At 40.8% G+C, this 72,089-nt stretch overlaps 1 protein-coding gene across 1 annotated transcript; it reads right to left on the bottom strand.

The window, feature by feature from the left end:
- Window positions 1–37,646: 37,646 nt before the first annotated feature.
- LOC124776190 (molybdenum cofactor biosynthesis protein 1-like) lies at window positions 37,647–66,846 on the bottom strand. Its single transcript, XM_047251019.1, has 4 exons — window positions 66,721–66,846; window positions 57,342–57,514; window positions 48,951–49,036; window positions 37,647–37,702 (listed from the first exon to the last, which is right to left on the bottom strand). Exons 1-4 carry the CDS (start codon window positions 66,844–66,846, stop codon window positions 37,647–37,649), a joined length of 441 nt encoding a protein of 146 aa, XP_047106975.1.
- Between the last annotated feature and the right edge of the window lie 5,243 nt (window positions 66,847–72,089).

The raw sequence follows: 72,089 nt of genomic DNA, 5'->3' as shown, positions 1-72,089 counted from the left end.
GGAAAAGGGAAGAAAGAAAAGGATTGTCAAGGTTTAGGAAATGGGGAGAGTTGCAGAAAAGCTGCAGAGAAACCCAGGCCAGGACAGACTTACTGAATGGGATGAGAAATATGTAACTAAACCAGTCCATCTCTCATACCACCAGCAGATGTGAAGTATTCTTGTGATTGGTAGTAAGTCATAAACATTAAATTATTTTCAATGTATGTTCATATGTAATACTGCACGTACCTTTGAGGTATCATTGGGCCCATTGGGAAGAGGATCAAAATCAGGCCACTGCTTTCTAATTATTTGGAGCATTTCACTAAATGAGACCATCTTCCCATCATTCCATTTGTTGCCGCTGAAAGGCATGTACTCGATAAATCTTACGTCAACATTCCTCTCTTTTGTTAACTACACAAAACTGCACACTTCATCTTCATTAAAACCTCGCATTACAACACAATTTATCTGTGGAAGAAAGACACCATTAAAAACTTGGTATCAGATAAAGCTTGGTTTAAACAGAGTTTGAAAGACTTTTCGATAGGCAACTCATCCTACTCTATAGATGAATATCTTAACAGTGGCTGTTAGGCCAGCTTAAATAAGAATGTCTGTTAGATTTCAGTTCTGAGAGCACTTTGTCATAACAGTCAAGATTATGTACTTTTTGTTTGATAAATTTATTAATAGTGCATAACAATGTTTCAGTCTGACAGCGTATCAATTCTGAAAATATTAGCTGTTCCAGTTTGTATTGTATTCACCTAGTTTGACAATCTCCTGACAAATGATCAGGGTATTCAAATGTTTTATATTTTTTGTGTTATACTTTCTGGCATGTTACTCACCCATGAGAATCATCTCATGTTTTGGGTCTTGGAACAAAAGCTGAATCTAATCTAATCTAACCTACAAAATAATGGTTCTACAAGTCTGTAGTTATATTTGTATACCTCACTGATTCTGTTAAATTACTCTTTTTCTCTCTTTTTAGAGAATGTGGGAATTTATCTTAGCATGCCAAGCTGTTAACCTTCTTAACAATTTACGAAAATTAAACTACATACATCTCCAATCTTTTTCCCCACTCCAACGCACACATCTTTTGCTGAAGGTATTATTTTAACTATTACATTAAATTATGAAGCTTTCCTGAAACTGTGCTGCCATTTGTGAAACAAAGTTAAAAGTGTTCTCAAGATAAAAGGTCTTCACAAAAGGAGCATTTAGTATCTGTGCAGGTGGTAACACTGACAGCCTTCATATAAACAAGCCCAAATGGTAGAACATCCTGCTTTACACATACACGCAATGGCAGAAAATAGGAAAAGAGCACACCTTTCATTCAAGCATTGAATATATAAACTGATGAGACAAAACACTATGACCTCCTGTTTGATAATGTGTTTGTCCACTGTTGGAACACAATACAGCAGTGATTTTGTGTGGGACAAGTTCAACAAATTTCAAGTATGTTCCCAGCATTATGTGAGGTATGTTCCCAGCATTATGCAGCACCGCATCTACATCTACATCTACATTGATACTCTGCAAGCCACCCAACGGTGTGTGGCGGAGGGCACTTTACGTGCCACTGTCATTACCTCCCTTTCCTGTTCCAGTCGCGTATGGTTCGCGGGAAGAACGACTGTCTGAAAGCCTCCGTGCGCGCTCTAATCTCTCTAATTTTACATTCGTGATCTCCTCGGGAAGTATAAGTAGGGGGAAGCAATATATTCGATACCTCATCCAGAAACGCACCCTCTCGAAACCTGGCGAGCAAGCTACACCGCGATGCAGAGCGCCTCTCTTGCAGAGTCTGCCACTTGAGTTTATTAAACATCTCCGTAACGCTATCACGGTTACCAAATAACCCAGTGACGAAACGCGCCGCTCTTCTTTGGATCTTCTCTATCTCCTCCGTCAACCCGACCTGGTACGAATCCCACACTGATGAGCAATACTCAAGTATAGGTCGAACGAGTGTTTTGTAAGCCACCTCCTTTGTTGATGGACTACATTTTCTAAGCACTCTCCCAATGAATCTCAACCTGGTACCCGCCTTACCAACAATTAGTTTTATATGATCATTCCACTTCAAATCGTTCCGTACGCATACTCCCAGATATTTTACAGAAGTAACTGCTACCAGTGTTTGTTCCGCTATCATATAATCATACAATAAAGGATCCTTCTTTCTATGTATTCGCAATACATTACATTTGTCTATGTTAAGGGTCAGTTGCCACTCCCTGCACCAAGTGCCTATCCGCTGCAGATCTTCCTGTATTTCGCTACAATTTTCTAATGCAGCAACTTCTCTGTATACTACAGCATCATCCGCGAAAAGCCGCATGGAACTTCCGACACTATCTACTAAGTCATTTATATATATTGTGAAAAGCAATGGTCCCATAACACTCCCCTGTGGCACGCCAGAGGTTACTTTAACGTCTGTAGACGTCTCTCCATTGATAACAACATGCTGTGTTCTGTTTGCTAAAAACTCTTCAATCCAGCCACACAGCTGGTCTGATATTCCGTAGGCTCTTACTTTGTTTATCAGGCGACAGTGCGGAACTGTATCGAACGCCTTCCGGAAGTCAAGAAAAATAGCATCTACCTGGGAGCCTGTATCTAATATTTTCTGGGTCTCATGAACAAATAAGGCGAGTTGGGTCTCACACGATCGCTGTTTCCGGAATCCATGTTGATTCCTACATAGTAGATTCTGGGTTTCCAGAAATGACATGATACGCGAGCAAAAAACATGTTCTAAAATTCTACAAGAGATCGACGTAAGAGATATAGGTCTATAGTTTTGCGCATCTGCTCGACGACCCTTCTTGAAGACTGGGACTATCTGTGCTCTTTTCCAATCATTTGGAACCCTCCGTTCCTCTAGAGACTTGCGGTACACGGCTGTTAGAAGGGGGGCTAGTTCTTTCGCGTACTCTGTGTAGAATCGAATTGGTATCCCGTCAGGTCCAGTGGACTTTCCTCTATTGAGTGATTCCAGTTGCTTTTCTATTCCTTGGACACTTATTTCGATGTCAGCCATTTTTTCTTTTGTGCGAGGATTTAGAGAAGGAACTGCAGTGCGGTCTTCCTCTGTGAAACAGCTTTGGAAAAAGGTGTTTAGTATTTCAGCTTTACGCGAGTCATCCTCTGTTTCAATGCCATCATCATCCCGTAGTGTCTGGATATGCTGTTTCGAGCCACTTACTGATTTAACGTAAGACCAGAACTTCCTAGGATTTTCTGTCAAGTCGGTACATAGAATTTTACTTTACATGTCTAAGCACAGGTCATGTAATTCCCATAAATTGGAGATCAGTGGTTTCTGGGTGCAGAACTGGTATCTGATAGCATCGCAGATGTATTCCATCAGATTCAGAAGGGGTGAATTTGATTCTGGCCTCTTGACACTGAAAGTCATATTGTTGAAACATGTCACCTTCATTAGGGACAGGGTGCGGACAGTGCACAATAATGTTCACACAGAACAAAGCTGTTATGGAGCCTTCAGTTACTACCACAGGACCCACAGAAGACCAGGTGAATGTCCTCCATAGCATAATATTGCTCCCACTGGCCTACGTCTGTAGCAAAGTGCACCTTTCAAGCACCAATTCACTCTGTTGACAGTGTATGTGCACAAAACCGTCAAGCAGGTGTAATGCGAAACACGAATGATTCAACCAGATGACACATTTCTATTGATTCACTGCCCAATCTCAATGCTCCTGAGCCACAGAAATTGTAATTCAACAGTGTTGTCAACATGGGAACATACAGGGGTTGTCTACAGCAGAGCCCTATGTTTAACAGTGTGCAATGAATGGTGTGCTCTGAAATACTCGTGCTTGCACCAACACTGTGTCATCAGACCTGCCACAGAAATTAGCTTCCTCAGCTGAATGTCATCTTTTTCAAAGGAACCATCCCAGCATTTGTCTTAAATCATTTAGGGAAATCAAGGAAAACCCAAATTTTGGTGGCCCGATGGGACTCGGGTCCGTTGTCCTCTCGAAGGCAAGTCCACTGTCTGACCACTGTGGTGGCATGACCTAGTCTTAATTAAGCCAGAAAATCCTGGGAAATGCTGACATACTTATTGATTTAAGATATAACAATTTAAAACAATCCTTTCATGAATTTCACTACAATTTTCTGCTCTTTTGAAAAAAAATTCTTTTGACTGTTTTGATGTTGTTTAATATGTTTAAATAATGATGGCAGTCTCTATAAAAGGGCAGTTTGACTTTTAAGTTTAGTTATACTGTTTTGAACTACATCCTTCATCTATTTGTCCACCCAGAAGTGCTATAGGATATAACTTGAAGACTATGGTGAGGTGGTGGGGGACAGTCATGTGTTGAGAAGGAGGTGCTGCCAGAAATGAAGTGTGACACTGCATACAGGGAGAATAAAAATACTCTATTCCATATTCATTTACAATCTAATTCTGGCCCCCATATGGTTTTACTTTTCTCCAATAAGAAAAAAGAAATTGTCAGTAACTGTCTTTATAAGGTCTTAAAAGGAAACAAACAATAGAAAATCTAGGCTGGAATAATGACCATATTATAAAAAAGATACATTGCTATTTACTGTATACAGGAGATGTTAGGTGACAGACAAGCACAACAAAAAGACTACTAAACACGTAAGCTTTCGATCAGAAAGTCTTCTTCCACAGTGGACAAAACACACACACACACACACACACACACACACACACACACATGACCGTTGTTTCTCCCATGATGCGCAGTTGCTCCCAGTCTGGCCCTAGCAGCCAGAGACAGTGGTCATGTATGTGTGATCTGCATTTGCGCGCGCGTGTGTGTGTGTGTGTGTGTGTGTGTGTGTGTGTGTGTGTGTGTGTGTGTGTGTGTGGGAAAGGGGGGGGGGGTTTGCACCAAAAACTTACGTGTTTAATAGGTGGTTTTTTTTTTTTTTCCCTTGCCTGCAACACAACATCTACACTATACAGTGAGTGCCAATCTATCATTTGATAATACTGTCGTTACCACCTTGCCAAGAGGCATATTGTGGAGTAATCCGAAGGGCTCTACTAATTTGTACAAGAGGAAGGAGAGCACAATCTCAATGTAAGTTTTTAGAAAACTGGTACGTGCATTACTTCTGCAAACCTTTCAGAAAGGACACGGTATGCACTTCATTCAGCAAGATGCGTAATAAACAATATTAGCAATACTGCATCAAACTTGTTCACTTTCGTCTTTGGATTAAACATTCGATTTCAGAGAGTACAGAATTTGGCAGAATCAAATTTTGGGGATATGTGGAACTGGGACAATGGAATATTTTTTACCCATTCAACAAACTAAGCACTGCTGATTGCTACTTTTATTGTGTCTGCTGCTGCAATGCATATATGAAACTGTAAGTGCAGCATCTATGATGGAATAAAATGTTATACAAATGAAACAAGCAGGCACAGTGAAATAGAGTAGTATGGCTCATCATTTCGGTCTCACAGATTAGCAGGTGTTGACTTGAAAGATAATACTTAAGAAGTTGAATCCAAAGGAGAGGATGTGCCGTATTTACTCAAATCTAAGCTGCTCTTTTTTTCCGGTTTTTGTAACCCAAAAAACTGCCTCCGGCTTAGAATCAAGTGCAAAAGCAAGTGGAAGTTCTGAAAAATGTCGGTAGGTGCTGCCACAACAAACTTCTGCCGTCGAATATATGTAGCGCTACAGCCGTGTACCGCAAGTCTCTAGAGGAATGGAGGATTCCAAATGATTGGAAAAGAGCACAGATAGTCCCAGTCTTCAAGAAGGGTCGTCGAGCAGATGCGCAAAACTATAGACCTATATCTCTTACGTCGATCTCTTGTAGAATTTTAGAACATGTTTTTTGCTCACGTATCATGTCATTTCTGGAAACCCAGAATCTACTATGTAGGAATCAACATGGATTCCGGAAACAGCGATCGTGTGAGACCCAACTCGCCTTATTTGTTCATGAGACCCAGAAAATATTAGATACAGGCTCCCAGGTAGATGCTATTTTTCTTGACTTCCGGAAGGCGTTCGATACAGTTCAGCACTGTCGCCTGATAAACAAAATAAGAGCCTACGGAATATCAGACCAGCTGTGTGGCTGGATTGAAGAGTTTTTAGCAAACAGAACACAGCATGTTGTTATCAATGGAGAAACATCTACAGACGTTAAAGTAACCTCTGGCGTGCCACAGGGGAGTGTTATGGGACCATTGCTTTTCACAATATATATAAATGACTTAGTAGATAGTGTCGGAAGTTCCATGCGGCTTTTCGCGGATGATGCTGTAGTATACAGAGAAGTTGCAGCATTAGAAAATTGTAGCGAAATGCAGGAAGATCTGCAGCGGATAGGCACTTGGTGCAGGGAGTGGCAACTGACCCTTAACATAGACAAATGTAATGTATTGCGAATACATAGAAAGAAGGATCCTTTATTGTATGATTATATGATAGCGGAACAAACACTGGTAGCAATTACTTCTGTAAAATATCTGGGAGTATGCGTGCGGAACGATTTGAAGTGGAATGATCATATAAAATTAATTGTTGGTAAGGCGGGTACCAGGTTGAGATTCATTGGGAGAGTGCTTAGAAAATGTAGTCCATCAACAAAGGAGGTGGCTTACAAAACACTCATTCGACCTATACTAGAGTATTGCTCATCAGTGTGGGATCCGTACCAGATCGGTCTGACGGAGGAGATAGAGAAGATCCAAAGAAGAGCGGCGCGTTTCGTCACAGGGTTATTTGGTAACCGTGCTAGCGTTACAGAGATGTTTAATAAACTCAAGTGGCAGACTCTGCAAGAGAGGCGCTCTGCATCGCGGTGTAGCTTGCTCGCCAGGTTTCGAGAGGGTGCGTTTCTGGATGAGGTATCGAATATATTGCTTCCCCCTACTTATACCTCCCGAGGAGATCACGAATGTAAAATTAGAGAGATTAGAGAGTGCACGGAGGCTTTCAGACAGTCGTTCTTCCCGCGAACCATACGCGACTGGAACAGGAAAGGGAGGTAATGACAGTGGCACGTAAAGTGCCCTCCGCCACACACCGTTGGGTGGCTTGCGGAGTATCAATGTAGATGTAGATGTAGATGTACACAGGCATGCTTCGTAGGCACAAAGATAAATACTGGCGCCAAAACCTCTGCGTCAGTAAATAAATTAAAAAAAAAGGTGGAAGACAATTTTCATACATTATCCAACGAAGTAAATACAAATTCCGTATTGTTCATCTTCGAATGTAGCAGAACTTCAATGTATTACGAAAATCCGACTGGCAAGACTGTTTGGGATGTTTGTCAATATGGCCAACTCTACGTTCTGAATTTTTTCCTACCTGTGAGAAGAGATGGTTGCTAATAGGAACCTGATGAAATGTGAATCACATGCAGTATTCTCTTCATCATAAGAGTAATACGAATATAAACATTTTGCCACGTATTCTTTCGTGTTTGCTGCTATCTTATTTAAATCCTGTCTGCCTAATAAACTACGAAACTAGAGTGAGACAACAGCAAACGCGGAAGAATATACATATCGTGTCATGTTTATATTCGTATTATTCTTATGCCTAATAGTGATACAGTCATAAATGAAGCACGGCAACTGACTAGATTTTTAAATCTAAGATGACTCTAATTTCTGTGCAGAATTTGATGTACTAAAGAAGCGGCCGCAAAGATTTTCAAATGGAGAAAAATTTTCGCCTAACTCTCGTTCAGAACATGTTCTATCATACACAGTCTATTATTTGGTTCTTGTTGATCATTATCAAAGAAAGCAGCAGTGTAAGTAACAAGAAATAGTAGTCTCTTGCCATTGTTCTGCTAATGAGATGATTTTCTCTCTCTCTCTCTCTCTCTCTCTCTCTCTCTCTCTTCTTTTTTTTTTTTTTTTTTTTTTTTTTTTTTTTTTTTTTTTTTTTTTTTTTTTTTTTTTTTTTTAAAAAAAAGCGGCGGTAGCAGGCACAAAACCAAGCCATGCCGCGAGCGACGACAGGCCGCAAACACGCACTATCAGAATGCGACTAACAATGCATGACACAGTACAGTAATGCATTTTCAGCTTAGAGTGACATAAACGCCTATAACAAGGAAAACGGCACTTATCAGATCAAAGCAAAATAAGCAATCGATTCAAACCAGACGAAGCACGTGAAAAAGGAAGGGTACCAGTATAAATATGGAGGAGCGCCTGACGCATAGCAAAGGCTACCTGGTAAAGCTTAACTGCTAAGCTTACGACTCGAACCAAACTACTGTAGCTGTATCGTCAATCATTCGACCTAAGTTGTGTCTCATATTACAATGGACCGACTTTGTTTCGATTTGGAGGTGCGGCCTAAAATTTTTCTCTCCCCTTGAACTTCGAGCCTCAAATTTCAGGTGCAGCTTAGATTCAGGAATTTTTTTTTTTTTCCTTCCTTTATTTCGAGTCTCATTTTTCAGGTTTGAGTGCGGCTTAGATTTGAGTAAATACGGTAGGTGGTATTTCAACTAATTCTAACTATGAAATAGAACAAAGTACAGCAGGGAGCTCTGACGAATCAAAGAGCAGCGATGAAGATTCTGATGAATAGGAAAGTATGAGTTAAGAAATAAGATGCTACTGAGATCGTAAATTTTTGTTGTGTTGATGAATCTGTTAACAAACATATTCAAAAATGCACTGAAACATTGGCACATGTAGTGTTGGGAGGTGATAAACTGTCATTACTGTTAGAGGAGCTCCGTATTTCTTGCTGTTCTACTCCTACATGACACTGTATCTGAAGGTATAGAATGAATCTTCACTGGCTAGAGAAATGGGTAACACAATTTTACAAGTCTCTGCTGTCATGTAACCTCTTCAGGGAAATCATGACTGTACTAAGATTCAGTTTGTGGTTGACAAGGTCAGAGTCATTAAGAAATGCAAGGCAGCTACCATGTCAGTCCTAGAAGAGAGAGACGTAGCAAACTGTCAAAGCATGTTCATTCCCGGTCCATATGTTTGTGGTGATGTACTAACCAAGTAATACTGAAGTGTGATCCAAGTCACACAAATATGGCTTTAATAATAACCTCCAAACAATATGCCTCTAAGGACTCAACAAGACACAGAACACTGATGTGCACATTACAAACTAGAATCACACAGAGAGTCAGTCAGCACTGTTCCATACTTATATATGTGCGAGTTGCCAGCAGATGGCACGGCAGGGACCGCACTGCACGCTTGGCTCCCAGAGACGGCCTCCAGCAGCCAGCCTGCAATGATCAGTCGGTGACCAATTTAAAGACGCATGTACGGCAACACCACTCTCGGTGCACTCACACTGACACATACTAGTAGCACGATACAGCAGTGATGAGTAGTAGTACCCCTCCTGTCTTGCGCGCCTTTTATCTGGCTCTACAATTTACTTTCCTGGACCCACACAAATGCCTGATCCTCCTAATTCAATTTGCTCTGCAGACTATTTAAAATTCATAAAGAAAAAGGAGCCACAATTGCACTTTGTGTGCCAGTTACTTTCCAATACATTGGCACCAGCTGATCTTATTTAAGAACACTCAACTTTCGTAGCCATACTTACAGCACATCCTTTGCTTCCTGGCCTAAATCCAAGTTAACTCCCAGCCCCCCTCCCCCCCCTCCCCCCCTCCCCACACACACACGCCCCTCCCCCCCTCTCCCCCCCCTCCGAATCAGCTAGTTGTGTGCTGTTATCTCACGTCACACCCTAGTCTATGAGTGCCCAGCTGTCTGTCGCCTGACTCCTCTACCTGCACCCCTAGCTAGCCCACAGATGGCTCCCCACTCTCCCACGAGCCACTAAATGCTTCCCTCCAAACCCCTCCCATCTCTCTCCATCCCTCACATTGCCTCAACCCACCCCATCCTACCCCACTCTAAAGCCCCACCTCGCTCCAGAACACTCACCGTGGGCCAGTAAAGAGCTGGCAGTTGAGCGACCACAACATAAGGAGACATGCGCATGTGAGTGTGTGTGTGTGTGTGTGTGTGTGTGTGTGTGTGTGTGTGTGCGCGTGCATGTTTTCCCTACAGCTAGAAAAAGAAAGTGCATTCTGGAAGCTCGCCAAGCACCGTACCTTTTAGTTTGGAAGGTAGAAGATGAGGTACTGGTGGAAGTAAAGCTGTGAGGACGGGTCGTGAGTCGTGCATGGATAGCTCAGATGGTAGAGCACTTGCCCACGAAAGGCAAAGGTCCCAAGTTTGACTCTTGGTCCGGCACACAGTTTTAATCTGCCACGAAGTTTCATATCAGTGCACACTCCACTGCACAGTGAAAATCTCATTCTACATACCTTTTGTTCATGTGCCTATCGATGAGACAGTGCTTCTGCCTTTTGGTGAGCCATCTCCTTTATTCCTAAATAATTCGTAATTTTCAACAGAAACTTTCCGTACGTTATTATTGCATCCTACATTACAATATGCAATTTCCACAATATGTGGTCATCTGTGAATATAATGGGGGTAACAACTGTAGGAGACCAAAAACTGACTGCAGTAGGCAAGTTCAAGTTATTGTATGCTGCAGTAGTTATGCAGAGGTGAAGAGGGTCACACAGGATAGGCTAGCATGGGAAACTCCATGAAACCAATCTTCAGATGGAAGATCACAACAATAAAAACATTTGATTCAGCATACACCAGACTCCAAACAGCGTACACAACCTGTATGCTCAGAAACACAGAAAATCATATTGGTTCCATCAGCAGGAAACTTCAGCCCATAATTGTTATGGAACACTGCGGTGATTTTGTTCATTAATAAAACCCAAAACTGGGGAGTAATAAGAGAGTATTGTTGTAACATCTTATCAACCTGGTTATCTAAATACATATTAAGAAGACTGGTAAAGTGTTATTTTAAAGCGCCACGAAAGTATTTGAGCAATGTATAAATTTAGAGAATCAGTGCATAATATTGAAAGCCTATCTACATTATCTATATCTGCATGACTAGTCTGTAATTCACAATTAAATGCTGGCAGAGGGTTCAGAGAACCACCCTCAACCTATTTATCTACCATTACACTCCCCTACAGCATTTGAGGAAAAACAAACACTTCAATATTTCCGTACAAGCTCTGATTTCTCTTATTTTATTACAATGATCATTTCTCCCTATGTAAGAGGGCTCTAACAAAATATTTTCACATTCAGAGGAGAATGTTGATGATTGAAATTTTAAGAACCTGCTCCAGCAAAATGCTTTTGCTTTAATGACTGCCACCCCCATTCACATGCGATATCTGTGGCATGCACTTTCCTGTTTCCCAATAATACAAAATGAGCTGCCCTTCTTTGAACTTTTAAATGATGTCCTCTGTCAGTCCTACCTGGTAAGGATCCCACACCATGCAGAATACTCCAAAAGAGGACAAACAAGTATAGTTGTAGATAGTCTCTTTAGTAATCCTAATCTTCTAAATGTTTTACTATTAAATCACAGTCTTTTGTTTGCTTTCCCACCGCATTATCTATGTGAGCATTCCAATTTAACTTATTTGTAAATGTAATTCCTAAGTATTCAGTAGACTTCACAGCCTTTAGATCTGCGTGAATTATCATGTAACCAAAATTTAGTAGATGCCTTTTACTACTCATGCGGATGACATAACAATTTTTATTATTTAAGGTCAGTTACCACTTTTTGCATCATATGGATAGGTAGCCTAAATCATTTTGCAGTTCATTTTGATCATCTGATCACTTTACAAGACAGTAAATGATTTGCAAGACTGTAAATGATAGCATCATCTAAGAGGACTGCTCCGATTCTCTCTTAAATTCTTAATGTAGATCGGCAACAGCAGGTGGTCTATAACACTTCCTTGAGGAATGTCAGATATCACTTCTGTTTTACTTGACGATTTTCCATCAATTACTATGAACTGTGACCTTTCTGACAGGAAACCACACATCCAGTTGCACAACTGAGACAATACAACATATGATTAGAAAATGCTTGTGAGGAACTGTTTCAAAAAGTCTTCTGGAAATCTGCAAATATGGAATCAATTTGAGATCCCCAGTCGACAGCACTTATTACTTTGTGTGACTAAAGAGCTAGCTGTGTTTTAAAAGGTCGATATTTCTGAATCTATCTTGGCTATTTATCAATGAATCATTATCTTTGAGATAATTCATAATATTCAAACACAATATATGTTCCAAAATCCTAATGCAAATCAACATTAGTGATATGAGTCTGTTATTTAGTAGATTACTCCTCTTTTCTTTCTTGAGCATTGGTGTGACCTGAGCAACTTTTCAGTCTCTAGGTATGGATCTTTATCAAATGAGCGGCTATATATGATTTCTAATGGAGCTATTGTATCAGCATTCTCTGAAAGAAACATAACTGCTTTATTACACTGAGGAGAGCTACTACTAAGTTACTCACAGTTGCAGTTGCTCTTGATTTGAATACTGCAATATTTACTTTGTTGTCTTTGGTGAAGAAATTTCAGAAATCCGTGTTTAGTAACCCTGCTTTAGTAGCACTGTCATCAGTAACATTACCACAGCTATTGCGCAGTGAAGGTATTGGTTGTGTCTTGCCATTGGTGTACTACACATGCAACCAGAACCTCTTTGGATTTTCTTCCAGATTTCAAAACGAAGTTTCACTATGGGAACTATTAAACACATCTTGCACTGAAACCCACCCTAAGTTTCGAGCTTCAGTAAAACATCGCTAATCTTGGAGATTTTGCATTCTTTTAAATTTTGACATGCTTTTTTTCATTGCTTCTGCAGCTGTGTTTTGACATATTTTGTGCACCACCCTTTTAATTTATTTGGTATCCTTTCAATTTATTTGGTATATATCTCTTAATTGATGTCGATACTATTTCTCTGAATTTAAACCATGTCTGGTCTACACTTACATAGTCAGACTTGAAGGAGTAGAGACTTAGTAGAGACCGTCTCCTTGGAAGGCATCAAGTTACTTTTTATCTGCTTTCTCATTAAATGCCCTATTGTGTAGGGCTGAAAATTAATAGAGATAAGGCAAACAGAATGTGCGAAGTAAGTGGAAATTACTCGTCTCTTCCCCGATTACAGTGCAATAGAAGATACTACAAGATATTGACAGATTTCCATATCTCGGTAGCTTTATATGTAATAATGAGGTCACAGATGCAGAAATCACCAGCAGAACTGGAAAATCAGTCCATATGGCAATTAGGTCTGTAATATGTCAACAAAGCTTTGACTGTACTCCTTTATCGTTTATATGTGTGAGACTTGGAAAACGTCAGTAAAATCAGCACACAGTCTCCATATTTTTCACCAACAATGCTATAGATGAATTCTGAAGATGTTAAACCAACCAAGTTACAAACGATGAAGTGTTGAGAATACGACGTCTAGACAGCCTGCACAAAATTATTGTTGAAAGAAGACTGAAGATTGCAGGTTATGTTCTACGCATGTAAGGTGGAAGAATCCCAAAATCAACACTGTTGTGGAAATCAATGGACAGATACAGATGTACAGGAAGACCTTTTAACACTTGGAACTTTTGCAATGAATCTTCAATGCATGGACACAAACTTGGAGGAAGGTGAGAACGTGGCAGCTGATTGAGTGAACTAGTGGAAACCAGTTCCTTGTATGGTACACAGCAAATCTGAGTAAGTTAGTAAGTAAGTAAGTAAAGTAAGTACAAGTGGGGATTTTGCAAAACTGTTGGATGATCGATATTATTGTCTATATTTGACACTGTTGGACTTCTACCTTTTCCTTGATGTGTATTCTTCAAATTGTGAGTTTTATGAGAAAGCTGATAGGTACTTACCAATCAACCTTCCCTCACACGAACTGACATTGTCTCTTTGTAAATTCTACTGTGCTAACAATTATCTACTGAGAATCCTCGACTAGGTCTCCGCAGCTCAAATGAGCCAGTTTCTTTTAAATTTCTGTCTTTGGCTATAATTGTCTTCCAAGTATGGTGACACAACATCCTGTCATGAAACTTTTGCACATAACAAACAATTAACATTTGTGTTTTAGTGTTCTAAGCTGTGAGGTCATCAGCGGACAAATAATTTAGTACCTATTCCTGGACAGCCGGAGTGGCCGTGCGGTTCTAGGCGCTACAGTCTGGAACCGAATGACCGCTACGTTCGCAGGTTCGAATCCTGCCTCGGGCATGGATGTGTGTGATGTCCTTAGGTTAGTTAGGTTTAATTAGTTCTAAGTTCTAGGGGACTGATGACCTCAGAAGTTAAGTCGCATAGTGCTCAGAGCCATTTGAACCTATTCCTGACGTGCTGTTGTTTGGAACAACAACTGACATGATCCAAAATATTACTTTCTTTTATTATAGCTTCACTTTTATTTTGTCTAATGATTACTAATTTCAGTATCAAATTCCATCATCAAGCCACTATATGATCAGAAAGCATAGTGTATCTTTAAAATATTGTTTAATAAACAGATTACCATTATATCATCATTCCTTAAAATAATGTCCAAAGTGGAAGGACAGATGATTAATTTTGAGTATATACAAAAGTCAGAGTACTGAACCGAATATGAAAGAAGGAAAACCAGAAGGGCAGTGAGAGACGGGTGCCTTCTATCACCTTACTTCCTTAATATGTTCATCAAGGAAGTAATAACAACAACAAAGAAAAGATGACAAGAATCAAAAGGTAATTTCTGGAACACTCCAAGGAAATGCGATAGGACCATTACATTTACAATGTATATAAATGATCCAGTAGAAAGTGTCAGAGGCTCCTTAATATTGTTGACAGGTACTACACTTGTCCATCAGAAAGTAGCAACAACAGAAGACAGTATCAATTTGCACAATGACCTGCAGAGGATTGGTGAATGATGCAGGCTCTGGCAGTTGACCCTGCACATAAATAAATGTAACATATCACACACACACACACGCACACACACACACACACACACACACACACACACGCACACAGGAAAAGAAATCCAATACTGCCAATACTGTACAACTACACTATTAATGACAAATTGCTGGAAACAGAATCTACCATAAAATATCTAGAAGTAACTATCCAGAGCAAACTTAAAGTGGAACGACCACATAAAACAGCAATAGAAAAGCAGATGCCAGACTAAGATTCACAGGAAGAATCTTAAGTGAATGTAAATTACCTCTGTGTCCTTACCCAGTAGGACTGACAGAAGAGAGAAAGAAGATCCAATGAAGCGCGGAGTGTTTTGTCACAGGATCATTTAGTCGCTGTGACATCATTACAGATATGCTCAGCAACTCCAGTGGTAGATGCTATAAGAGAGCAGTTGTGCATCACGGAAAGATTTACTACCCAAATTTCGAGAGAGTAGTTTCCGAGAAGAGTCTGACAACATAATAGTTTCTCTCATATACAATTCACGAAATGATCACGAGAAGAAAATTTGAGAAGTTCGAGATAATACAGAAGCGTACTGACAGTCACTCTTCCCAAGCACTGTTCACAAGTGGAACAAGGCAGAGGGGATCAGTTGGTGGCATGAGACGTACCCCCTGCCACACACAGTTAAGTGGTTTTTGGAGCATGATGTCGATATGGAAACTTAATTGCATGCATATACACTGCAGATTGACGACATCGCAATAGTAAATCAGAGTAGGAACTAAATAAAATGTTTCAGGCCTTAAATCAAGAAGTGGTAAAACTAAAGCTAAAAATGAATACAAAGAAGACAAAAGTTATGGCTACAGACAAGAAAGGAGGTGGAGGTAGGACTGACACAAGAACAGGCAATGAGCAACTCAAGAAAGGAACTGAAATTCACTATCTCAGTAGCATTTTGCAAGAAAACAATCAATATTTCAAGGCATTCAAGAAAAGAAAAGCACAGGTGAAGAGTTCCTTCCAAAATAAGAAGAAGCTGCAACTGAATAAACATATCAGCTTCCACATTAAGAAAATATTTGTAAAGACCTTTGTGTGGAGTGTTCTGACACACAGATGCAAAATCTGTACATTAGAAAAGCCAAAGGAAGCTCACCTCAAACCTACTGAAATGTGGATCTGGAGGAGAAGTACAAGAACTAGCTGCATTGACAGAAAAATTAAAGGAAATAGGAGAGAAGAAAGAAACACTGAAAGTTATGCGCCACGGCAAAGCAAAATACACTGGAGACTTAACTGGAGACGATAATCTTTTAAAACACATTTCTGAAGGCAAGATCGTAGGTAAGAAAACAAGGGGATGACTGAGAACATCCTACTTAAACAATATGATCAATGAATGGGATTTTCTTCACACATGGAGATGAAGACAACTGCTGAAGAGAGGAAGCTGTGGCTGCAGAGACAAGGTTTAACCTTTTGGAAGAGTAAGGACAAACTAATACAAAATATGAGTCTGCATGGCAGCTACATATGGAATAAATGACAACTTCTTGTGTGCAGTCATCAAGTCACTTACCCCAGTAGGTGTCTTATCTACTAAAAGTAAAGGTCACTGTTGTGCTTTCAATAGATGTGAACTGCACCCTGAAAATGGTATGTCTAGTTTGTAGTTGTACAGAAGCTTTTTATTTTGCAAAATGGTTCAAATGGCTCTAAGCAGTATGGGACTTAACGTCTGAGGTCATCAGTCCCCCAGACTTAGAACTACTTAAACCTAACTAACCTAAGGACATCCCTGCCTAAGGCAGGATTCGAACCCGTGACCGTAGCAGCAGCACGGTTCCGGACTGAAGTGCCTAGAACCGCTTGGCCACAGTGGTCAGCTTTTATTCTGCAAAGAAATTTTTGATAATAAGATGAACTGATGCTGGTACTTGCTACTGAAACCAGTAGTACTTAGACACAACAAAAGAGTGACTACAGAATTAAGAATAATTTTTCCAAACAATCGAGTATTTTTTTCAAAACAACACCACAATAGAGGAAACTTATTTTAAACTAAAGACACAAAAGAAAAAAGAGAAACTGTAAAGATCTTGAGTCTCATAAGACTCTCTTGGGAGGAAAATATAAGATATTTAATTGGTAAACTTGCAAGGCATACCTTTTTATGTTGTATAAACTATGAAACTGTTAGCATCGTCAGCTAAAATTTACTTCTTCTGCTTAATATACCTTCCTTCACTTACAGCTGCAGTGTGGAGACAGGGGTGAGGGTGGGAGCGGGGATGGGGGCGAGGGTGAGGGCGTACTGCTTTAAAATGGTGATTCTTGTATTGATATTTTTAACAACAGATTTATATCGTTTGCTTATGGAAGTCTGCATGCGATGACAGCTGCACTAGTAATACCTTCACAGGGTCGTATTCAAGTTGCAAGGCTAGATCTATGCCAGCCATGACACGCTCCCAGCCTTTCCTCCTCGTGATCTGGTTGTAGCATTGGGACTGCAGGGTGTCTAAGCTGATGTTCAGACCATCAAGCCCTGCCCTCTGCAAGGCAACCAGCTGTCTTGTCAACATGAGGCCATCGGTTGTCATTAAGACACTTTCGAGATCTTTTATTTTCTTCAAGGCACCTGTGAAACAGCAAATTATTCTAAAGAAACTGAAACAAATAATTTGTAACATTGCTGCTGCATATAAAACAAAACTCCAGTTGATAAATTGAAAATACAAATTCCTTAAATTGCCCTAATACAAAGAGATAAGAAGGGTTAATAAACTGAATTGAAGAATGCAAGTTAAGATAGCAATGAAAAAATAATTAGAGGCATGAGATCACCTACTGCAACAGGGAAATGGGAATCAATATGAACCATTACCCAGCTACTGTCAACTGATTCCATGTCTCCATGCACACTGTATAAACCACTGTGGGTTCTACGACAAAGTAAATTGTTGTACCACACATTATGGTTTTTCCCCATTCAATGCTCATGTGGATTGTGGGAAGAATGATTCTTTAAATGGTTCTGTGCATCCTGTAATTAATCTTGCCTTCATGGTCCCTATAGGAGTGATACATATGCGGTTATTGTATAATCCCTAAATACCTCACTTAATACAGGTTCCTGAAATTTCATAAGTTGGGTTTTGTCATATATTTGGCGTCTATCTTCACTTGTCTGGCATTTCCAATTTTTAGTAGCTTCTTGATGCTCTCCCATGCATCAAATAAATCTATGATCAATCATGCTACACTATTTTGTATACATTCAATGTCTGCCATTAGCCTTATTTGTTATGGGTCATACTTAAGCAATATTCTAGAATGGGCCACACAAGTATTTTGTAAGCAATGTCTTCTATAGACTGATTACATTTTCCAGTATCTTACCAATGAATTGAAGTCTGCATTCTGCTTTGCCTACAAGTGAGTCTATGTCACCATTTCATTTCATCCAGATATTTGTATGAGTTGACCAATTAAAACTGTGATTATTTGATAATGTAGTCATACAATACTGTCTTTTATTTGTTTTGTGATGAGCTCCAATTTACATTTCTGAAAACTTAAACTCAGTTGCCTATCTTTGGACCAATTTGAAATGTTATGATCTGACTCAAATTTGTGCAGATTTTTTTCAGGCAATAATTCATTATAGACAACTCTATCATCCAGGAAAAGTATGAGGCTCCTTATAATATCGTCTTCCAGAACATCAAGGTACAACATTAATGTAATGGTATAAATTACTATAACTGTATAAATAAGTTTATAAGTGTGTAAAATACATTGAACTATTTGTTACAACAAAACATTGTACTGGTATACTCAGCAAGATGTTAAATCAGCAGATAGCTACATTTTATGTTCAACAAATACTAACAAAGAGATAGAGGGGCTGGCCAGTACTTACCTCAGCTCAGTACAGCCGATAGATACACATAAAACAGAACTGAAAATTTACATTCCTAGCTTTCGGAACTTTGTTCCTTCATCAGGGAGGAGAGAGGGGAAAAAAGGGAAGAAGGGAAAGTGGATTCAGTTACTCACAACCCAGGTTATGAAGCAACAGGGAAAGGTAAACAGGGAGGGTAGCAAGGATGGAGGCATGGCTGTCAGAGGGAAGCCAAAGATATTCTACTGTAAGTACTGTGCCAGCTTCAAACCAAAGAGGATGCATACAGAAGTAAAGTATAAAGATAAACACAACTATGTAGGATGAAAAGATGCGTGAATGGCTAAAGAGGAAAGGGAAAGAGGAGAAGACTGAAGAGTGAATGGGAGTGAGGTTGTTTAACGTAGGTTCAGTCCAGGGGGATGGCGGGATGAAAGGATGTGTTGGAGTGCAAGTTCCCATCTCCGCAGTTCAGAGGGACTGGTGTTGGATGGGAGAAGCCAAATGGCACATACGGTGTAGCAGGTTCCTAGGTCCCTAGAATTATGCTGGAGGGCATGCTCCGCTACTGGGTATTGGGCATCTCCTAGGCGGACAGTTCGTCTGTGTCCGTTCATTCGCTCAGCCAGTTTGGTTGTTGTCATGCCGATGTAAAAGGCTGTGCAGTGCAGGCACGTCAGTTGATAAATGACATGTGTAGTTTCACACGTAGCCCTGCCTTGAATTGTGTATGTTTTACCAGTCGCGGGGCTGGAGTAGGTGGTTGTGGGCGGATGCATGGGGCAAGTTTTGCAGCGGGGTCGGTTACAGGGGTAGGAACCGCTGGGTAGAGAAGGTAGTCTGGGAATATTGTAGGGTTTAACAAGGATGTTACGGAGGTTAGGGGGGCGACGAAAGGCAACTCTGGGTGGTGTGGGGAGAATTTTGTCAAGGGATGATCTCATTTCAGGGGTTGACTTGAGAAAGTCATATCCCTGGCGGAGTAATTTGTTGATGTTTTCGAGGCCAGGATAATATTGGGTGACAAGGGGGATGCTTCTGTGTGGTCTGGGGGTAAGAACATTGTTGTTGGACGGGGAGGAATGTATTGCTCGGGAAATCTGTTTGTGGACAAGGTCTGCAGGATAGTTGCGGGAGAGGAAAGCACTGGTCAGGTTATTGGTGTAGTTGTTGAGGGATTCGTCACTGGAGCAGATACGTTTGCCACAAATACCTAGGCTGTAGGGAAGGGAGCGTTTGATGTGGAAAGGATGGCAGCTATCAAAGTGAAGGTACTGTTGTTTGTTTGTGGGTTTGATATGGACAGAGGTGTGGATGTGAGCTTCAACAAGATGAAGGTCAACATCCAGGAAGGTGGCTTGGGTTTTGGAGAAGGACCAGGTGAAATTCAGATTCGAAAAGGAGTTGAGGTTATGGAGGAAATTAAGGAGTGTTTCTTCACCATGAGTCCAGACCACAAAGATGTCATCTATAAACCTATACCAGGCCAGGGGAAGCAGCTGTTGGGTCTTCAGGAAAGCCTCCTCCATGCGGCCCATGAAGAGGTTGGCATAGGAGGGAGCCATCCTGGTTCCCATGGCCGTTCCCCTGATTTGTTTGTAGGTCTGGCCTTCAAAAGTGAAGTAATTATGGGTGAGGATGAAGTTGGTAAGTGTGATAAGGAACGAGGTTTTTGGAAGATCTTCGGGTGGGCGTTGGGAGAGGTAGTGCTCAAGGGCAGAGAGACCATGGGTATGTGGGATGTTTGTGTAAAGGGATGTAGCATCTATGGTGACAAGAAAGGTTTCAGGTGGGAGAGGAGTGGGAATGGATTTGAGGCGTTCTAGGAAGTGGTTTGTGTCTTTGATGTAGGATGGGAGTCTGCGGGTGATAGGTTGTAGGTGCTGGTCTATCAGAGCTGAGATACGTTCGGTTGGGGATTTGAAGCCTGCTACAATGGGACAGCCAGGATGGTTCTCTTTGTGGATTTTGGGTAATAGGTAGAAGGTAGGGGTACGTGGCTCAGGTGGAGTGAGTAAGTCTATGGAAGCCGTTGTGAGGCCGTGTGAAACTACACATGTCATTTATCAACTGACGTGCCTGCACTGCACAGCCTTTTACATCGGCATGACAACAACCAAACTGGCTGAGCGAATGAACGGACACAGACGAACTGTCCGCCTAGGAGATGCCCAATACCCAGTAGCGGAGCATGCCCTCCAGCATAATTCTAGGGACCTAGGAACCTGCTACACCGTATGTGCCATTTGGCTTCTCCCACCCAACACCAGTCCCTCTGAACTGCGGAGATGGGAACTTGCACTCCAACACATCCTTTCATCCCGCCATCCCCCTGGACTGAACCTACGTTAAACAACCTCACTCCCATTCACACTTCAGTCTTCTCCTCTTTCCCTTTCCTCTTTAGCCATTCACGCATCTTTTCATCCTACATAGTTGTGTTTATCTTTATACTTTACTTCTGTATGCATCCTCTTTGGTTTGAAGCTGGCACAGTACTTACAGTAGAATATCTTTGGCTTCCCTCTGACAACCATGCCTCCATCCTTGCTACCCTCCCTGTTTACCTTTCCCTGTTGCTTCATAACCTGGGTTGTGAGTAACTGAATCCACTTTCCCTTCTTCCCTTTTTTCCCCTCTCTCCTCCCTGATGAAGGAACAAAGTTCCGAAAGCTAGGAATGTAAATTTTCAGTTCTGTTTTATGTGTATCTATCGGCTGTACTGAGCTGAGGTAAGTACTGGCCAGCCCCTCTATCTCTTTGTTAGTAGTTGTTTCACATCTTATATGAGATTTTCCATTAAACATTTTATGTTCAACATTTTGTGTACAGCATATATGTTGGAAAGGATTTATACCCAAATTAAATAAATCTGAAGAAATGGTAGGGTGTCTCTGGAAAAAAAATCCATAAAAACTCATACAGTCCAATTTGCTATTATGTCACTGTTACTGAAATATAATACAAAGTAACTAAATTCGATGAACATTCTCAGAGTGCAATATGCCTCAGAGTGAATGCACAGTAATGTCAACATTATTTTTCAAGGCTATGTTTGTGAAAATGGATGAAAGCAAACCACACATTTTGTTCTCAATCTGCGGAAGCATTATGCACTGTGAAACACTGTACTGCTGTTCTACATAAAAGCTGTCTCATTGCCAACATCTTTCCCCTGCTGGCTGTTCTACACTTCTCATCACTGATTCAACATGTTGTAAGATATTTTATGCTGTATGACACCACAACCCAATCTGGTTAGGATAGCATAAAAATAATATATGAACTTCAGTATTGAAACTGGAACAGCAGAACAGCTCTCATCACACTGGATATCAAATCGAGGTTGGATTACAGCCATGGGTACATCATTTCATGCTACTCAACTGTATGTCATATGTCAGAGTTCATCAACTGTAGTGGCTGGCGACTGGTGGCTGGCGACTGGTGGCATAGCCATCTCTTGGCATCCAGTGAACAGACATTCTACACAGGTGACAGATTTGAAGAAAATGCTGGATACGGCAACAGTGGAACACTCTCTGTATTGAGGTAGCTCAGTACAGCTCAGGTGATGTGTAGTCTTGCATTATCTTGTTAAAAGATAACATCACGGAGCCCTTGAGAATAGGGCACAGCGATAGGCCTTAACAAAACACAAATGCAATGGCTGCTGTCCAAATTACTGGCTATGTGAACCAGAGGTTGTGGCATGTATCCAGTTGCACCCCATACCATCACATCACATGCTGGACCCGCATGTGAATGACAGGTACAATCTGGCCAGGTCTGTTGGCATCAGAGCCTCCACACACAAGTACATCAATTGTGACGATGTTGCAGAACCGAGACTCATCTGATATGATGACACAGTGCCATTCCTGTGTCTGGCATTGTTGTCAGTTGCACCGCTGTCAGTTCACCTCTCTCTAGAGCTGCATTAAGGGCTTGACAGTCTGTGCTGCTCCAGATGCCATCACATTGTCTGTGTGGATACTTGTCTCACTGTATACAAGCCCACTTCCTGACTAAATGTACACAACTTCACTGCAGGATCACGTACGCATGAGTGAACACTTGTCTGCCCTCTCAGGTGCTAGTTGGGTGGCACTACTGAGGCCCTGCAAGGCATTTAGCATGGCCCTCCTGAACCTACCAATTCTATGTTCGCACAAAATGAGATTCTGAGCAATGCAAGCAGCAATATAGTGAAACAATAAACCAGAGCCTCAGCAGACCATGAGCCTGCCACTGCCAAATCTGGAATGCTGATAAACATTTCTCCTTCTTCCATTATGCTTAACACGGACTTCGTGTAAAGAACCAACACTGAAATAGAATTTCTGAATGAGAAACCTGCTCCATAAGCTTTTTCTTGCATACAGAATATGCATGGGAGTGCTGAAAAGTAATGCCTCTGAATTTTTTAATCTGTTCTCAATATCGGTCGAGGTATGACACGTCACGCATATTACTTGGTCAACTTTCCCACTTCACTGACTCGTGGCACACCCCCCTCCCGCAAACAGATGGAGTCGCAATAGGCAGCCCATTCTGACCAGAGATTGTGAATATGTTTACGGTGCACTTCGAGGAAGAGGCGCTGATGTCATCCAAATGGAAATCCATCTTCTTCTTCTTCTTCTTCTTCTTCTTCTTCTTCTTCTTCTGTTATGTGGATAACACACTTGTCATCTGGCCTCATGGAAGAGACAAACTTCTTGACTTCTTTGTACATCTGAACTCCACACGCCACAAAATCAAATTCACTATGGAGACCAAAGAAGAAGGAAGACTACCATTCCTGGACATCATAATCAAGAGAATAACGGACAGCACCCTGTGCCACAGCGTGTATCTGACTCTATAAAACACATAAACTCAGTTCTCCCTATGGCACTGTGAATAATTTCAATAACAAAAAGTGAGATGAATGTTGCAGCGTACATTTAATTTCGACTTTGGCTTTGCATTCAAGATCAGTCTTACCTGAGAGTGCAACATTACATCTTTGGTTAATTTAATTATATGTTCATTAGATTTTGGTTATAAGGCATGTTTTGCTGCCTAATGTTTCATCTCCAAATGCTGGAAACAATCCATGGAGGAAGAGGAGTATGTAAGACATTGGTGGACCAGGTTGGAAGAATCTGTGAATTTCAATACTCTGTAGAAGAGCTCAATCATTTGAAAATAACTTTCAGACCTTGTGGCTATTCTAACAGATATACATAGGGCACTACATTCTAAAATATTTGCATCTTTCACTGAAAAACAAGCAACTAGAGGAAAAGTTCTCTTGCCATTTGTAAAAATAGTCGCAGATCGCGACCTCTGAGTGCTATGAAGAGAAGGTATTGACGCAGTGCTTAAACCAAACTGAAGACCACAACAGCAGCCATACTCAAGCAAATTGTTATGCAGTAGTTTCAGTGAATTTGACAATGATGTGGCTGCTTTCATGGTGGCCCAGTCATATTGTGGGGTAGGGAATGTCAGTGACAGGGCTGGAATTGTAGGTGACAGATGGATTTTTGGCAAAGCCTTGTATCAATACCTCCTTAATTATTGAGTTGAAAAACTGTAGAAAACATTCATACAGTAAAATCACACAAAAAAATTTCCTATTTCTGCAGGTATTGTGCCTTCTGTTTCTTTTTCATTACAAAAACATATTGATTCAAGTTTATAAAGTCACAACTATGTCACTGTGATTTGTGTAACACACATTCTGGAACATGTTCCAGGAATGTCATGAAACAGACAGCTTTAAATACTTACTCTAGCTCATCTTTCAAGACTTGCATGCCAACAAAAACACCATCTATCCAATCTGTTTTTATTTCACTTTCATGTAAAGATTTCTCCACAAAGGATATCATCTGCCATGATTTCTCCACAAAGGATATCATCTGCCATGTAGGCAGTGCAAGAGGAATTCCACACTCACATTTGGGTAATCAAGTGGATTCTGTGTCTGTCAGAACCAAGCACAACCAACCCAATTTCATCTTTACCACTGGTAAATATCTGGAAACATATTAAATGGTAAAAATAAGTTTTGTTTATAACAAGTTGTATACCAATAAAAACATCACACACAGATACTCTTTATAAAATTATTTAATTGGATAGCTAAAAAATCTACTCACCAAGCAGTGGCAGAACACACACATAAAAGACTGTTGTGATAGGCAAGCGTTTGGAGCCAGTGACTCCTTCTTCAGGCTGAAGGGTTGCAGGGGAAGCAAGAAGGGTGAAGGAAAAGGACTGGAGAGGTCTAAGAAAAGGGGTAGATTTTGGGAAAGTTACCCAGAACCGTGGGTCATGGGTGACTTACCGTACAGGATGATAAGGAAAGACTAATTGTTGGGGACTGCATTGGGCAAGATTCAGAAACCTGAGAGCTTAAAGGTGGAAGACAGGGTAATATGCAAGACAGATATTACTACTAAAACTGTACATGAGTTAATAAGAGTGAGAAGCTAAGTGTATTGTATGCAACAGCTGTGGGAGAGGGCAGTGAAAATAGATGGAAAAGACAATTAAAGATGTATAAAGCTAAAACGAAGTGCAGCAAAGAGTAATTACAGTGAAGAAATGCTGAGACAGGAGAAATTAACGTAAATTAAGGCGAGGTGGGTGGTGAGAACCAAGGACACGTTGTAGTGCTAGTTCCCACCTGCGGAGTTCTGAGAAACTGGTGTCTGGCGGAAGAATCCAGGTGGCATGTGTGGTGAAACAAGTGCCGAGGTCATGTATGCCATGTTGTAGAGCAAATAACAGAAAAGAAGACAAAAAAGCTCTACAAACTCTTTATCAAATCTCAGTCAAAACGGGACTACAAATCTCACATGAAAAAAACTTGTACATTGACACAATGTAAAGAGACAGACACCCACTGGTAACAAAGTATGGAAAGATATCACATGAAGGAAGTTTCCAGTGCCTGGAAGAGATTACACAGAAAATGGGACTGAACTCAACATCCAATGAAAAAAGAATCACAAAACTACATAAGGTATTCAGACTTATATCGAACAATTATAACAAAAGAAGTTTTTCCATCAATGCCAAATTAAGACACTGTAGTACAGTAGTTACCACAGGCCTTGTACACCTCAGAACAACAGCAATGAAGGGAAGAACAAAAATCAAAGAGATGGAAAAACAGAAGGAAAGATCTACAGGCCAGTTCAGAGAGAGGGGATCTGGATAAACATATTGACAAAAGAACTGTACAAATACAAACAGAGGATTAAAAACAACACCAGGTAAAGTAGGACAAGGTTCTAGAGACACATACAAATTATGCACAAAAACAGACTTACCAAGAATATTTTTTATATCGTTATGACTAATAAAGGGAAAACCAACTGGGTATAGGAAACCATGGAGGACCTCAAGAAACTAAACATCTCCACAGAAGACATCACAGACAGGAAAAAATACAGAGTAAAAAACTGGAAAACAGAAATTTCAGCAGATATTGAAAGAGAAGAAAATGGAGAAGAACGGTACAGAAGAGAGGAAGAAGAATCACAATGAATATATGAGAAGTTTTTGAAAGACAAACGAAAGAGACAGAAAAAAAGCCTTCAAAATTGATGGTGCTTTACTGCTCTCCTTAAGGGGGTATTCATCATCATCATCTTGGACAGTTTCCAGCCACTGGCTGGGTCTGTCGGGAACACAAGCCTCTCCACCGTGTTCTGTCTTTCCACCATTCCCCCTCTTCCACCTTCGTCCAGTTCTCTCCTCTTCTCACCACACATTCCTTCACTCCCTTCACCCATCTATCTCTTGGTCTTCCTCTGGGCCTCTTCCCCTCCAGTTGCAGATCAAACATCCTCTTTGGAATTCTTCCCTCATCCATTCTCTTCATGTGTCCATACCACTGCAGTCTTGATTTTTCTATCCTGTCCTGTACTGGTTCCTCCTTTAGTCTTTCCCTCACATACAAATTTCGCAATCTGTCTCGTCTTGTTACACCCAACCTGCCCCTCTGGAACTTCATTTCACTAGCCTGTATTCTACTTTTGTCGCTTTTGTGCATTACCCATGTCTCACTTCCGTATGTCAATATGGGGACAAAGTAGGTTCGGTATATAATTCCCTTGGATTTCTGTGGCACCTCCTTGCTCCAAATAAGCCCCCTAATGCATTTGTAGAACTGCCCTGCTTTTCTGCATCTTTCATTTATTTCCATTGCGTTTCCCCCCTTACTTTCAATCACGCTTCCCAGGTACTTGAAGTTCTCTACCACTTGTAGTTTTTCCCCTCCACAAGTTATATCCACATTTGGCCTATTCTTCTTCCTTGTTGTGACGATTATTTCACTTTTCTTTGCAGAGAAATGCATTCCATATTGTGCTGCCGTTGCCTCCCATGCATCTAACTGCTCTTGCACCTCCTTCACGCAATTTCCCCATAACATCAGGTCATCGGCAAAAAGCACTGCTTTCATTTTATGATCTCCAATTGCATCTGATACTTGCTGTAGGATTTCATCCATAACAATAATAAACAATAAAGGCGAAAGTGCACTTCCCTGTCGCAGCCCATTTTCCAGCTTGAACCATGCAGTACGTTCCCTCCCCACTTTCACACAACTCTCACTTCCCTCATACATTTTTCTGACTTTTCGTGTAATCTCTTCATCTATCCCTTTTGCGTTCAGCACATCCCAGAGCTTGTCCCTACAGATACTATCATACGCCTTCTCAATATCCAAAAAGGCCATGATTAAGTCCTTCCCGTACTCATAGTGCCTTTCCTGCAGTTGCCTTACCGCAAATATGGGGTCCGTTGTTGATCTTCCCGGTCTGAAACCGTACTGCTCCTCTTGCAGTCTACTTTCAATACTGCTTCTTATTCTCTTCTCCAGGATCTTTTCATAGATTTTTCCACAGTGGCATAGCAGGGTGATTCCTCTGTAGTTCTCACATCTCCTTTTATCCCCTTTCTTGAAGATCGGGACTATAATTCCTTTCTTCCAATCCTCAGGAATTCTGTTCTCCTTCCACACCACCCTCAGCACTCTGTATAGCCACTGGGTTCCTACTTCTCCTGCTGCTCGTATCATATCCACTGTTACTTCGTCCCAACCTGGTGCCTTGCCCCCTTTCATCCTCTTTATGGCTTCTTCCACTTCATTCCAAGTTAGATCATCAATTTCCCCACTATTATAATCGTCTGCTGCCTTAGGCTCTCCATCGCTGTTAGTTACCTGCTTGGCAGCATTCAACAGATCTTCAAAGTACTCCTTCCAAATCTTTTTGAGCTCATGCATTTCCTCCACAACTCTTCCATTATTATCCATGATCCTCAGGCACTCGCTTCTGTCATTCCTCTTATTTCTTACCATGGTGTAAAGTACTTTTTTGTTCCCTTCACTGTCCTCTTCTAACATTCTTGTCCATTTTTCCATCCACTTCTTCTTCTCCGCCCTTACTATGGTCTGTGCCGCTTTCTTGCTTTCCTTATATTTTACCCTAGCTTCCTCTGTTCGGGTCTGGAACCATTCTCTGAAGGCTTTGTTCTTTCGAAGTACTGCCTCTTTACATATGTTGTTCCACCATGGGGTTTCCCTACTTCTCCTCTTTGTGCTAGTTCTTCCGCACACAGTCTCAGCTGCCTCAACTAGAGCCCTCTTAAAATCGCCCCATTCTTCTTCCACTGTTCTCTGATCTTCCTTTGGCAGCTTCTTCCTGATCAGTGTCTGGTACTGGGTCCTCCGTTCATCCTCTTTCAGCATCCATGTCTTCAACCTTTTCTCCTGTATATCTGTTGCCCTCCTATCTTTTTTCTCTCTTAGGGTGGCTACCAACAGCCGATGGTCGCTGTCTAAGGCCTCAGATGGTATGACCTTAACATCTGTGAGGCTGCTCATCATCTGCCTATCCACTAGTACATAGTCTACTACTGAAGTTTGGGACCAGTCCCCACTGTACCAAGTTATTTTGTGACTACTCCTCTTCTTGTACCACGAATTTGCGATCGCCAGCCCATTCCTCTTGCAGAATTCCAGCAACAATTTTCCTTCTCTATTTCGGTTCCCCCAGCCCTCTGGTCCCATTATCTCCTCGAATCCTTTCCTGTCTGTGCCAACATGTGCATTGAGGTCCCCTATTATAATCTGATCTCCTCCATTTAGCTGCTTTTGCATGTCATCTTCAAAGTCCTCCTTCTCCTTTTTTGTACACCCCACCTGTGGGCATATGCTTGGATGATTTCAATGCTTTTTCCTTTCACCCGTACTCTGGCTTTTATCATTCGATCATTGATACCTTCCACCTCCTCCTGCAGACCCTCTCTGACCACTATTGCCACTCCATTTCTTCCCCTCTCATTCCCTATCCAGTACAGTTTACATCCTTTACTTAGTGGTTTTTCACCAACTCCTCTCCACCTAGTCTCAGCAAGTCCCAAGATGTCCAATTTCCTCCTTTCCATCATTTCTACAATTTCTTCTAACTTCCCAGTTAGAGTCCTTATGTTTAAGGTGCCCAGCCGTAAACCATCTCGTAATCCTTTTCCATTGCTTGGTCCATTTCCTTTAAATCCGTTCCGTGATCCGAGGCATGTTCCCTTTTTGAAAGCAGTTGATTTATCCACTACTGGCTTGCTAGGCCTATCGCAGCTTCACCAGAGCCCCGTTAGCCGTCACGTTTCAGGGTTCCCATAGGGCCTTCTCAGCTACCGTAGCGGTCCTGGGGCACACGAAGTCCCCGCTGTACATCGCCCCTAAAGGGGGTATTAACTAACAATAATTCAATATAATAATAATAATAATAATAACAATAACAATAACAATAACAATAATGACACTGTCTCTGTCTCAAGAAACTGATCTTCGAAGATCAGCTGAAGTTATCTCCCATGTCTTACTCTGCCTCTGTCCATGTGAATAACAGTAAAATTTAGGCTTATTTGGGAAAACAGCATCAAAGAAATTGTTTATTACAAATGGAACAACAGTATTATAGATTGCACATGACAAAGATTTATTGTCACAAATTGATGTTATCACCACTCTTGATAAATCCTGTTAATACAGTACAATAAAAAATACTAACACCCGATAAATCTCTGTACACACGCCACATTACCACAAGTGAAAACTACATGGAGTGGAAACAGAGGGAGATACTACAACGCAAAATTGTTTCCATCTTATGACCTTTTTGTTGTTGCTGTGGTAGTCTGAAGATTGGTTTGCTGCAGCTCTCAATACTAATCTATCCTGTGCAAGCCTCATCACCTCCACCTCCACATATCTATTACAACACCCACCCATTTAAACCTGCTAGTTGTCGTGAAGTCTTGATCTATTTCTACAGTTTTTATACCCCTTCCCTTCCAACACACACATACACACACACACACACACACACACACACACACACACACACACACACACACACTAGCCACCAAGGAAGAGCCTACAGCTTTGATTCAAACCCCCCCCCCCCCCCCCCAGTCATACCCTCATACCTCCCTAACTATGCTTTGTTCAATACTCCATCTTCCACAATCGCAACAAATTCCTCCATCCTCCATGAGATGTATACATCCTAAACACCAATCCTGTAAAACTGTTGTCAACCTTTCTGCCGCAACTCTTAGCCCAGCAGAAGTCTTGGTACTTTCTAAAGGCCTCACCTTTAGCCCAAAACCTAAATTCAAGTGTGCTGGACTTGTAAAGGACCTTCTTTCCTTACCTAATCTCTGCAGTGGAATTTTCTTCAATGTGCATTAGGGAGGTATGAGGGTATGACTGGAAGGGGGGGGGTGTTGAATCAAAGCTGTAGGCTCTTCCTTGGTGGCTAATGTGTGTGTGTTGGAAGGGAAGGGGTATAAAAACTGTAGAAATAGATCAAGACTATGCTCCAGACTGAACGCTGAAAGGCATAATCAGTCTTAAATGATGATGATGATGCATCCCACTAATAACAGCCAACAAAAACCTCACATAGAACCTTGCTTGAAACAGTTCCAGCCTCCCTCCCACCCTGAACCTCCCCTTCCAGCCAGTCATCTCTTGGTTATCTTTCAGGAATTCATCACTTCTAACCCGGCCTTACTTTCCTTTCCTAAATCCTCCCTAATGAGACCAACATCACTCCTATGTAACACACAGCTACCCATATGCTGTAAATTAATCCGTGCCTTATCATCTTTCCCACAGATAAAAGCTTCATCACAGTGTTCATGAATCATAGTGACTATGTGGCTGAGAGTCTTCACCAACTTTCTAACACCTCTGCATACATACCTTACAATCATGATCACATCCTAGAATTCCAAGACTCCAGCAGCTCTCCAAGACCTTAAGTCCATCCCATAACCTGACTCCTGGATCAATCTCCCTCCTCACACCACTCCTTCCTTTTTACCTATTCGCCAAACTACACAAACCCAACTACACAGGTCTCTCCACTTGTCCAACTGTGGCTGGGTACAATCCTCCCACTGAACATCACATGCAAACCATTGTCTGTAACCTCCCATCCTACAGTGAAGACAATGCTCACTTCCTTCACCGCCTTTCTGCAGTTCCTGTTTTGCTACCACATGACTCCTTGCTGGTTACTATGGATGCAACATCCCCCATGCCCATGGCCTCACTTTCCAAACATCCTCCTGATACCAAACCCATCACCTCTTTCCTAATCCCCTTACCCAATCACATCCTGACCCACAATTATTTCACTTTTGAAGACCAAGTCACAGGGTGAAATGCCTAAAGCTCGCACCACAAGTATGAAGTGCTATTGATTTGCGGCTTTGACAGAATGGATTGGTAGTCAGGGACTCATTATTGTTACCCAATCATCAGATTGTAAAAATCCTTTCTTGTGCAGATGTACACTTTTTAAATGAAACTGTGCTTACTGACATTAACAAACTAAAAATATGGTACATCAGAATGTCAGTGGGGTTTGTTGCAGGATTCTAGTACAAGTTGTCAATGAGATACAGTATTTTTAAAAGTTTCCACACCAATACTAGTTTGTGCCACTCAATCTGGGTAGTTACTAGGTATGATGTTGTTTGCTTACAGTGTGTTTGTGTGTGTGGGTAGTTGCTAGGTATGATGTTGTTTGCTTACAGTGTGTTTGTGTGTGTGGGTAGTTGCTAGGTATGATGTTGTTTCCTTGCAGTGTGATTGTGTGTGTGTTCCTCGAGTTCATTGTGACTTGCAAGTCAGTAAGTGTGTGACAGTCCAATCAGAAGGTCGTGAGTGGACGATGGGATTTACCAACGCAGAAAAAGGTGACATGCTCATGGTGTATGGAGAGTGTACGAAGAATGCAGTTCATTCTTGTACAGTATATGCGGCAATAAATACCAATAAATGTCAAGCATCTCGGCAATCATTTTATCAACCTCTTCAACCAGTTATATGGAAGTCATAGCCTAAATCTTAGCAACATAACAGATGAAACAAGTAGTTGATCCACATGTTACCTCTTGCACAATCGCATGTGGAAATGGCATTAATCGGGCAAGTGTCCTATGCATTCTCCATTGACATAGGTTTATCCCTTTCTATAAAGAGCTGCGTGGAATTGATCAAGAGAATTGTGTTAACTTCCATACATGGGCATTAAGACAGGATACTCCAGATGTATCATGTATCTTGTTTAGTGGTGAAGGAAATTTTAACAATCGTGGCCTGGTAAAGTGCTGAAATAAGCACAATTGGTCTGTTAACAATTCTCTTTGGCTGTGGCAGATGGAATGTCAGCATCCTTGGAGTGTAAACGTGTGGTGTGGGGCAGTGAACCATCAGCTCATAGGCCCATTTTTCTTAGAAAGAACACTGAATGTGCACAAGTATCACAGCCTCCTAACAAATCATCTTCCACGGATGCTAGAAGAGATTCCTCTGCAGACTAGGAGCAACTTGTGGTACCAATACGATGGCTGTACAACCCACAGTGCACTGAGTACAACATGGCTTCACAAACTGTTTACAAATCATTAGATTGGATGCAGAGGACCTGTATCTCGGTTGACCCATTCGCCAAATTTCATGCCTGCAGACTTCTTTTCTATGGGGAAAGCTGAAATACTGTCTACAAGGGCATACCAACTACATCTGATGATATGCATTGATGTATTACTGCAGCCTGTCGGATTGTCCCTGCTGAAATACTGGTATGTGTGCAGCAGTCTTTCCATACCAGAATGGGAGCATATACTGTTGCTGCCAGTGGTCATTTTGAACACAGCCTGTGATGGTCAATTGTCTCATTACTGGTCACAATCCACATAACTAGTGTAGTCTGATTCAGAGCAATTGAGACATTTTCATGATCTGGACTCATGGTATAGACTTTGGTGTGTGCTACCTCAGCTAATGTACAAGTGTTGGCGTGGGAACTTTTCAAAATATGATATCTCGTGAATGGCTCACACTAGACTCCTGCAACAAACACCCCTGATAGACTAATTTACCCTACTTTTAGTTAATACCAATAGGCATAGTTTCATTTAAAAAAGTGTATGTTTGCACAAAAAATGCACTTTCTAATATCACTACAATCTGTTGGTTGGTTACTAGCATAAGCCCCCAACTACCAATCCATCGTGTGAAAACCACACATCAATAGCACTTTCCATTTCTGCAATGTTTGTGGTGCAGGTTTTAAGCGATTATCCCTGTACAAACAAATCTGTAGTACTGCAATGGGTACTTGCATGGTGCCATCCTATACCAACTTTTTTATCGGCCATCAGAAGTCCTTCCTATCCAGTCAACACCTAAAACCCCTTGTCTGATTCAGAGCAATTGAGACATTTTCATGATCTGGACTCATGGTATAGACTGCTTCTTCCATAACCTAAAAACCTACTCCCAAATCATCTTAACCCGATTATTCTCAACTCAATGCGCCATATCACTAGGCGTCGATATCCATAAACACATGTCAAGTGGACCAACCACCAACAGTACCTCCCTCCACTTTGACAGCTGTCACCCATTCCATGTCAAAAAGTCTCTTCCATACAGCCTTGTCGCACGTGGACTCACTATCCCCAGTGGAAAGCAGGAGTTGTCTAAATATGGCAATAGCACTACCAGAGCCACAGTATCCTATCCGTCTCATTCATAAATAGATCTCCCGTGCCATCTCCTCATCTCACACCTGTAACCCTGTTAACCAGACAATGGTCAGCACTCATCTAATCACCCAGGCCTTGAAAAGCTCAACCACATTCTTCACTGGGGCTTTGACTATCTCAGATGGGGTATACTGTACTCAAGATACTACCCACTTCCTGCAAAGTAGTGTTCCACTGCCTGCACAATCTAGAGAACATCCTTGTCCGCCCCTAATCCTGTGAGTGACCCAGGTGCAAGAGCTGTCCCACAAATCCACCCACCACCTCCTACAGCAGTCCAGTTGCAGGCATCTCCCACCATATAAAAGGCACGATCATGTGCAAAAGCAACCTGTTAAAAATCAGCTATGCTGCAATTACCATACAATTTTCCATGTAGGGATGACAAGTAACCAACTGTTCACTCACAGTAATGTCTAGCACCAAACTGTGGCAAACCACAGACTTGACATTCCAGTTGCCAAGAGGCTGTACACCACTTCAACAACTGCTTCACTAGACATACCATTTGGATATTCCCTTCCAGTGCAAGTTTCTCTGAACTACACAGGTGGAAATTGTCTCTCCAGCACATCTAATGCCATCCACCTGACCTAAACCTCTGCTAATTTGTTTCCCACTGTATCACTTTACCTTTTCTCTTCTGTACACACCAATCTTTTCCCATTCAGACCATGTACTGTCTTCTCCAATCACTCTGCCCCCCCCCCCCCCCCTGCAGCTAGTGTGGGTGTGTACATTTGGGTGTTTGTGTGGTTTCCAAACTAAACCATGTGCATTTTAGATATGTTAGATCCATATACTTTAGCTGAAACTAATTCTCTGAGGTACTGAGACTACTGCTTCCTGGCTCGGGGTTTCTATTTTCAGCTAACACAGAAGTATTGTCTACAAACAAAAGTGTATGGGACAGGATATTTACCAGTGAATCATTCACACTGGACACCAAAAAGACTGTTGTGTGGCATGTAGACAACCCCCGAGATGGTGCACCAAGGCAGTGTGACTGCAGGAGCAGCCAGCAAAAACTCTACACAAAAGATGGTCCAGCACTTCTCAGAGATTACAGTCAAAAATTATCAGGCAAGGTGTCCATATTATGCAAATTAACGTAGGATTAACAAGTGACAAATGCAGTTACCAAAGCAAATTAGATGATGAGCATGCCATCAGTATTATAGCTCTATAGGAAATGCATTTAGGTGATAATTCCGCAGCTACATGCAAGATTATGCAATATAAAGCAATATCAATACTCCTCTCAATTGTTAGGTGCATCCACAATAAATGAAAAAAGAAACAGCTCTTGGATTATGCTGGCTTAAGCTGTCAGAAAATTAGTGATGTAGAAGTAATTAGGATAAAACTCAAAGGCCTGGTTATTACATCAGTCCACAAATCACCTAACGGAAAGTGTCTGACACTAGTCTTACACACAGCAACTAGACAGCACGTATATGTTTAAGATTTTAATTCCAAAACACAACCCGGAGATACATAAATAGAGACAAAAATAGAGAACCATTGTTCGAATGGATCAACACACAAGAAATTATCTAAGTTTGATGCCACGGAATTTAAAACGTTTTGGGCAGGCAGATGGAAACTGATACAAAACCTGACCCATCCATCTTTTCCACTGATGAGAACAAATTACCACTGAATCACTCAATAGTAGTACTGAAACATTTTTCAAGGAGTGTACATTGGCTCACAAAAGTTATCATTGGTGCTGAAATATCAGTTACAAAATACATTGATAAACCCACATGGAAATTTGTAAAAACTAACTCGATACAATACACCCAGGAAGTGGAGAGCAACCCGCACTGGACACCTCAAAAGGCAGAACATTGGGAATTATTGTAGATGTAGCTAAATGGAATATCTGAAGGGAAGTAACAAAATAATGTGTACTAGGATGGGACAAACCTGCCCAAGTCCTCTACAAAGGATACCAAGGATCTAAATAATGTTTTGATAACATTTTGTATTTAAAAATATTTGTGTGTATAAATTGTTCATGTTGATGTAAATTTGACAATTTAAGAAATGGTCATGCTTAGGAACAATGTAAGAAATAGGTGTTATGTAAAAGCCAGTGTGCTTTTGTTTGAAACGAAAATGGTTGTGGGGAGTCGAAAAGGTGCGAAAGGCGAATTGGCATGCTACCTTGAGCAAGTGCGGGAAGTAAGTCACACAGTTTGTAGGCAGCAGTGATTGATGTAACTCCTTTGTGGAGCAGAAGCTTTGCCTGCAAATTTCGATAAAAATGCCTCGGTTGAAGACTGCAAACAGCTTACAGCATAGCTGCGAGTTGTTGAGCTACTGTATGTAAAACTGAATGAAGCCAAGAAGAGAAATTGAGCCCATACAGCAAGAAACTTGCAGGCCGTAGTGTGGGTAGTGTAGCCGTCATAGCTGTCCGCCACACCCAAGCCTACAGCCACCAGATAAGATTTTTTTCTATTTTTACCTTTGTACAGCATGAACCATTACTTTAAACTGTGTTTTAATAATCATTCTTGAACTTTACGGAAACTGGCTCACCCTGTTATTTCATCCTAATCATACATCTGTATAGGGTTCCTTCCTGGTGTTTGATTAATCCGAGTGTCCTGTTTTACAGACTTTTGAAGTGCCAAGTTAATATAAAGAGGCACCATTTAAATTGCTTTAGTGTAAATATTAAAGATTTTTCTTAACTATTGCAAAGTGTTATAGTTTGCTTACATAAAATTCAATCAGAGTGAAGCCAAGTTACTAGAACCTGTTAGATGGCTATACAGAATTAGTTCAAAGAATAATAGCTTTTGAAAGTAAATTCCACCAAGAAAGAGGTTTTCTTTAAGTGAAATGTTCAGTTAAAAAGTGTGTGCTTTAGTGTCTAAGTATTTAAGTTTCTTGATTATGGAAAGTGCTTTTCTAAAGGTTGTCCCCCCCACCCCGGCTAATTTTTTTTACCTGCCTTGAAGTTATCTACTGGGCTTTTTCTTTTTTAAAAACATAATGTATAAAGATGTAGCCCAAAATTGTTTAAGTGGTGTAATTTATTTGAAGAGCCAAACTAAACAGTAGCAAGAAAGTAGGCAAAATTCAAACTTCTGCTTCTCCAGTACTTCACTATTTCATTGCCAGGATAGGTTGGTGACCATTAAGTACATGTTTTAAACCACTAAATGAACTTGGAAATGAGTTGTCCTAGCTTCAGTATATATTCAGTATATATTCATACTGTGTTTCTATCTAGCCACTGGGTAAGATCATAGGAAAAGGAGTGAATAGTCCAATTTACTTATCCATTAGACGCAACACATGGTAAATCCTGTAAGAAGGATAACTCTATTGATTATCTTTTCCTATAAACAGGACTATCCTTCCATAGTGTATTTTATTTGGAAACTAAACTAAATTTTAGTAAGAGGGTTATATGTGTCAACATAGAGACAGGGTTTCTGTTATTTACGTAAAAGCATACTAATATCAAAATGGTAGTGTTATAAGGTCCTATTAATGTGTGGTCATGACATTTGTTAAATGTCTCACCACATTCCTATTGAAACTATTTACTCTTCTTGTAAATAACACCTGTGACAATTTTATACAAATGTCCACTAAGACTTTGCTCGTCAATCAGTACCGTTAAGAAATACTGACTAGCTTTCTTTTCAAGAATCTCAAGTTTAAGTTATACATATTGTTATCCTCCAACAAGAATCATTGGCCAATTCTTCATCTTTGACAGGTTCCTCATGCCTGCAATGCAAAACATTATCTTTTGTATTAACGTATGAAATCCAAGTTTTTAAATTTAATAAATGCTTATACAGACATAAATGATTAATGGAAAATCTCATATAAGATGTGAAACAAATACTAACAAAGAGATAGAGGGGCTGGACAGTACTTACATCAGCTCAGTACAGCCGATAGATACACATAAAACAGAACTGAAAATTTACATTCCTAGCTTTCGGAACTTTGTTCCTTCATCAGGGAGGAGAGAGGGGAAAAAAGGGAAGAAGGGAAAGTGGATTCAGTTACTCACAACCCAGGTTATGAAGCAACAGGGAAAGGGCGAAAGAACAGACTCGCGAAATAACAGACCAATTCCCGTAACATCAGTTTGCTGCAGAATTCACGAACGTATTCTGGGTTTGAATCTAATCAGTTTCATAGAGCCCAATAAGTTTATGTCCACAAATCAGTACAAAGCATCGCTCATGGGCAACTCAGCATGCCCTTTTGTCATACGACGTCTGTTCAAAAAATTCCAGAACTTAGTCCACAAAATTTTCTATGCTTATCTTTTAGTTACTATGGATTGTCTCCTTCGAAATACTCTCCTCCACAATTGATACACTGTTCCCAATATCATTTCCACTTCCAGGAGCAGTCTTGACACACCTCTTGCTGGGTTGCATAAACTGCCGTCTGCGAATTTTCTTTTATCTCATCTACCATTGCAAAACTTCATACTTTTCAACTTTGGAAATAAAAAGAAGTCTGCAGGGGTCATACTATTCCCGCAAGGAACATCTCATTCTCATTTGTGAGATCCAAAAAGTTTTTTTGGTCTTGACTCATGAGCCGTGGAATGAACTTGGCAGCAACACAATGCATTCCAAGATGCTGAGTCATTTCATAACATGATCCAATTGAAATGTTACATTCTTGACTTGGACAAAGTTCCCAGTTGGTGCGATAAATGACAGCTAACCCAAAATGTAGAAAAATATAAGTTACTGCAGATGAGTTGGAAAAACAAATCCATAATGCCAGAATCCAGCATTAGTAGTGTCACGAATGAAGAAGTCACATTGTTTCAATATCTGGACATAACGTTGCAATGTGATATGAAATGGAACAAACTTGTGAGGGTCATGGTAGGGAAGGCGAATAATCATCTTTCGTTTGTTGGGTGGATTTTACTGCAGTGTGGCTCAGCTGTGATGGACATCACATATAGGATGCTAGTGTGATCTCTTCTTGAGTACAGTTTGAGTGTCTGGGATCCGCAAGGGGTTGAATTAAAGCAGACATTGAGGTAATTCAGAGGCAGGATACTAGATTTGTTAACAGTAGGTTGAAACAACAAGATACAAGTATTATGGAGATGTTTCTGGAACTCAAATGGGAATCCCTGGAGGGATTTTGAGGAACACTGTGCTGACTGCAGAACAATTCTGCTTGCACCAACATACATTATGCATAAGGACCACGAAGATAAGAGACAACAAATTAGGACTCATAGAGAGGCATATAGACATTCACTTTTTCCTCACTCGATTGGCAGATGGAACGGGAAAGGAACTGACTACAGTCGAATTAAAATTACTTGATAGTTGGCACTTCAAACGCCACTAAGAGTAGTCAGCGTCACACTTGAACTGTCTGCTGTTGCCAAACTCCACCAAAATTGGCCAGTCACTTCCAATTCCTGGTTCAGCATTCTTTCTTGATGTATTTGTATCCCAAATTATGAGCACGACACTTTTATTATGTATTTCATGACACGCGATAACTACACCAAAAACAACACACATTAACAATGCTAATGAAAGACACACATTTCATTCATAGCACTAACCAAACACTACCAAATAACTCAGCACAAGGTGTAATTCAGTATCATACATATAGTTGTCATATTCACAGAGATCGTCTTACATTAGATAAGCTTTTCACTACACTGCGTGAAACTGAAATTTTTAAGGTTGCAATTCATAGTTGCAACTGGGTCACTACATTCACATATATAAATACTTCATGCAGTGCTGTGGCATAGCACAATGGTTGGCAGATTAATCTAATGTGTAGCATGTCGTAGGTTTGAATCTCATCAATGTAGCAAAATTTTTATTTCTAAATCTAATCAAAAGAGTGTGATTATTATTTTCATTCAATTAATTGGTTTTAATGTATTATTTTTATTTGTAATACTTTGCTGCATCATTTTTCATCATTATTTTGACTGTTCTATTTGGTCTTATTTTCCTTCATGTCATTATTTCTTCATTTAGAATCGGCCTCAGTCATCTATAATCCACGAACAAGTGCCCGCACGGGCTGTTCACTGGTTTCTAACATGTCAGCATGTGCAGCTAGTGTAAGGATAGTTACAGGTAACAAATGACATGGAGAAATTTCAATTTGCTTTCAGCCCTGAAATTGAGTTTTTGTTGTCTTGAGTTTACCCTTAAGGGTTAGCTTTAATCGCCATGAACAAAGCGATCATGATATTAGTACTGCTGCAGACTGTTGACCACAATTTTCTCGGCTGGGTTAGGACACAAGTTTACAGTCAGGGATACAAAACGGGTCGTCTGCCCCAGTTCAGTCACTGGTCACTTTAAATCAATAGTCGACAGAGTATCCAACATTTCTGACATACCTTGCACCAGCCACTAGAAAAATTGCTCTGTGTTAAACATTTAACATAATTTGTGAAGTGAGCCGCTTGTTTGTTGTCACCTTAAGCAAACGGTAGCTGGTAGCCAATGTGGCAACATTGTTGCAGCAAGTGATTGATGTCAACTATCAAGTAATTTTATTCAGACTATTGTAGTAGACAGGGTACCTTCTGCCATGCACCATATGGTGGTTAGTGGAGTATGTATGTAGATGTGGAAGCAGTCTTTCCTTCTCATCCCATCTGGAAAGTCTCCCCTGATCTGCAGTTCTGGCTAACTTTCTCAAAATCTACCCTTTTTCCTATACCTATCCTTCACCCCTCTTCCTTCCACTTCAACCCTTCTGCCTGAAGAATGAGCTACTGGCTCTGAAAGCTCGCCTAATTATAATCTTCTTTTATGTGTGTGTTCTGCCACCACTTAGCGAGTATATTGTTAATCTATCCAATTCAATTATCATGTAATCAAAAGCTGCATTTAACACACCAAGTCTCTTTTACCAATCATGTTTAATACGTCCTACAGAATGTACTGTCTATCCTGTCCTTTTTGAGATTACTGTTTTGTTGTACTTTTCTACAGGCATCATCTTACTTATTAGGAGTCAGTTCCTTCATGTTGTTGTTGTTGTGGTCTTCAGTCCTGAGACTGGTTTGATGCAGCTCTCCATGCTACTCTATCCTGTGCAAGCTTCTTCATCTCCCAGTACCTACTGCAACCTACATACTTCTGAATCTGCTTAGTGTATTCATCTCTTGGTCTCCCTCTATGATTTTTACCCTCCACGTTGCCCTCCAATGCTAAATTTGTGATCCCTTGATGCCTCAAAACATGTCCTACCAACCGATCTCTTCTTCTAGTCAAGTTGTAGAGCTGCATGTACTCGGGAAAAATTACGGCTGTAGTTTCCCCTTGCTTTCAGCCGTTCGCAGTACCAGCACAGCAAGTCCATTTTGGTTAATGTTACAAGGCCAGATCAGTCAATCATCCAGGCTGTTGCCCCTGCAACTACTGAAAAGGCTGCTGCCCCTCTTCAGGAAAAACATGTTTGTCTGGCCTCTCAACAGATACCCCTCCGTTGTCGTTGCACCTACGGTACGGCCATCTGTATCGCTGAGGCACACAAGCCTCCCCACCAACGGCAAGGTCCATGGTTCATGGGGGGAGTTCCTTCATAGTCAACAGTTAAGGAATGGGTGGCTGAATTCATATGTGGCATATGTCTCTGTAAGATGACTCATGAACAACTTCCTAGAATTACAATCAAATATGAAAATGCTGAGAAAGAACACAGTGTGATATTGCAAGATCAGTAATTAAAAACATGTGCAAAACAGTTGATGCTGTGGCCGTACCAGAAAGTGAGTGGCATGTCTGTTGAAGCCTGACTACAACCAAATGTGAAAAACAATTTGGGACAATCTGACACACAACTGATTCTATGCACCAATCTGTTCCCTTGGATGAGAGACGACCGAAATGAAACAGCAGTTGCACAAAAATAGCCAAGGTGACTTCATCGGAGAGAAAGAGTGCTCATTGTTTTCTAGGATGCAAAAGGGATTTGTATTTTAGATTAGCTTGCAAGACTGAAACAATACCTCACAAATACTATGCAAGTATTCTGACTCAACTGGATGAAAAAATATGGAGCCAAGACCCAGGGGGAAAAAAAAAGTTTATCGTCAGTGAAATGCATATGGTCACAAAGGCACTTTCACAATAGGAAAACTGGGAGTTTCAAGTGTGAAGTCTTCAAATATCTATTCCATTCTCCAATTTTTTCACATTCTGACTTTAGCTTCTTCTTCTTTTCTTTTTGTATGAATGATTCACTTAAGACTACATGCGTCACACCTCAAAACCGTTTTGTGAGTCAACAACTGGATATGTTTTCACTGCTCTGTCTCTTGTAACTCCGTTGGACATGGAGGTAGCAAATGAGGATGTAGGATGTCCATGACATACTGCTGTGCTGTCAGAGTGACCTGAAGTCATATCCGATGCTGCCCCACACGCCCTCTCCCTATGTCGTTGTCATACTCACTGACAACTGTCATCGTGGGTCTTGCAGAATGTGACTCACTGCTGATCACATGACAGGTGCAGTGTGAAAGGGTTACAATGTGCTCGGCGTACATTACAGCAAATCTCCCATGGGCTCGTCAGACACGGTCAACCGGAAGCTTGCTGACAAGCACGCCGCCCTTACGTTTCCAAGCAGTCCAACATGGGGCCACTACCACATCTGAATGTCTGACAAATCTGAATATTGCATAATTCAATCAGCCTGGCAAATGGAGACACACAATTAGGCCCCTTCAAATTTTGTTACGTGCTGATAATGCTGAGTCACGGAAGTACAGGGCAACTGTGCCCTTCACAGGGATCACTCAACATCTTACACTCTTCACATCTCTTATAGCTCCTACCATTCATGGTAACAATCTGAGACACAAACAAAGCTAATGCAATCTGGTGGCCTTTGTATCCATTTCAGAGAGTTGCGACTCTCATAATTTACCACTGGTATGCACACTCGTGAAACTATGTTGCTTCAGGGAGCTTCCCTTTTTTTCCTTCAAGCTGTTTAGTTCTTTGAATCCATTTTTCTTGTAGCTCAGAATAATTATTTTATTGTGTAGCAAACTTACAGACTAGCATTCTGGTCTGAGCTGTCGGAGTTGGCGGTCATGTGTGTGTGTGAGGTGTGCTTGTTTGTGTGAATGAATGGTGTGTATTTCTATTTCTTTTTCTGATGAAGGTTGTGGCCAAAAGCTTATGTGTAAGTGTCTTAACTGTGCCTGTCTGCATTTTAACGTGCCATCTTTATGGTAATTAGCTTCTTCTTCTTTTCCTACACTGCTGATATTCCAACCTGGAGTTTCCATTGTTTGAACTTACGGTCTACTGTATTATGTTGCAGTGCACTTCTACAAGTGTAATACACAAATGTTGCCTTAGGAAAGAGTCACAATAACATCCATGTCTACCGTTTGCTATTTTTTACGAAATAGCATCTCACACTCGAAATTTAACTTAGCCAATGAAATAAGTTTGAAGATTTATTGTGTGTAAAAGACACGAGGGCCCACTGTGTGGGAAATGTGTGAAGTTCTGTGCAGAGACGGAGTTATCCACAGACGCGGTAAGTCTGGGGAGCTATACGGGTGTTAAAACATTGCCACCTGCTGGGATGAGGGGCCACTTACTCTGTGGTGGCGCTGTGCCAGCAACGAGCTCAACCCATTGATTAGCACCACAGATGACAATGAGCAACCAGCTGCTTCTCTGTGCAGAGATATAAAATTTATCGATTTTGGACGTCGGGTGACAATCTGTCACATGGAGAACAATGTTTACTCTGCCAATTTTAACACTAATCTAGTGTTCTGCAACATATTAATGTGAAATGTTGTCTATGATGTTGAAGAGTGTAAGTTAAACTGATATCTGAGAATTTGTTGTTTTTGTGGCATTATCTGGAAAATGGCCTCTCTTGCAGCTCCAAGCATAAATGTCAAGTGAAGAAGAATAATTAGCACAGCACACTGGAACCGAGTAGGGATCCGGTTTACTGCTCGGCCACTAAATTAGCATATTGTGTGTACACCAGAAGAGACGCTGTACACACTTGCATATACTACATACACAAGTACAAGCATCGATCAAGCTACTGTGAAACTGCACTCTGTGTGACTCATCACTACATCAGAATACTGTAAATGTGGTGATTCCAATTTCTTAAGGTCTCTTCCTGTTTGTTTTCATCAGTTGGATCTTATTTTTCAAGTATGTGGGAATCCAATGAGCTGCCTGTTTGGATACATTCTTTCTGTACGTCCCACAAGTTGGATTCTTTGGAGACACATTGTAACAAGAGTTTTTAGGAATTTGCCTGGAGATTTCACACTGGGTTCTGTGTATGTATTCCATCTTTTATTCTTGGACCTAAGATTTTTACTACAATTTTACATTCTTCTAATTCAGTTTGCTGTTTTCATGTCTTGTGTTGGACAAAGACTCTCTCTCATGCATAAAGAAATTCTAATTTGATCACTGTTGTATAATGTTAGATTTTAGAGTTCCAGGAAAAATACTTTTAGTTAACTGAGAGACAGTTTGTATTTTCTGAAGTCTGGATTCTATGGCCTTCTTTTCATTATGATGTTCAGTGATCTTTTTCACCTAACTATTTAAACTCTTTAACACCGAATACTATGTCATTGCCTATATAAGTTCACCCAGTGCCATTTTGGTATCAGCCAAGAATTTTTTCTCCATGTGAAATTAGTAGTCTAATTTTCCTAGCTTGCTCCCTTAATATTTCAAATTGCTTTAGCACATCAGTGATGTTTTTGTCAATTAGTATTATGTCATCGGTACAGGTTACACAATATAATTCTATCATTAAGTTTACGTTCTAGTCAGTGTAATAGTGCACCTGCTCTTCTCCATTATCTTACAATTTTCTTAGGGGCATAGTTGAATAGCAATGTGATATGCCATCCCATTTTCATATTCTTATGTCTGTCTTAAATTACACTGCTTGAAAAAAAGTGAGACACTCAGAAGGTGGGGAGAAAACAAATTGAAACATAGCGAATTTAGAGCGTATGTGATGTTATTTCAGTCATAACAAAACAGAGTCAAATTTACACAGAACTTATCAGTTTGAGCCCACTTATCAATACAGCAATGCACCCTGTCTGGTCTGGACAGTGCGGGAGGATGTCGTAAAGCTGCTGCATACCCTCCTGAGAAAGGTGATCCACAACTGTTGTCACTGGACATTGCAATCGTGGATACAGGCAGTGGGATGGAGTTGACGTCCATGTTGGTCCCATAATGTTCTATTGGGGACAGATATGGGGATTTTGCTGGCCACAGGAGTATATCAACATCACGCAGACAATTTAAAGAGACACATACTACATGTGGACAAGCACTGGCCTGTTGAAAAATAGCACCACAATACTATTACACACTGCTGTACCATCAGAGTTCCCTCGGCCATTACAAGCCGTGACCTGAAGTCATACCCAATGGCTCCCCACACCATGGGACTGCTTTGTGACCCCCCCCCCCCCAAATGTGGAAGAATGGGACCTCTCCCCATCTCCCCGGCTCACTGTCAAACTTCTCCACGATAGTCATTTGGAGCAGTGCAGGACCGGGACTCAGTAGTGAACATAATGTGACGCCATTCATTAGCAGTCCGTACTTCTCGATCATGGCACCACTTCACATGCAGTCATTTGCTTGGGTGTTAATGGCAGCCTATGCGCAGGACGGCAATTCCATAGTCTGGCTGCTCCTAGCTGTATGACACAGCATGTTGCAAGGAGTCTATTACAGTGAACTCCTGTTTATCCGAAATGATCGGGACGGTGGCCGGTTCCAATAACGAAAATTTCAGATAAATCAAAGTCCCCCTTTTTTCACATGTGAACACTCCAAATTGCATCAATATTGCGAAATACAATCGTAAAATGTGCGTAGGGTATGTAAAACGTTACTGATACGGTTGCAAATAACCCTGCACTTTTTTACTGAAAAAATTGTGTTGACATGTTAAAAAGGCACCAAACTATGATTGAAAACTCAAAGTTTTTAAATGCTGTATAACAAAGTTCATTTATTTTGCATTCTTACAGAAAAAATCTCCCTTATTTGGCAGTAGGAAAAACAGGAGTTTTAATTTTATTACCTACTCTTTTGAATAAAAAATAAACTACTGAACAAAATTATGAAACAAATCTAGAGATTACTCAAAGGAACGAAAAGTCTGTCTAGAGGAACTTTCAAGAAAAGTAAAAAAAAAAAAACTTTTTAAGTTATGGACATAGAAGTTCTAGGATGCTTCATTAGAGTTTATTTTTTGGTAACGAAGTCACAAATGTCTTTTTTTTTTGTTTTTTTGCTTGAGAAACTATTTCTGCAACAATACATCTCCAACGTTGAAATCAAACTATTTCAGGATAAATCGTCTCCTCCTATTGGCTGATGTACTCCAGGGCAGTTTGGATCACTTCATAACAGAATGTGTGAGGAATATTTTTCTCTGATTCATCATCAGAAACATAGTCCTCTGACACTTTATGATCGGTCACAATTTGGACGATTTCATCCTCAGGCACATGAAAAAATGCCATTTTCCATCCACTCTTCAATGTCTTCGAAGTGTGTGTCTTTACAACCAGCTTCTCCAGTAAATTCACCAAAATTATGTCAGCTTGAGTTTCGGTGTTGCCTCCTCCTTCCCACCACTTAGGTTGCCTTACGATCTAAGAGTTTTTTCCAAGACCTAACAAGAGGAAGTGGAGGAATTAGACTCCAAGCTTCAGCAATCAATGAATGGCACTTAAAACATCGATTTTTTAAGAACTTCCACAAAATCATCTGCAGCATCAATCACACCTACTAAGTATTCCAGCATCTTGCATCTGTAATGTTTTTCCATCGCCTCAAGAATACCTTGGTCCAGTTTCATCACATTTGTAAAGTTGATTGCCAGTATAACATCCTTTGTCAATGATTGCGTGCAGTTTCTTCTTAAAATCAGCATAGCAGCTTCATCCCCAGATAATGATTTGGCACTGATGGCAATTTCATGAATGCCATGCCGCTTCTTGAAACGATCCTGCCGGCCATTATTTCCAAGGAATTCTTGCTTCTTTCCTTCAATCAGCTCATCAGCTCATTTTGACAAAGTAGAGGACCTGAAACTGACACACCTTTGGCTCTTATTTATTCGTGCCACAAAAATAATGCCTCTTCTAACTGAGGATGTGCACCTTTTCTCACTGTTTTTCAAGATTTCACTGCACTGCCCAATGCTTGGATGGAACAAAAATTTTCAATTCCTGATCGATTTGTCTCCCGATCAGTAATTGTACTCCTACTCTGCAGCAACTTTTGTGGGTGGCTCACCAGCATCAATTCTCTGCAAAGTGGGAAGTTCTTTTTCCAACAAGATCACATTCGTTTTATGTTTCGTGCCCGTAGTCACGTTCAGTGTTCTTTTTACAGACACTCGACTGAGTCCTTTATGGTTTTTGGCCCCTTTTATCTCTGGACACTTTAAGGCACATAGTGGGAGCACAAAACCTCAAATCAGAAACACACAGATGCACAACTTGACAACACTCGAGATGCACTAGACAAACTTTTGACTTTTGAAACCAGGCTGTGGCAGCCATCAAATGAAGGCATTGGATACATCTATGCCATTTCCTCTGTTCTACCCAAGCCCACGTGGCAACACAACAGGGTGTTGTACGTTCACTGTTAAACACTCAGCTTTGATGTACCGACAACAAGTGGAAAGTGTTAGGCGGCGCGCTCTAATTGTCAGTTTCGACAGGGCTATGTTGCGCTGCATAGAACAATACTGTATGTACTGTACTTACAAGGACTTCCAATAGATGGCAGTGGCATGAAACCACGCAATACGAATAAGAAACACAATAGAGCTTCAACCAACACACGCACGAATTGACAATACTTGGACTTTTGACACGCACCAGTGCACTGATTAGCAGTAGATTGCCAAAAAACACCAGCAAAGGCTTGGCTCCAGGTGCACGCAAATTGAAACTTGTCAAGTGTCAATCTAGCTAGCCAAAAGTGTAGCTGCACGAGAGTTTACTGTACTTGTTCTCAGATGGCAGTCACAGACGTGAACAGGTTACAATGTACTCAGTACACTACACAGTGATGCTCCCTTGTAGTGGTCTGATGTAGTCAACTGGAACATTGATGATGAGTATGCCCTTACTTTCCAACATCAGGCCACTGTCAGATCCAAATACTCCAAAAATACAAATGTTGCAAGGTTTAACCAGGCGACCAAATGGACATCCACAATGAGGTTTCTTTCAAACTCTCATCAGAAAATGCTGTCTACACCAATATGCAGCACCTTCATATCCTCCAGAGAGATGATTCAACATCAGACGCTATTCGCATCCCTTATATACCACACAATGCTTGCTAAACAGCAATAAAAACAAAGAACACCAATGAATAATGAAGGAAAAGACAGACTGTTACTTACCATAAAGAAGATACCTTAGGCTGCAGATGGGCAGAATTAAAAGACACTTACATAAAGCTTTCAGCCACAGCCTTCATCAGTAAGTAGTAATCTGTCTTTTCCAACATTGTTTATATTCCTACTGGAGTTTCCATTGTTTCAAGTACACTGATGCTTTTCTGTGAGTGTTTCCTTTATGATGTTTTCTGCGTTTTAGCTTTTTTTTAAAAAAGAAAAAAAAAGAAAGAAAGAAAGAAAGAAAAAAAGATTTGTTGCTGGAAAACTTCTGAAGTCCAATAAAGGAGTTACAACAGCCATATATGGTTATCTGGTGGACCTTGCAGAACCAAATTCTAGGGCTGAAATGTACTGTTGACCAATGGGCATTAATCAGAATGAATACTAAATAAAAAATTAAATCCGATTTTACACAAAAAACACAGGTTCTATCACTGTTGTTTTTCGTTCTATTTTGCTCTTATGTTTGCTATGACTTGTTAAGCAGAAATTTTCTTTCTATCTATAGAGTTACATTTGCTGTAATGTATCTTACCTGCATGCTGTTTCTTCTTTCTACTCACTCCTGCCCCAATCATGGCAAGCAAGACATCCTCACTGCATTTGCTTCGTATTGCATCTCTGAAACAACAGTTAAAACACCCGTTAAACAGTACCAGGCAATTACCACACAGTGAAATGTTGGTACACTAAAAAGGAAGAAAAACTTTGCAGAAATCTTCAGCAGTAATCATGTAGTTTGCAGTAGGCAACAGGAGGATAACAAACCCACTGGACAAGAATGGGAAAGTCATGATAGAAGTTACTTTTATTTTTATAAATAAACAGGTATCTTACACAAATGCTCAAGAGTATACATAGGATCTCGGGCTGAAGAGGTGGAGCAGAAACTGACATTAGTTTTGTTGAAGAGGGAGTAGTGGAACATAGCACAATTTCTTGCAAAATGACGCCAAATTTATTGATAAACTGTTAATTAATTGCCAAGCTCACTAATGTGACCATTTTACAACAGGTACTTACTGCTTGGAGTATATGTGAATTTTCAGGCTTGCCTGATAGATCTGTTGCAAAAACACTTTGGGTTCCCCACCAGATAACATTATGCAAGTCCCTCCCTCAATATTTCAGTGACACAACGTTTGACAGCGTTGAAATTTATCATGTGGATGACTATGACCATCATATTTAGAATTCAGAGGATTTCATAGAATACCTGAAGATGATTAAACTAGAACTTTCAGATCTTTTAGTTAGCTCAAATGTTATATCATTACTTACAAAAGTGCCCCTGCAGCCCTCATTAGAGGTTATTAGCAGCAAGTTTGAGAAAGAAATTGTGGTGCTGTTTAAACATGTGCATACCTCATCCTATTTCTTATGTAACACCAACTACTTTGATCAAGTGGACAGTGCTCCCATGGGAGATCCTCTATTTCCCTTAGTAAATATCCAACATTCCTCCTTCTGCCAGAATGCTGAAGAGACATTTGTGGTGTGGCCCACATAATACAGACACTACCTATGTTCCTGCAGCATTTGCACTCGCTCCATCTGAATATTCAGTTCACTGTGTAAGTACAATAAGATAGCAGCTTACCATTCCTGCATGTCACGGTTAGAAGAAAAGCTTACAGAACACTGGGGCATAGTCTCTACTGCAAACTGATACATGCAGAGTTATATTTGTGGTCCAAAAGTTGCCATCACCCTGCACAATGTGGTAGTGTCTTACACTCCCTGGCACATAGAGCACACGTGATCTCAGATACCGACAGTCTGCCTGGTGAACTGTAACACCTAAGAACAGTGTTCGAGCAGAATGTTATTCTTGTAAACAGATTTGCAATGTGTTCTGAGCAAAGCAAGTTCAGTGTAGGGATGTAAATGAAGATACTTAGACAAGCACTGCAAATGGCTTTCTTGCCATATTTCAGTGGCATGTTTTCAAAAATAGAAAGAATTGCTAAGAGAAACAGAATCAAGTGTGTTTTTCGACTACCAGCAAAACTAAGGAATTGTTTGTGTTCAGTTAAAGACAATCTTGACCTTAGAAAACACAGATCATATATAAGATCTGATGCCATTATGGCAAATCTTATATAGGGCAGACACCTCACATTGTGCAAGAACACTGTGTTCAACAGCGCTGACAAAAATGCCACCCAGTAAATTAGTGGTAGCAGAGCACTGCCAGAATACAGGGCACCACACGTTTCCCAAGAGGACTGAAATTTTATCCTCAGCATCATCACTCTAGGATTGTGTTTTTAAGAATGAGGCATGTATCAATACGGTGGGCAATCTTACCAACAGGAATATGGAATTTTGACTAAGCACTGCCCAGAATCCAGCACTGACTGCCATGAAATTAACACAGTAGAAACCAGATCCTCCGATGTATGACCTGATGCAGCACCTTGCAGAGAGTTAATTCAGCTTTTAACCACACGAGTGTCCAGAAGTGCAGTCATTGCCCACAACACATAAGCAGAAGGCTACTATGAATGGCATTTCCATCCAACTGGGAGTGCCTGTCCACACATTCGTACTCCTGCTTCTAGCCTGACAAATTTCAATTCTGCTGTGCGAATATCACCAGTCACATCTTGCAGCAGTGATGACAGGACCCACCACTACCTGAAGATGACGAACAGTTGTGTTGGTGAAATGTTGTGAGGCTTGCACAAAGTTATTCAGTGGCAAATCTGAGAAGATTTGTATACATTATTTTTCTGTGACGCAGGTAATGTGCAGCAAAATGTGATAACTTTCTGCATTTGCCTTTTTGTACATTTCAAAATACCCCAAAAATTGGTGAGAAACACTGAACATATGACGTAACCAGATGACATACCCCACAGCATGTGCAGCAGTTGGGGCTGAGTGTAAAGGAATGATTGAGCAGTGCAATACTTTCATTTGAGCAAACAGAGCAAATTTCAAAAACATTTTGTAAATATGATCTGTTGTCAATGTAGATGTTACAAAATTATTGTCCCTGCTGTAATCAAGCAAAAGCAGTTCTGATTTTGTGTTTTTTGCTTCTGTCCCTTCTCTTTTTGTTTACAGACATTAGTTAGTAAAGAAAACTTAGGTCATTTTATGGCAATGATGCTATTCTGAAGTTTATACTCATCTACTTGTTATGCAATATGGTAGGTATTTATTGTACTGTACTTTGCAAGAAATCAAGGAAACTGCAAGGCCGGTAAATAAAATAATAAACTTCAATATAAATACATAATTGTTTAACACAATGAAAGAATACTGCCTGCCAGATGCAAGACTCAAATCCCGAATGCCATCACTAAAGTCGCACATGTGTGTCCGTAGCCACAATGATATGAATACTTGACTTGGGTTGGGATGATCAAGTGTGACAGGCCGAGAGGCTCAACCACTGCAAGCATGGCAAGGTACATCATCTGGTGACATTTGTCATTCGCTTTTGACACATTTCCCAACATTTGTATCGTATCCAACATTTGTGATCCCATGTGTCTTGTATTAAATTACTTGTCTCAGGGTCATATACAGTGCTTTGGAGGTTTTTAAATGATAATACGCATCACCCTGTCTGTGTGTGTGTGTGTGTGCTAACAAAGAGATAGAGGGCCTGGCCAGCTCAGTACAGCCGATAGATACACAAAACAGAACAGAAAATTGACGTATCCTAGCTTTCGGAACTTCGTTCCTTCATCAGGGAGGAGAGAGGGGAAAAAAGGGGAAGAAGGGAAAGTGGATTCAGTTATTCACAACCCAGGTTATGAAGCAACAGGTGAAAGGTAAACAGGGAGGGTAGCAAAGATGGAGGCATGGATGTCAGAGGGAAGCCAAAGATATTCTACTGTAATTACTGTGCCAGCTTCAAACCAAGGAGGATGAATACAGAAGTAAAGAGGTACATAGTATAAACATAAACGCAACTATGTTGGATGAAAAGATGCATGAATGACTAAAGAGGAAAGGGAAAGAGGAGAAGACTAAAGAGTAAATGGGAGTGAGGTTGGTTAACATAGGTTCAGTCTAGGGGGATGGCGGGATGAAAGGATGTGTTGGAGTGCAAGTTCCCATCTCCGCAGTTCCGAGGTACTGGTGTTGGGTGGGAGAAGCCAAATGGCACATATGGTGTAGCAGGTTCCTAGGTCCCTAGAATTATGCTGGAGGATATGCTCCGCTACTGGGTATTGGACATCTCCTAGGCGGACAGTTCGTCTGTGCCCATTCATGCGCTCAGCCAGTTTAGTTGTCGTCATACCAATGTAAAAGGCTGTGCAGTGCAGGCATGTCAGCTGATAAATGACGTGTTGTCTCACATGTGGCCCTGCCTTGAGTTGTGTATGTTTTACCAGTAGCGGGGCTGGAGTAGTTGGTTGTGGGGGGATGCATGGGGCAGGTTTTGCATCGGGGTCGGTTACAGGGGTAGGAACCGCTGGGTAGAGAAGGTGGTCTGGGAATATTGTAGGGTTTGACAAGGATGTTACGGAGGTTAGGGGGTCGGCAAAAGACAACTCTGGGTGGTGTGGGGAGAATATTGTCAAGGGATGATCTCATTTCAGGGCTTGACTTGAGAAATTCATATACGTGGCGGAGTAATTAGTTGATGTATTTGGGCCAGGATAATATTGGGTGACAAGGGGAATGCTTCTGTGTGGTCTGGGGGTAGTAACATTGTTGTTGGGTGGGGAGGAATGTATTGCTTGGGAGATCTGTTTGTGGACAAGGTCTGCAGGATAGTTGTGGGAGATGAAAGCACTGATATATAATATAATACAGGGAAACATTCCAAATGGGAAAAACATATCTAAAAACAAAGATGATGTAACATACCAAACGAAAGCATTGGTATGTTGATAGACACACAAACAAACACACACACAAAATTCAAGCTTTCGCAACCCACAGTTGCTTCATCAGGAAAGAGGGAAGGAGAGGGAAAGACGAAAGGATGTGGGTTTTATGAGAGAGGTTAAGGAGTCATTCAAATCCTGGGGGTGGAAAGACTTACCTTAGGGGGGGGTGGGGGGGGGTGGGAAGGACAGGTATACACTCGCGCACACACACACACACACACACACACATATATCCATCCGCACATATACAGACACAAGCAGGGTATATGTGCGGATGGATATGTGTGTATGTGTGTGTGTGTGTGTGTCTGTGTGTGTGTGTGTGTGTGTGTGTGTGTGTGTGTGTGTGTGTGGCATACTGATCTGAACTATGCAGCCTTCAAATGGAAGTTTTTTGATCACTCCTTATTTTGCACCCTGCCACCTTGGCAATATGTACCGCAAATCATCAGACAGACGACCTTCCTGCATGCTTCGAGCATGCCCTGGTGCTGTTCTGAACCAATGCTAATCTTTGTAACTGCGACGAGCAGTGTGCAGATTGCATCTTTGTATCCCACAAAGAGGTGACAGTTCCCAGTGGCATGAATGGTTACTGTTTATTGACTGTCACTGAGTTGGTGAGTCATTTGCTAAATCAGATCTTCTGAAGGAAGATTTAACAAAAAGAGCACATCCAGGAAATGATGAAAGCATGTCTAATTAACTGGAACACAAAATTAATAATTAGTGGTGACAAAGATCCTCTGCAATAAAAAATAATGTCCACTTACTTCATGTATTAGTCTTCAAGTGACAGAATATATGTAACTGTGTCCTTATTTACACTGATTAAACAATGTAAATTCCAGGTAGGAATATCAACAGTGCAGGGAAAGATAGATCACTATTTACCGTAAAGAAAACAAAGTTGCACACAGGCACAACACACAAGCAAGCACACTGCGCGCGCACGCACGCACGCACGCACACACAGAGAAAAAAAAACTGCCAAGTCCAGCAGCTAGGGGCAAGCTGCTGGAGTTGGCAGTCATACGTGTGTGACATGTGCTTGCCTGTGTGTATGAATGTGTGTGTTTCTCTGTATCTCTTTTGCTGATGAAGGCTGTGGCCGAAAGCTTTGTGTAAGTGCCTTTTTAATTGTGCCTGTCTACAATGTAACATGTCTCCTTTACAGTAAGCAGCAATCTATGTTTTCCTATATTTTTCATTTACACAGATGTAATTAACAAATCAGAGTCTATTTATTCCAGAGAAGTGACAGTTTGTTCATGACAGTTCAGCACAAATCTGATTTTTTATATACAGCAAGGCTACCTATAAATTATTCTGTGTGCCAGTGTTCATGCTGACTATAGGGATTCACACTGATCATGTGTAATTTGACATCTGGTCCTGTAAACTTACTTCTGCTCAACGTGAAAAATTCTCCAATCCACGTTTTGTAATTAACCTTAACATATCAAATAATGCACCCTTCAATATAACTGCTTATTGTCCACTTCCCATCACTCTATTCCCAATGTCAACCCAGCTGACCTCTACTTCTAATCCAAAAACCATGGTTGACTCAATGTTTGCTATTGCAAGCTATTGCAACACAAAAGTGCCAGAGGCACCAGTAATGATATATAATTAAAAATACTAGAAAGTAAGGCTCACCGGTTAGTTCATGCTAAGACAAACACTACAAGTGTCTAAGACACTGCGCTCTCACACAAGTACGAGGTCTGAATACATTCCAGTTACGATACACTAAACTATTTCATTCACGGTGGCAATATACATACTCTCTCCCCAATAAACAGAATAGTTATAACTCAATTGTTCACAAGTGTATATTATGACTCTTGCCACAGCTATGCAGTCAGTATGCCACAGGCGTGCCATAGAAAGGGATCAGGTTCAATTCCTTGTAGAGCCAGGAAATTCTGCTCGGTGGACAGACTGGAATAGGGTACACTCTGCTTGTAGTTCCAGCTGAGGAGCTACTCAAGTGAGAAGTAGTGTCTTCAACTTCTGGAAGTTGATAACAGCCTGGAGAGTTGTATACTGACCCCCTAACTCTCCATAGATATATAGTAGAGGACATCTCTCAAAGAGCATTGCGTGGTCTTCTGGCCCCAATGCAGAGTTCCTTTATCAATGTATATTGTATATCACCACTTGTACACACTCATCAGCACAGTACCATGTTGTGTCTTCACGTGGCAAATTTTTATTCCCTTGTTTCCAGATCAACATTTTTCCTCTTCTCATTACTTGCACCACACATATTCCACACAGTTTATGCTCACTCCTTCATTGATACTGCCCATCCTTCTCTAGTGTGCGAGTTGTCCCTGCTTTCCTGCGTGTTTGTTGGTTTAAACACCCTTGTTTCAAAAGAGAGTGACAGCTTAGATACAGTCTTGTCAACATTTTGTATTTTTATTTAGCAATTATTGTTTGAGCCTTATAGGCGAATGTCACAAGATATTGTCAACCACTGCATTCACTAGATTGGAATGGGGTTCATGGTAACTTATCAATTCATTTTTTAAGTTGCTGTTACCTTTTTCATCTTATCTTAGACTAGCTTTTCCATACTCCCACTCTATTTTACGTAGTCAAACAGTTATCTGCCCTTGCAAACTTGCTCCTTTACTACCAAGTTAACTAATACTGGGCAGCCTAACAGAAGTTCCAATATCCAGTCTTTCACCACAATTCACCTACACACACTTTTCACTCACTGATTTTCTTTTTTCAATGTCATAAATATTTTGCTTTCACATACTGCTGTGCTTTGAACATAAAATTGTAGGAACATCTGCCTCACATGTCAGTTTTTTTTTATTTATTAAAGAATATGTTCCTTGCTTATTCCTATCTGCTTCTGATACATTTCCATTCTCACTTTTATTTTGTTTTGATCCATTTCTTTTTTCTTTGATAGACAAGTCAAACAACAATGGCAATTTGTTGCAGCCCCCTGTGTTTCACCCTACTTACTACGAACTTACTTTTCTTAACTTTCAATTTTATTAGTCATTTGGTTTTTAAGATACTTAATTGTTTGACCCTGTATTTTTATATCTTATTTTACCATGGGTTGATAAAGGATTTCTGTTATGCTCACAAAGAGAGAGCTGATTCTTCTCACCCCTCACCCCTCGTACCTTGTCCTGAAACAAACTTATCGCCAAGTATCTTGCAGTTTTTTTCCTATTATTAATCTCTTAGTCTAGTCATCAATTTAAAAGTGTCAGTTGTTGGTCCCATTGTCTAATAATTTGTACATTTATACACATGAAGTTCCAATTTTTATTTGGAACATATAGACTCTGATAATCATGAATCACAGTTCAAATGGCTCTGGGCACTATGGGACTTAACATCTGAGCCAAGGCAGGATTCAAACCTGCGACCGTAGCAGTCGTGCGGTTCTGGACTGAGGCGCCTAGAACCGCTTGGCAACGGTGGCTGGCGAATCATAGTTACCATCACATGGACAGAAATACTGTGGTTACTTTATTACAACCTAGGGACATAGCTAAAAATGTCTTTACATAATTTCCAGTCCTGATTACTTTCCTTTAATTTAATCTCACAAATAGGTTAGTGTAACATGATGTTGACAGAGGCAAATTATATATACTCACAAATTATTTAGCTAGAGGTATCTGGTTTGTATGTCTGGGAGGGAGGAGGGTGCAAGCTGAAAACTTCAAGAAAAGATTACTCATTTCATACCTGCTGGATTTAACTGCAGTTTATCTCTTCCATATACCAACCACATACCTAATGTGCATGGCAAACAGTTTAAAAGTATTATTCTATACTCAGCATTTGGAACTATCAGTTCCTTCATGAGAGAGGAAAGAGGGATAAGTTTCTGAAGGTCTGAAAGGTCACTCGGACTCCACGACTAATGTGAGGACAAGAGGAACGAATGTGTCTATAAGAAGTTTTGGAATTTCACCTCCTGAAGGTAAAATACTGATCAGTCTGTCAGTCTTCTAGTAATTTTATGGTTTCCTCGCATGAATTTTCACTTGGACACGATTATTCTATGTTTCATCACTCACCTGAGAGATATCTCTGAATTCCCAAAGAGACACACCTCCAAATTGCCATCAGCTGTTATCCGTAAACGGTTGCACGTGCCACAGAAGTGTTCACTCATTGAGGTAATAAATCCCACACATCCCTTGAAGCCCGGGACATGGTATGCCGGCAAAAAGAAATTGTAAGAAAATAGCTACTGCTGTTGTGAAAATACTATAAATGTGTCACTCACCAAGTGGAGGAAGGAGAAAACGTGCATTAAGGGGAGTTTGAATGCCCTATCCTGACAATGTTAAATTTAGTGACTTAACTTCCCCGTATTTCAGGAACAACTGTAGCCATTGACAAGAAACTTTTACAGCACATTAAACTATATGTTCTGAGTCTTACAATAATTGCATTTCAGCCACTGCTTTTGGAAATACAATTTTTTAATTACACAGTTAAAATTTTGTGTACTTTTTTGTATGTTATTCTAAATAATTTTATTTATACATAACATTATGTTTTTCTTTTAGTTCGGAAGACTCAGGATACGTATGTTATTACTCCCTGAAAATTTGAATTTGCTACTCGAAGTAGTTTCTGAGATTTAGGGAAAAATGCAAGAGAAAATGTAAATTTTCAGGAAGAGTTTTTAAAGTTTTAATAGACTGTAACTCAATATATGCTTAACATTTTATTTTTAGTCACTCAGAAGCACCCTGCACCTTACTGTATATCATCCTCTTGATCTTTTTTAAGTTTTTTCTTGTTTTCTTCTTTCTGGACTCCGTAGTGGCCAACTGTGCTGCATACTTTGCTTTACCAATGCAAACCTTGTCCATCCATTCAAATTCTCTGATGCAGTTTGCTCCAGAATTAATTCCCATATGTTGTAGCACTTTCACGCTACCAATGTTGCCATCATTAAAAGCAATAACAGCATAGCTGACCACCACTTTAGTGTCTTCATTACGAGAAAAACATTTTTTGGTCTACATCTACATCTACATCCATACTCCTCAAGCCACCTGACGGTGTAGGGTACCTTGAGTACCTCTATTGGTTCTCCCTTCTATTCCAGTCTCGTATTGTTCGTGGAAAGAAGGATTGTCGGTGTGCCTCTGTGCGGGCTCTAATCTCTCTCATTTTATCCTCATGGTCTCTTCGCGAGATATACGTAGGAGGGAGCAATATACTGCTTGACTCCTCGGTGAAGGTATGTTTTCGAAACTTCAACAAAAACCCGTACCGAGCTACTGAGCGTCTCTCCTGCAGAGTCTTCCACTGGAGTTTACCTAACATCTCCGTAACGCTTTCACGATTACTAAATGATCCTATAACGAAGCATGCTGCTCTCTGTTGGATCTTCTCTATCTCTTCTATCAACCCTATCTGGTATGGATCCCACACTGCTGAGCAGTATTCAAACAGTGGGCGAACAAGTGTACTGTAACCTAATTCCTTTGTTTTCGGATTGCATTTCCTTAGGATTCTTCCACTGAATCTCAGTCTGGCATCTGATTTACCGACGATCAACTTTATATGATCATTCCATTTTAAATCACTCCTAATGCATACTCCCAGATAATTTATGGAATTAACTGCTTCCAATTGCTGATCTGCTATATTGTAGCTAAACGATATGGGATCTTTCTTTCTATGTATTCGCAGCACATTACACTTGTCTATATTGAGATTCAATTGCCATTCCCTGCACCATTCATCAATTCGCTGCAGATCATCCTGCATTTCAGTACAATTTTTCACTGTTGCAACATCTCAATATACCACAGCATCATCCGCAAAAAGCCTCAGTGAACTTCCGATGTCATTCACAAGGTCATTTATGTATATTGTGAATAGCAACGGTCCTACGACAATCCCCCGCAGCACACCTGAAATCACTCTTACTTCGGAAGACTTCTCTCCATTGAGAATGACATGCTGCGTTCTGTTATCTAGCAACTCTTCAATCCAATCACATAATTGGTCTGATAGTCCATATGCTCTTACTTTGTTCATGAAACGATTGCGGGGAACTGTATCGAATGCCTTGCGGAAGTCAAGAAACACAGCATCTACCTGGGAACCCGTGTCTATGGCCCTCTGAGTCCCGTGGACGAATAGCACGAGCTGGGTTTCACCCGATCGTCTTTTTCGAAACCCATGCTGATTCCTACAGAGTAGATTTCTAGTTTACAGAAAAGTCATAATACTCGAACATAATACATGTTCTAAAATTCTACAACTGATCGACGTTATAGATATAGGTCTATAGTTCTGCACATCTGTTCGACGTCTCTTCTTGAAAACGGGGATGACCTGTGCCCTTTTCCAATTCTTTGGAACGCTACACTCTTGTAGAGACCTACGGTACAGCTGCAAGAAGGGGGGCAAGTTCCTTCGCATACTCTGTGTAAAATTGAACTGGTATCCCATCAGGTCCAGCGGCCTTTCCTCTTTTGAGTGATTTTAATTGTTTCTCTATCCCTCTGTCATCTATTTCAATATCTACCATTTTGTCATCTGTACGACAATCTAGAGAAGGAACTACAGTGCAGTCTTCCTCTGTGAAACAGCTTTGGAAAAAGACATTTAGTATTTCGGCCTTTAGTCCATCATCCTCTGTTTCAGTACCTTTTTGGTCACAGAGTGTCTGGACATTTTGTTTTGATCCACCTACCGCTTTGACATAAGAGCAAAATTTCTTAGGATTTTCTGCCAAGTCAGTACATAGAACTTTACTTTCGAATTCATTTAACACCTCTCGCATGGCCCTCCTCACATTACATTTCGCTTCGCGTAATTTTTGTTTGTCTGCAAGGTGTTGGCTATGTTTATGTTTGCTGTGAAGTTCCCTTTGCTTCCGCAGCAGTTTTCTAACTCGGTTGTTGTACCACGCTGGCTCATTTCCATCTCTTACGATCTTGCTTGGCACATACTCATCTAACGCATATTGTACGATGATTTTGAACTTTGTCCACTGATCCTCAACACCATCTGTACTTAAAACAAAACTTTTGTGTTGAGCCATCAGGTACTCTGAAATCTGATTTTTGTCACTTTTGCTAACCAGAAAAATCTTCATACCTTTTTTAATATTTCTATTTACGGCTGAAATCATCGATGCAGTAACTGCTTTATGATCGCTGATTCCCTGTTCTGCATTAACTGTTTCAAATAGTTCAGGTCTGTTTGTCACTAGAAGGTCTAATATGTTATCGCCATGAGTCGGTTCTCTGTTTAACTGCTCAAGGTAGTTTTCAGATAAAGCTCTTAAAAAATTTCACTGGATTCTTTGCCCCTGCCACCCGTTATGAAAGTTTGAGTCTCCCAGTCTATATCCGGCAAATTAAAATCTCCACCCAGAACTATAACATGGTGGGCAAATCTACTCGAAATATTTTCCAAATTATCCTTCAGGTGCTCAGCCACATCAGCTGCTGAGCCAGGGGGCCTATAGAGACATCCAATTACCATGTCTGAGCCTGCTTTAACCATGACCTTCACCCAAATTATTTCACATTTCGGATCTCCGTCAATTTCCTTCGATACTATTGCACTTCTTATCGCTTTAAACATGCCTCCCCCTTCACTGTCCAGCCTGTCTCTGCGGTATACATTCCAATCTGAGTTTAGAATTTCATTACTGTTTACATTTGGTTTCAGCCAACTTTCTGTCCCTAGTACTATGTGGGCATTGTGACCGTTTATTAATCAGAGCAGTTCTGGGACCTTTCTACAGACGCTCCTGCAGTTTACTATTAGCACATTAATATTGTTATTCCCTGTTGCATTTTGTCTACTCCTACCTTGCCGCATCTCAGGAGGTGTCTTGTCGGGCCTAGGGAGGGAATTCTCTAACCTAAAAAACCCACATGTGCACTCCACACATACTCCACTACCCTTGTAGCCGCTTCTTGCATGTAGTGCACAAATGACCTATTCAGAGGGACCCTACATTTCTCCACCCGATAGCGGAGGTCGAGAAATTTGCACCCCAGATCTCTGCAGAGTGGTCTGAGCCCTTGGTTTAAGCCTTCCACTCGGCTCCAAACCAGAGGACCACTATCGTTTCTGGGAACGATACTGCAAATAGTTAGCTCAGATTCCACCCCGCGAGGCTTTCCGCCTTCACCAACTCTGCTAACTGCCTGTACGAACTGAGGATGACCTCTGAATCCAGACGGCAGGAGTCATTGGTGCCGACATGAGCAACAATTTGCAGTCGGGTGCACCCAGTGCTCTCTATCACTGCCGGCACGGCCTCCTCCACATCTCGGATGAGACCCCCGGCAAGCAGACAGAGTGAACATCGACCTTCTTCCCCGACCTATCCGCTATTTCCCTAAGGGGCTCCATCACCCGCCTAACGTTGGAGCTCCCAATAACTAATAAACCCCTCCCCCCCATGTGCCTGCTCGGACCTTGCTGAAAGAGTGGCCACATGTCCACTCACAGGCAGAACGGACGATGCTACACGGCCAGCCTCCACACTGACCCTCCGCCTCGTGCGCCGCGAACGCCGCTGAACCCGCCACACCCCTTGGGAAGAGAGTGGCCCAACCGCGCCCGGTACCCGCAAAGATGTGTCGACAGCAGGGTCAGTGGGTGAAGCATGTAACACCTGGGGTGTACCATGCAATGCACCAGACTCCCCACTGCCACTACACTCCGAGGCAGCAGCCAGAAGACGGCTAACCACGGCCATCAACACGTTCAGCTGTTCGCGAACAGTGGCCAGCTCCTCCTGTGTCCGTACACAGCAGTCTCACATCCTATCCATCCTAAGAAATCAATTTACTGTAGAGAGTTAATCAACTTATAACTAGACTGCTAATTCACTAAAGGCGGCTGATAGTTGACTAAATTGTGGTTACTAGATACTTCCTGTAGAAAACAATGAAAATAGCACTACCTGTCTCTGGACTGTATTCAAAACAAACACTAGCACTCCTGGCACTATGGCTGACTAAACGGACTCTCTCTGACTGTATTCAAAACAAACACAAAATCTATTGAACACTATTACTAGCACTCGACAATTAAAGCTTCCTAAAAGCAAAAACACACGGAAGAAGAAGTGACAAGTAAGAAAAATAGAGTTAATACTTAAACTAGCGTAGCTCGCTGCACAGCAGAGGTGACGCAGACGGCAGTTACGATGACATTGACACTATAAGATTATTGAACGACTCATTGGGATTTTGAGTCTGACAATGCAGACACTTCTTCAATAATTCAGGATTGCCAGGTGTCTGTAAACAGGTTTTATGATATCCACAACTGCTGCTGGGATAGAATGTTTATGGCTGTATGACCTGTTTGAGTACTGGGCATTGTGGTAATTGCACCATGAACCAGATCCAGGAGGGCAAAGATGGTGTACTGGTTTATCATCAGCTGACAGTCTCTGGAAGAAGGTAGCCCATACTGCCTGCTTCATTTTCAACAAATCCTCAGTATTATTTCTAATGGCAATCTCATAATACTGTTGTAGTTCATCAATCATGTTGTCTGTCAGCCTGCTTCTTATGGTCTTACCACCTGAAAATTTCTTGTCTCTCAAACTTTGTTTCAACTTCCTCAATCTGGTACCCATCCTCTTCTGGGCATGACCAACACATTCCATTTCTGTGATAAGCTTCTCACCATAAGGCTGAGTGGCTACTACACTGTTATATGCATTTGAGTCTGCCTAACCTAAGAACTTAGTGTAACACACTCGCCTTTAGTTTACAGATCGATTATAAATTTCAACAGCTGCACAGGCCTCCGTACAACTAGTTGTCCTTCATAATTTCTGTCACAGATATGCCCTTCTTCATTCCCTGATTTATACTTATAACAATATTTGGTTAAAATTTGGAAATCTATTAGCTTTCCAGTATCCACACTGGTCACTGTAGCAACAGAATTCTTAGAACTGCAGCTGCACTTCTACCAAGTGCCCCAAAAGCTACTGATATGTCAATCATACCATCGTTTATTTCAGCAGCTTCATTTGCAGCACCCTTAATTGAATCACATGCAGCAGATTTCACAGCAGCTCCAATAAATCCTGCATATTTGTCCATTTTACAAAGTGGGCGTGGCATATACATCACGACACACATTGTTTCTGCTGCAGTGTGTCCTTTGCCAATAGCTCTCAATACATAAAACCACCTAATATTTATTTTAAAATAATTATCTTTACACTTATCAGAACTCCAAAATGAATGAGTATATTTACAACTGGCAGAATTAATGATAAGTTTCCTGGCTTGTCCATTTGATACCTCAATGTCTTCATGTAAACTAACTGGCCCTCCACAAACATACAGCACACACATTCACATAACATCCCTATTAGGATGTGTAAATGTATCAGAATATAACCTAACCTACCGTTTGCATGAGGTTTGTTTTGAGATAACTGTGTTATCACTATGTTTTATTTTAATCTTCGAAGCACTAATGGGTGTTTCTCTAGATACTCATGAATTTGCCAGTATTTCATTGTCTGTAACTTCACACACCACATGCTGAATACAATGTTTCTCTTTATTCAAAATTTTATTACCATGAAACCCACATTTCTTAAAAACACTTCATTTTGGAGTCATACTTTTTGAGAGATTTACCAGTCTATTCGTCACTTTTCCTCGGAAAAACGTTAGCACTTCAATATACAAAGCATGTTTATACTATGAAAAGATACGATACTATTTTTGACAGTGCTACCAATACAAACACATAATTTAACCTTTATAACACAGCAATCCACAGCTTTCTACAGGGTGGTCCATTGATAGTGACCAGGCCAAATATCTCAAGAAATAAGCATCAAATGAAAAAACGACAAAGAAAAAAATTCGTCTATCTTGAAGGGAGAAACCAGATGGCGCTATGGTTGGCCTGCTAGATGGCGCTGCCATAGGTCAAACTCATATCAACTGCATTTTTTAAAAATAGGAACCCCCATTTTTTATTACATATTCATGTAGTACGTAAAGAAATATGAATGTTTTAGCTGGACCACTTTTTTCGCTTTGTGATAGATGGGGCTGTAATAGTCAAAAATGGTTCAAATGGCTCTGAGCACTATGGGACTTAACTTCTGAGGTCATCAGTCCCCTAGAACTTAGAACTACTTAAACCTAACTAACCTAAGGACATCACACACATCCATGCCTGAGGCAGGATTCGAACCTGCGACCGTAGCGGTCGCGCGTTTCCAGACTGTAGTGCCTAGCACCGCTCGGCCACTCTGGCCAGCTGCTGTAATAGTCACAAACATATAAGTATGTGGTATCACATAACATTCCGCCAGTGCGGACGGTATTTGCTTCGTGATACATTACCCGTGTTAAAATGGACCGTTTACCAATTGCGGAAAAGGTCGATATCGTGTTGATGTATGGTTATTGTGATCAAAATGCCCAAGGGGCGTGTGCTATGTATGCTGCTCGGTATCCTGGACGACATCATCGAAGTGTCCGGACCATTCGCCCGATAGTTACATTATTTAAGGAAACAGGAAGTGTCCAGCCACATATGAAACACCAACCACGACCTGCAACAAAAGATGATGATGCCCTAGTAGGTGTTTTAGCTGCTGGGGTAGCTAATCCACACATCAGTAGCAGACAAATTGCGCAAGAATTGGGAATCTCAAAAACGTCGGTGTTGAGAATGCTACATCAACATCGATTGCACCCGTACCATATTTCTATGCACCAGGAATTGCATGGCGATGACTTTGAACGTCATGTACAGTTCTGCCACAGGGCACAAGAGAAATTACAGGACGATGAAAGGTTTTTTGCATGCGTTCTATTTAGCGATGAAGCATCATTCACCAACAGCGGTAACCTAAACCGCAATAATATGCACTATTGGCCAACGGAAAATCTACGATGGCAGCGACAAGTGGAACAGCAGCGACCTTGACAGGTTAATGTATGGTGTGGCATTAAGGGAGGAAGGATAATTGGCCCCCATTTTATCGATGGCAATCTAAATGGTGCAATGTATGCTGATTGCCTGCGTAATGTTCTACCAATGTTACTACAAGATGTTTCACTGCATGACAGAATGGCGATGTACTTCCAACATGATGGATGTCCGGCACATAGATTGCGTGCGGTTGAAGCATTATTGAATAGCATATTTCATGACAGGTGGATTGGTCGTCAAAGCACCATACCATGGCCCGCACGTTCACCGGATCTGACGTCCCCAGATTTCTTTCTGTGGGGAAAGTTGAAGGATATTTGCTATTGTGATCCACCGACAATGCCTGACAACATGCGTCAGTGCATTGTCAATGCATGTGCGAACATTACGGAAGGCGAACTACTCACTGTTGAGAGGAATGTCATTACACGTATTGCCAAAGGCATTGAGGTTGACAGACATCATTTTAAGCATTGATTGCATTAATGTGGTATTCACAGGTAATCACGCCGTAACAGCATGGGTTCTTAGAAATGATAAGTTCACAAAGGTACATGTATCACATTGGAACAACCGAAATAAAATGTTCAAATGTACCTACAGTCTGTATTTTAATTTAAAAAACCTACCTGTTACCAACTGTTCGTCTAAAATTATGGGCCATATGTTTGTGACTATTACAGCGCCATCTATCACAAAGCGAAAAAAGTGGTCAAACTAAAACATTCCTATTTCTTTACGTATTACACGAATACGTAATAAAAAATGGGGTTCCTATTTTAAAAAACACAGTTGATATCAGTTTGAGCTATGGCAGTGCCTTATAGCAGGCCAACCATTGCGCCAGCTGGTTTCTCCCTTCCAGCTAGACAAATTTCGTTCTTTGTAGTTTTTTCGTTTGACACTTATTTCGTGAGATATTTGGCCCAGTCATGATCAATGGACTACCCTGTATATAAAAAATTACCGATTTTATTAGGTCTCGAAATAATGCATGTAAAAATTTTAACATTTTCAACTGGTGTAGATTATATTTTAGAAAATAAAATAAAATACTTCCCACGCAAGTTTATAAGTAATATACATATCATTTTTTTGGAAAATTGCAAATTTTATAATCAGATAAAAACCCGAAAAAGTGAACAAGAATGTTTTCCCCTTCTAACTCCCCTTAAAGTTACGGAAATGTGCAAGCTTTTGGAGCCAGTGGCTTCTTCTTCTGGCAGAAACAATGAAGGGGAAGGAAAAGGGAAGAAAGAAAAGGCTTGTCAAGGTTTAGGAAATAGGGAGAGTTGCAGAAAAGCTACAGAGAAACCCAGGCCAGTACAGACTTACTGAATGGGATGAGAAATATATAACTAAACCAGTCCATCTCTCATACCACCAGCAGATGTGAAGTATTCTTGTGATTGGTAGTAAGTCATAAACATTAAATTATTTTCGATGTATGTTCATATGTAATACTGCACGTACCTTTGAGGTATCATTGGGCCCATTGGGAAGAGGATCGAAGTTAGGCCACTGCTTTCTAATTATTTGGAGCATTTCACTAAATGAGACCATCTTCCCATCATTCCATTTCTTGCCGCTGAAAGGCATGTACTCGATAAATCTTACGTCAACATTACTCTCTTTTGTTAACTACACAAAACTGCACACTTCATCTTCATTAAAACCTCGCATTACAACACAATTTATCTGTGGAAGAAAGACACCATTAAAAACTTGGTATCAGATAAAGCATGGTTTAAACAGAGTTTGAAAGACTCTATAGATGAATATCTTAACAGTGGCTGTTAGGCCAGCTTAAATAAGAATGTCTGTTAGATTTCAGTTCTGAGAGCACTTTGTCATAACAGTCAAAATTTTGTACTTTTTGTTTGATAAATTTATTAATAGTGCATAATAATGTTTCAGTCTGACAGCGTATCAATTCTGAAAATATTAGCTGTTCCAGTTTGTATTGTATTCATCTAGTTTGACAATCTCCTGACAAACGATCAGGGTATTCAAATGTTTTATATTTTTTATGTTATACTTTCTGGCATGTTACTCACCCATGAGAATCATCTCATGTTTTGGGTCTTGGAACAAAAGCTGAATCTAATCTAATCTGACCTACAAAATAATGGTTCTACAAGTCTGTTGTTAAATTTGTATACCTCACTGATTCTGTTAAATTAATCTTTTTCTCTTTTTTTAGAGAATGTCTGAATTTATCTTAGCATGCCAAGCTGTTAACCTTCTTAACAATTTACGAAAATTAAACTACATACATCTCCAATCTTTTTCCCCACTCCAACGCACACATCTTTTGCTGAAGGTATTATTTTAACTATTACATTAAATTAAGAAGCTTTCTTGAAACTGTGCTGCCATTTGTGAAACAAACTTAAAAGTGTTCTCAAGATAAAAGGTCTTCACAAAAGGAGCATTTAGTATCTGTGCAGGTGGTAATACTGACAGCCTTCATATAAACAAGCCCAAATGGTAGAACATCCTGCTTTACTCATACACGCAATGGCAGAAAATAGGAAAAGAGCACACCTTTCTTTCAAGCATTGAATATATAAACTGATGAGACAAAAAACTATGACCTCCTGTTTGATAATGTGTTTGTCCACTGTTGGAACACAATACAGCAGTGATTTTGTGTGGGACAAGTTCAACAAATTTCAGGTATGTTCCCAGCATTATGTGGGGTATGTTCCCAGCATTATGCAGCACTGCATGTCTAAGCACAGGTCATGTAATTCCCATAAATTGGAGATCAGTGGTTTCTGGGTGCAGAACTGGTATCTGATAGCATCGCAGATGTATTCCATCAGATTCAGAAGGGGTGAATTTGATTCTGGCCTCGTGACACTGAAAGTCATATTGTTGAAACATGTCACCTTCATTAGGGACAGGGTGCGGACAGTGCACAATAATGTTCACACAGAACAAAGCTGTTATGGAGCCTTCAGTTACTACCACAGGACCCACAGAAGACCAGGTGAATGTCCTCCATAGCATAATATTGCTCCCACTGGCCTAAGTCTGTAGCAAAGTGCACCTTTCAAGAACCAATTCACTCTGTTGACAGTGTATGTGCACAAAACCGTCAAGCAGGTGTAATGCGAAACATGAATGATTCAACCAGATGACACATTTCTATTGATTCACTGCCCAATCTCACTGCTCCCGAGCCACAGAAATTGTAATTCAACAGTGTTGTCAACATGGGAACATACAGGGGTTGTCTGCAGCAGAGCCCTATGTTTAACAATGTGCAATGAATGGTGTGCTCTGAAATACTCGTGCTTCCACCAGCACTGTGTCATCAGACCTGCCACAGAAATTAGCTTTCTCAGCCGAATGTCATCTTTTTCAAAGGAACCATCCCAGCATTTGTCTTAAATCATTTAGGGAAATCGAGGAAAAGCCAAATTTTGGTGGCCCGATGGGACTCGGGTCCGTTGTCCTCTCGAAGGCAAGTCCACTGTCTGACCACTGTGGTGGCATGACCTAGTCTTAATTAAGCCAGAAAATCCTGGGAAATGCTGACATACTTATTGATTTAAGATATAACAATTTAAAACAATCCTTTCATGAATTTCACTACAATTTTCTGCTCTTTTGAAAAAAAATTTCTTTTGACTGTTTTGATATTGTTTAGTATGTTTAAATAATGATGGCAGTCTCTATAAAAGGGCAGTTTGACTTTTAAGTTTAGTTATACTGTTTTAAACTACATCCTTCATCTATTTGTCCACCCAGAAGTGCTATAGGATATAACTTGAAGACTATGGTGAGGTGGTGGGGGACAGTCATGTGTTGAGAAGGTGGTGCTGCCAGAAATGAAGTGTGACACTGCATACAGGGAGAATAAAAATACTCTATTCCATATTCATTTACAATCTAATTCTGGCCCCCATATGGTTTTGCTTTTCTCCAATAAGAAAAAAGAAATTGTCAGCAACTGTCTTTATCAGGTCTTAAAAGGAAACAAACAATAGAAAATCTAGGCTGGAATAATGACCATATTATAAAAAAGATACATTGCTATTCACAGTATACAGGAGATGTTGGGTCACAGACAAGCACAACAAAAAGACTACTAAACACGTAAGCTTTCGATCAGAAAGTCTTCTTCCAAAGTGGACAAAACACACACACACACACACACACACACACACACACACACACACACACACACGACCGTTGTTTCTCCCATGCTGCGCAGTTGCCACCAGTCCGGCCCTAGCAGCCAGAGACAGTGGTCATGTATGTGTGATCTGCATTTGCGCGCATGTGTGTGTGTGTGTATGTGTGTATGTGCATTACTTCTGCAAACCTTTCAGAAAGGACACGGTATGCACTTCATTCAGCAAGATGAGTAATAAACAATATTAGCAATACTGCATCAAACTTGTTCACTTTCATCTTTGGATTAAACATTCGATTTCAGAGAGTACAGAATTTGGCAGAATCAAATTTTGGGGATATGTGGAACTGGGACAATGGCATATTTTTCACCCATTCAACAAACTATGCACTGCTGATTGCTACTTTTATTGTGTCTGCTGCTGCAATGCATATATGAAACTGTAAGTGCAGCATCTATGATGGAATAAAATGTTATACAAATGAAACAAACTCTCGTTGAGAACATGTTCTATCATACACAGTCTATTATTTGGTTCTTGTTGATCATTATCAAAGAAAGCAGCAGTGTAAGTTTATGCTTTGAGCGGCTCCTGGCAGACCAGTATTACATTCAGATGCACCAGTGCAGGTTGACTGTATCATTTAGACCTTCACATTGACCATGAAACACAGAAGTTGCATCGGGATTGAATACAAAATGTACAATGCTGACTTAAGTACAAGATGAATGATTCTTCTCGGAGTTTGTGCTTTGAGCGGCTCCTGGGAGACCAGTATGAGATTCCGATGCACCAGTGCAGGTTCACTGTATCCCTTGGACCTTCACATTGTCCATGAAACACACATATCGCATCGGGATTGAAAACAAAATGCACATTGCCAACTTAAGTACAAGAAGAGTGAATTCTCTAAGAGTTTGTGGTTTGAGCGGCTCCTCGGACACCAGTATTGGATTCCGATGCACCAGTGCACCATAAATGTATCCCTTTGACCTTCACATTGACCATGAAACACAGAAATTGCATCGGGATTGAATACAAAAGGGACAATGCCGACTTAAGTACAAGAAGAGTGAATTTTCTAAGAGTTTGTCGTTTGAGCGGCTCCTGGGAGACCAGTATTAGATTCCGATGCACCAGTGCAGGTTTACTGTATCCCTTGGACCTCCACATTGACCATGAAACACAGAAATCGCATTGGGATTGAATACTTATTGCACAATGCTCACTTAAGTACAAGAAGAGTGAATCTTCTAAGGGTTTTGTGGTTTGAGCGGCTCATGGGAGTCCAGTATTAGATTCCGATGCACCAGCGCTGGTTTACTGTGTCCCTTGGACCTTCACATTGACCATGAATCACAGAATCTGCATCGGAATTGAATACAAAAAGCCCAATGCCGACTTAAGTATAAGAAAAGTGAATCTTCTAAGAGTTTGTACTTTGTACGGCTCCAGGGAGACCAGTATTAGATTCCGATTCACCAGTGCAAGTTTACTGTATCCCTTGGACCTTCACATTGAGCATGAAACACAGAAATTGCATCGGGATTGAATACAAAATGGACAATGCCGACTTAAGTACAAGAAGAGTGAATCTTCTAAGAGTTTGTGGTTTGAGCGGCTCCTGGGAGACCAGTATTAGATTCCGATGCACCAGTGCACGTTTACTGTATCCCTTTGACCTTCACATTGACCATGAAATACAGAAATTGCATCGGGATTGAATACAAAAGGGACAATGCCGACTTAAATACTAGATGGTGAATTTTCAAAGAGTTTGTGTTTTGAGCGGCTCCTGGGAGACCAGTATTAGATTCCGATGCACCAGTGCAGGTTTACTGGATCCCTTGGACAATCACATTGACCATGAAACACAGAAATCGCATCGGGATTGAATACTTATTGCACAATGCTGACTTAAGTACAAGAAGAGTGAATCTTCTAAGGGTTTTGTGGTTTGAGCGGCTCATGGGAGTCCAGTATTAGATTCCGATGCACAAGTGCTGGTTTACTGTATCCCTTGGACCTTCACATTGACCATGATGCACAGAAATTGCATCGGAATTGAATACAAAAGGCACAATGCCGACTTAAGTACAAGAAAAGTGAATCTTCTAAGAGTTTGTGGTTTGAGCGCCTCCTGGGAGACCAGTATTAGATTCCGATGCACCAGTGCAGGTTTCCTGTATCCCTTGGACCTTCACATTGACCATGAAACACAGAAATCCCATCGGGATTGAATACAAATGGCACAATACCGACTTAAGTACAAGAAAAGTGAATCTTCTAAGAGTTTGTACTTTGTACGGCTCCAGGGAGACCAGTATTAGATTCCGATTCACCAGTGCAAGTTTACTGTATCCATTGAACCTTCACATTGAGCATGAAACACAGAAATTGCATCGGGATTGCATACAAAATGGACAATGCCGACTTAAGTACAAGAAGAGTGAATCTTCTAAGTGTTTGTGGTTTGAGCGGCTCCTGGGAGACCAGTATTAGATTCCGATGCACCAGTGCACGTTTACTGTATCCCTTGACTCTTCTCATTGTCCATGAAACACAGAAATTGCATCGGCATTGAATACAAAACTCACAATGCCAACTTAACCTCAAGAAGTGTCAATCTTCGGAGAGTTTGTGTTTAGAGCGTCTCCTCGGAGACCTGCATTAGATTCCGATGCACCAGTGCAC

This window comes from Schistocerca piceifrons, chromosome 2, assembly GCF_021461385.2.
Source record: "Schistocerca piceifrons isolate TAMUIC-IGC-003096 chromosome 2, iqSchPice1.1, whole genome shotgun sequence".
In the NCBI taxonomy this organism is placed as follows: Eukaryota; Metazoa; Arthropoda; class Insecta; order Orthoptera; family Acrididae; genus Schistocerca; species Schistocerca piceifrons.
The sequence above is the reverse complement of the archived record's forward strand: the minus strand, read 5'-3'. Positions and strand labels throughout refer to the sequence as shown.

What these genes read in the sequence shown, in the direction of transcription:
- LOC124776190 (XM_047251019.1), bottom strand. Translation starts at nt 66,846, where the DNA reads ATGCCTTTCAGCGGCAAGAAATGGAATGATGGGAAGATGGTCTCATTT. An exon ending in AATTCAGAGATATCTCTCAG is followed by an intron (nt 49,037 to 57,341) that starts GTGAGTGATGAA and finishes CTGTTGTTTCAG; the next exon opens with AGATGCAATACGAAGCAAAT. An exon ending in AAAGAAGAAACAGCATGCAG is followed by an intron (nt 37,703 to 48,950) that starts GTAAGATACATT and finishes TTTGCATTGCAG; the next exon opens with GCATGAGGAACCTGTCAAAG.